At 34.7% G+C, this 70,857-nt stretch overlaps 3 protein-coding genes and 1 long non-coding RNA gene across 5 annotated transcripts; 1 reads left to right on the top strand and 3 right to left on the bottom strand.

Annotated features, from left to right (window-relative positions):
- Positions 1–3,510: 3,510 nt before the first annotated feature.
- On the top strand, positions 3,511–10,050 carry LOC115439729 (protein seele). Its single transcript, XM_030163699.2, has 7 exons — positions 3,511–3,747; positions 3,818–3,885; positions 5,671–5,770; positions 6,759–6,913; positions 7,568–7,660; positions 7,983–8,078; positions 8,308–10,050. Exons 1-7 carry the CDS (start codon positions 3,543–3,545, stop codon positions 8,449–8,451), a joined length of 861 nt encoding a protein of 286 aa, XP_030019559.1. The 5' UTR covers positions 3,511–3,542; the 3' UTR covers positions 8,452–10,050.
- Positions 10,051–11,199: 1,149 nt separating this feature from the next.
- LOC115456461 (ras-related protein Rab-31) lies at positions 11,200–27,765 on the bottom strand. The gene is made up of 6 exons (XM_030185548.1): positions 27,351–27,765; positions 17,641–17,768; positions 16,682–16,824; positions 16,133–16,277; positions 15,116–15,236; positions 11,200–14,372 (listed from the first exon to the last, which is right to left on the bottom strand). The coding sequence occupies exons 1-6, from the start codon at positions 27,391–27,393 to the stop codon at positions 14,266–14,268; spliced, it is 687 nt and encodes a 228-aa protein (XP_030041408.1). The 5' UTR covers positions 27,394–27,765; the 3' UTR covers positions 11,200–14,265.
- Positions 19,508–22,707, bottom strand: LOC115456462. Its single transcript, XR_003939881.2, has 2 exons — positions 20,803–22,707; positions 19,508–20,717 (listed from the first exon to the last, which is right to left on the bottom strand). It is a non-coding gene; the product is annotated as an uncharacterized LOC115456462 (long non-coding RNA).
- Positions 27,766–43,146: 15,381 nt separating the features above from the next.
- On the bottom strand, positions 43,147–70,528 carry LOC115456463 (homeobox protein GHOX-7). Of its 2 annotated transcripts, XM_030185551.2 has the most exons (6): positions 70,241–70,528; positions 70,063–70,142; positions 64,917–65,402; positions 64,104–64,325; positions 46,067–46,224; positions 43,147–44,583 (listed from the first exon to the last, which is right to left on the bottom strand). In XM_030185551.2, exons 3-6 carry the CDS (start codon positions 65,389–65,391, stop codon positions 44,251–44,253), a joined length of 1,188 nt encoding a protein of 395 aa, XP_030041411.1. In that variant the 5' UTR covers positions 65,392–65,402; positions 70,063–70,142; positions 70,241–70,528; the 3' UTR covers positions 43,147–44,250. The 2 variants fall into 2 exon arrangements, with proteins under 2 accessions (XP_030041411.1, XP_030041409.1); XM_030185549.2 differs by lacking the exons at positions 70,063–70,142; positions 70,241–70,528 and adding an exon at positions 68,720–69,195.
- Between the last annotated feature and the right edge of the window lie 329 nt (positions 70,529–70,857).

Below are 70,857 nucleotides of genomic sequence, written 5' to 3' on the forward strand. Positions count from 1 at the left end.
TTACTAGCCGCCATCTTGTTTTGCGTCTAACTCATGCAACTGGCCACACAATATTTTGATGTAAGACTTATACATAAATTCAATAATAATACTCCATTGCATTCTTTGTGAAACAATAATTATAAGTATAAGTAATACACCATTCAAGCAGTTTAAATTACGTAACTTATTAATTTAAGACAAGTGGTGGAACTGCTTCCCGATTCCACGTTTTACTTTTACTCACACCAGATAACACCCCGATAGGTATCGGAATATCCATGTGCCGCAGATGCCTAGATCATCAAGATAGTAAGCGCACCCTAACCATACCTATGTACTTATATATAGGGGCATAGTGTCGGCGCAATATGGTTGAAATACGTACACTGAGCGGGACGTCAGCTGGGGCCGGGTGCGGAGCGCACGCCCCGAGGTTCCAGGGTAACACTCGGGCCGACCCACAACCAGATACATCACTAATTCGGACATTTTCAACGCAAATTCCACGGTATCGATCACGCACAGTCGCCATTTTGAACCGACACTGAGCGCGGACGGGCGCGCGACGTTGCCACGTCGCACGTTTCCAATCCACACTTCTATTTCTGGCGCCCCCTCCGCCCCCGCCGCCGCCACCCCACCTCATACCGCCATGACGCCGCAGGTCGGCAAACACGGCTCGGCAAAACATTCATGATACGAATTCAATCATACGACACAGATTATTTTTAATTTAAAAACATACACAGCATCTAATGGGCACGCTGCACTGCATTAGACGAGATATCTTTACTATGTAAGACAATAGCGTGCGAAATAATAATATAATATGTAGTATGGTGGCTGCTAACCGTTTAGTTTTGTACATAAATTGTAATGCCTATGTCGGGCGAGTGCCCGGCTTTCACCGAGGCGCGGCCGCGCAGGACCGAACCGACATGTGCCATTGGCCACCGCAGAGATCGATAGACAAACACCGACGAGGACAGGCGAGATGCATGCTATTTTCGACGTTGCTACATTGAGAATAGGGGTTAAATGGGCTTGGTGTGCAGTATAAACAAACTACAGTGTCGACACACAGACGTACTCCACGTATATACGCACACACACATAAGGACGCCTGTAAAACGACGCGGAGGAGCGACGAAGCGCGGCCCACCTAGCGATGTACATACGTTAGTTGTAGCGCTTTTCTAGAGTCGAAATTCCTCTACAACCGCGCGCTTAGCGCTCCCTACCGAAGGACAAAGGGACGATTTCACACGGAAAACAAAAGAAATTGCCGGTCGACACACAACAAGGGTAATAAACACACTGCATTTATAATTATAACACAAGTTTATCGGTTGCCTACTCGGCGCAATAGAGAGCGTGTGGTCCTCCATAATGCAATTTTGATATTACATCTGCAAAAGACGCGGCTGTATGATAACGACATTTCTTTGTAACGCTATTAGGTGGCATCATGCCTGTGATAGCGGCCAGCTTGTGCCTCGAAACAGGACAGGTGCGAAGAACTCTACAAGGGCGCTGGCTCAATGCATCATAGTTGCATTTGATATTATAGTATACATCTTAAAGGAAGAATGATGTCTATATCACAAAATATATAGATAATAAGGCTACAATGAGAAAAGACGCAATCTGTCAGCGTACACTCACCTGTATTTTTAATCGAGTCGCGCGTATTTCTTAGCAAGATTCACAGGAACGTCACTTCTTGACGTGGCGATGACGATTCTTAAGGTATTTTGTAGATTTTAAACAATTTCATATGCATAAAAAAAATATACATTACGTTGAGCAAACGTCCCACGCGCACAGAGACCGAATGCGAACTGTCGGTCGGAGGCTCGGCCGCGCGGCGGTCGGAAAGAGGTGGGGGGATGGCGGCGCGGCGGGCGGAAAACCGGAGAACGGGCAGTTCGAGGCAATCAGAAAGGGCAAAATTTTATTATTCACAAAACAGCACTGCTCAACAGTTTTCTAATGACGTTGTCTTTATTATTAAAGAATTGATTTATAATACAACCTAAAGAGTTGAAATACGGCATTTGCTGTCATAAGAATTTGTTATGACATCTTCGGATTTTTTTGTTGCAGGTTATAAACCCACACAAACAAAAAGTACCTACCTATACCTACCTACTTTTATTAATTGATATTATGTCCGTGCGATAATTCTATGATCCGTGTCCGTCTGCGGTGTCTACAAAAATCGTACAATATTTAAGTATGGTACAACACAAACTTTATAACTGAGTTAAATAAGTAGAAATCTATATGATTTGTCTTAAAGCAATTTAAATAATAAGTAAGTTATACAATGTGTATATACTGTGTAACGTTCACTGAATTTATTATACTTACTGTGAAAACGAATAAGAAATAATTCATTGTAGAATTTCAGTATAGGGGAAACTAGCGTGATATGATCCTTGTCATTTGGGGAGGCAAATTATTCTGAGTCCTGTTAATTTAAATCGGTATTACCATTAGCTACTTAACGACTTGCTAAGATAACCTAGGTAACGAGAGAAATAAGCCATGTCCATCATGTTTAAGTATATTATCTGTGGCCCTGCCCGCCTAAAAGACTTTTTCAAATATAAGTCCCACTGCATTTTTCAGGTGAAGCCTTTACGTTAATCAACGATTTGATCTGTTTGTCAAATTTAATCCAAATCTATTCAGCCATTACCATTTTCTAACATGGAAAACACTTCGAAAACTTTTGGGTGTAGTTAACTTACTGACATTTATCATGGGTTTAGAATTTAGATAATAAAGTAACGAGAAGGGTAATGTCGTAGTGGGAAGTTCGCCCTAAGTTTCAAGTTTTCAATAATTTTAATGGATGCTCTCTATTTTGGGAGTGACGCCATTCTGGTGGCAAAAAAAAGCATTTTAGATGACCTAATTGAAAAAAAAATAAAGCTATTTCGTGTCGCGTTCCTCGCGAAGTTCAGCCCATATTTTTTTCAACGTTTTTTTTTAATATATTCGCTTCAAATAGAGAACTGCTTTTTCATGTTTTAACGCCATCTATAAACAAAATAAATAAAATTTAAGATGCAGTAATTTACCATAGACATCTCAAAATCTCGATACAAAACACTATGAAGTATGGACCACGGGCTTAGAATAAGAACGTACCGGGCCCAGCACAATGCTTGTTATTGTTTTGAGGGACTGAGGCACCGGGCATATGAAGAATGGAACTAAGGAGAAACATGTTTGTGTATGGAACTGTTCGTCGAAAACGTCAAATTAGAGTGGCGCTACGATAGCAAGCGGAGATATTTAAAAGATAGTGTCCACAAGTCTAGTCTTGCAGCCCAAAGATCTTTTTTTAATCTTTGATTTTAGGGATAATTAGTAGAAATATAGGGTAAAACTAAAATTGTAAATGGGAACACAGTAGGCACTACAACTCAGAACAATGCTAGTTATTGTTCTGAGCACTACAAATTACATAATGTCATTCAAAATGTTTAAACGCCTAGTTTATTTGTCTCTGTTTATAAGCAATCAACCAATGAGAGGAAGGATCGTGTATGTTGACAGAAAAAGATAAACTTTTGAACACGTCAAATCTGTTTTACGGCACTTACGATTGTTTTCTTGAAAAAAACACACAGTTCAATAATTATTTTGTCGGAATTAGCGAAAAAATGAAAGCTACCTTGTATTTCACATTATTTACGATATTTTTTTCTATTGTCTCAGCAAGAATTGATCCAAAAAATTTGAAATGTCTCGGTGTGTATTAGAGCTGCTTTTAAACTTTATATGGATAAAACATTATATTGAAATTATGTAATTATTTCAGTATGCCGTACAACATTTGAGGAGCTGCACCAGGTGATTAAAAAAATTGACAAATGGAAAAAAGTCGATGTAAGTTTTTAAATGTTAATATTTTAACTCTGTTTTCATTTAAGTTATTTCCAAATTAACTTACAATTTGCTTCTAATTTGTACGTCTATACGTGAAATTCTTGTGATCCATAATGGTGATATCCCTTGCTTAGGAAGTCTGAGTGAAAAAATCTAGATATTTTCCTAGCCTTAAGTTATACAGTATCTTCTTTTATAATAGATAGCATGGGGGTCGAGCATACCATCGCATGGTGGGAGATCTTTTGTATGTAGTGTAGCTACACTTTGTGGTAGTGTTTTCAAGTTGTTTGCTGCCTTATTTAAACATGTTAGGTATAGTGTAACAATAAATAGCATAGATTCCTGTTGGCCCATATCAGAATCTCACTAACATCCTCATATCTTCATCTATGTCTATCGTTAGTAAACATGGGTATTCTCTTGAAATCTAAACTGCTATCAAAAGCTTAATTCTACATTCTTTAATAGACCTGGCATATTATATTTCTTAAACATAGTGCCTTATAATCAAATACTGGCTAAAAGTGTTATCTTTAAGATTTAGTAGTCAAGTAAAACATTAAAAATGATTTGTCTTTATGGATTAGCCAGTGAGATTAGATTGTAATACAAGCTTTGGTATGTGGTATATAGTACAATATTAAATAATTTAAACTGTCCAGGGAACTGATGAGAAGAATAAAAAAAATGTAACTGTCGTCACTAGTAATCCAGTGTCAAATTTCAAAGCATTATAACATCATTTATATCTTAATACATAACATGGAACATGTTTTTCTTTAAGGTTATAGCTTAAGGTCCATTTTCATACATTTTGTTTCACCTTTAATCTGGGTAACTAAACAAGTATTGACAAGTAAAGAATTTAAATTCGTGTCTAGTTAGTGATTAGTTCTCGCAGTTGAAAGAAAAACGTAAAAATAATTAATATGCATGGATATTTCGGCCTTTAAAATTTAATACGACGAAATTTTAAAGGCCGAAATATCCATGCATATTAATTATTTTTATGCATGGATATTTCGGCATTTTTACGTTTTTCTTTCAACTGCGAGAACTAATCACTAACTAGACGTGAATTTAAATTCTTTACTTGTTAATACTTGTTTAGTTACCCAGATTAAAGGTGAAACAAAATGTATGAAAATGGACCTTAAGCTATAACCTTAAACAAGTTAGAAACACTAATTTTGAGTTCCAGATTAAGAAATGCATTATGCAATAGAAAAACTGTGACAACAGATATTTTTTGCATGACAATTCATGGTGTCATACAGCTCATTAATGTAGTCAAAATTTATTACAGCATGTCTCAACTGCATGAAATATTATCTTTACTAATTCATATTTCTCATAATCTAAACCGTTCTGATAAGCATTAGTTTATAAGATTATGTAATACCCACATGTGCAGTATTGATTTGTAGGTGAATTTAATGTTTCTTGTGATGGTGATAGTTTATTTTTGTTGTTAGTCCACAGTTTTGAATTCCCTATTTATTTTTGTATACAGAAAAAGTAGTTTTCAACATAACCAAGATCTAAAAAAATTATTAAAGTAGCATGTAATTGTGGACCGTTTTAAATAATAAGATATTATTATAGAATCTACACAAATATTGTAAAAGCATTCCAATTTGGCAACAGGATCCATTCTAACTGTTAACTGGCAGTGGTTATGCATCTGCAGTTGTCAAACTCTGTACTATTATAAACACGAGTATAATTCTAATCTATTAGAATTCAGAATAAGTTTAGTAAAAATTTGGAATTGTTTTTAAGGTTGGCAACTTCCGAATGGATAAAGATGGCAATACCATGCAGCAGAAGGTGCCAGCGCACAGATCTGCTGTGTACATCTCCGAGTTGATTGATGAGATTTGTATGTATTGTCTGATTTGTTTGATGTCTATTATTTTTAAATAGATTTTTCCAAATACCTTTCTCTCCCAGATCAATAAAATATCTAAGAGAAAGTATTTTTTTCATATATTCGTGTAGTATAATAATTTTTATACTTTTTATAATAAAGCCCTTTAAGGCTCTGCATTACAACTTTTCAGTAAATGCTAATTACATAATTTTTTAAGCTAATCAAATACAAAAGTGGCACTAGTCTATGCTTTTATATAATAATATCAGCCCTGTATTATATACTTGCCCACTGCTGAGCACGGGCCTCCTCCACTACTGAGAGGTATTAGGCCTTAGTCCACCACGCTGGCCTAGTGCGGATTGGTAGACTTCACACACCATCGAAATTCCTATAGAGAACTTCTCAGATGTGCAGGTTTCCTCACGATGTTTTCCTTCACCGTTAAAGCGAACGATAAATTCACAAAGAATACACACATGATTTTTTAGAAAAGTCAGAGGTGGGTGCCCTTGGGATTTGAACCTGCGGACATTCGTCTCGGCAGACCGTTCCATACCCAACTAGGCTATCGTCGCTATGCTTTTATATAAAAAGGAAAAAAATAAGTATTCTTTACATTTGCTGTTTAAATAATGACTGTCAATTAAAAATTACTTTATATTTATGAATCTAGCCCTAAATCAGCTTACTAATTGATTTGACCTTTCTATCATTGAATAAATTTTGATTGTAGAATTTTATCTATGCCCTCATGTTAGTGTAATGAAATTGGAGCATATTCATGCGGGCAACTTTTCAAAAAACATTTGGAAAATAATATGTTTTGTATGAGTTTAGAAATATGTGCAGATAAATAAAAATTTATCAAGTCCTGTTTTGAAGGGTTATAGCGCATGGTGGTGGTAGAATTAAAGGATCAGTAAGGTTCAATATCAGTTCTGGCATGTGTAGGGAATGCTTTTGAACAAAGGTATTAATCCTCTATGGTTTGTAGGCAAGAAAATGGATGACTATGTACGCGTGTACTACAAGTCTACTGGCAAGCTGGCCATCATGGAGCTGATGACCAAGGATGGAGGCATGAACCCCGAGTTTTCCAAGACCAAGTTTGTCACTGATGATGATTTGAACAAGAGTCTTGAGTATTATGTGAGTTATTATAATTTCCTCTATACAATTTATTTTTTATTGTAGTTATATGGTGTGTACTGTGTATTAGTTGATTCTTGTGTATGTTGATTACTGTCCAATTTAAAATTATGGACTACTAGCGACCCGCCCCGGCTTCGCACGGGTGCTATGCTGATACTAAATACACTACAGAAAAACTGTGAACGTTGTATATAAAGACATAGCGGCCCGCTCTGCCTTCGCACGGGTATAACAACAAAATAACAGTATTTCTCTACTATTTAATGGATGTTATTATACATATAAACCGTCCTCTTGAATCACTCTATCTATTAAAAAAACCGCATCAAAATCCGTTGCGTAGTTTTTAAGATTTAAGCATACAAAGGGACATAGGGACAGAGAAACCGACTTTGTTTTATACTATGTAGTTATGATATAATACAGCATAAGCTCACATTTTTATCCTTCAAGGGTTAGTTAGATGCATAATTGGTTTTCTTGCAGTGCTTATATTGGTAAATTTCTGTTTGATAGTTGGTGAGGTTAATATAACTCTAATGTGTTTTTCGTATATAAAACTACATATTTTTTTTATTTCTCCCAGGCATCGCAACAACTTCTCACAATCCGTTATCGATCATTCTGCAATAACTATAATTACCATTTCAGTGCGAGCGTATGTTTGAAGATAACGAAGAAGAAATTACCAAACTATATGTGAACAGGCCTGAGGATGATGTTATGCCAGATGCAGAGAAGGAAGTATGTTATGATTTTTTTTTTGAATAAAGTAGACAGCTTGTGTGCTTTGTGTTGATTGTAATAGATTTTGAGTACACCTTTCAGGCTAGGGAAATAATAATGTTGGCTAATGTCTCTCTTTAAGGGTATTTTTATGTAAGCCAAACAAGATATGCAACTTGCTTGTATTACAATAGCAACTAGCAACTAATATTAGAATTAAAAACTTTTGTGTGGAGCTGAATTGCCCTAATTATTCCGTGACATTAAATGCAGTCTAATAAAATATTTCATTTACATTTAACTGGCAAACTCTTTAAATGTGATTTGATTTATTTTCCAGATTTGCTTCAACCACGCTAAGTACTGTGAAGATTGGATGTTGCCAAACGAAAAAGACACAACATGGACACCAGAAATGGAGGCTGAGTATGTTAAGGTATGTTTTAAAGTCATTAAACATCATTACGTAGACATTGTACCTTTGTAATAACATGTGTTAAAAATATATCTGTAATTTCTATTTAGAAATGATTGATCCTCTGCGGTTTTTATTTTTACTATAATGTTCTACTTTCTATTATAATATTGCACGAGAATTGCGTGAAATAGATTTATTAGGAATATATAATTCAATATTGATGTATGATTTCTTTATACGTTTTCAGATTCACGGACCGGATCCATATGGTTTCGGCGGTCTTCCGCCACAAATGGAGAAGATGCCCGACGTGTCCGAAGACTATGATGACACCGAGGAAAACTCTGACGACTTTGAAGTGCCCGCGGAACCGGAGAAGGACGAGTTATAATTTAGTTATAAAAAATATTTTGTATAGATTTACCCTCTTTCCGCCCTTAAACGATTCCAATCCTATGCAATCCAATCCAAACGCTTCTACCCGTCGCGAAAATGGACCAATCAGAACATTTTTCTTTTTAATATACTTACAAATGACGTATTTTGATTGGTTTATTGTCGGCATTGGGTCAATAAAAACGGCCGTTAGTCGTAGACACTTATCTATATCCTTGTTAGTAATGTAGGGAGATACGAAATATTCAATAATTGTGATACGCGTTTGTGGAAAAGATGGTTTATATTTATTTCAATAGAATTTGTTAAGTGTGAATAAATACTAAAATTTTTTGAATTTAAATTTGTTTACATTTTTTATAAATTCCAATGTAATATTATATATATGTCCAAGTATTTAGGTATTATTCGTTGTTAAATAGATGTCGCTAGGTTTCATAAGTTTTGTTTTTAAAAATCAGTGCATGGCATATTAATGATGTGACTGCATGGAATTATTACGTACTAGTAGTGAATTAAAATAAAGTTTAGAATGTTCTTAATTTTTTTCGCTATTTATAGTAGAAAGAAATATTTATATACTGTTAAATATGTTTTGTTAATTTATTTCACTTGCACTAATTGGTTGTTTGCGAAAAGTATATATTAGAATTTATTTACAGAATGTAGAATGATTTTTGATTTAAGTGTTGTGCAATAATATTCTAGGGGTGATTGTATTAAAGGTCGGCATTTCAAATTCTGACTGTCAAAGTAAAAATAAAGACTTTCTGTACCTACTTAACTTCAGTTCCATTGTAAGTATAAATATTTCGCTGCTTTGTTGAGAATATGACTATAAAATGTTACGTGGCATAAAACATCACAATGTATGATTTTTTTTAAAACCGTTATTTATTTAGTTTTTTTTTATCTAGCATGGATATGCCAACCCCATTACAATGTATGATAATGTTAAAAACATATTTTGTGTCCGCGAAATTTTTGGCCAGAATTATACTCAAATTTAAAGAAATTAAAAAATCGTTGTGTATAGTGATGGATCTACCAACAGGTCTTCCTTTTTGTGTGCCTTATAAAAACATGACATTTGTGCCTTAATTTAAATTAATTGTAGAACTTATTTGTAATAATATTGAGATTACACCGATACAAAAGTATATTGAGTTACATCGTGGTTTCTATTTGTTGTAACAAGTTTGAATTCGGTTTAATATTTACCTTTAAAAGCATTTATTACATATTATTTATACTGCATAAAAGTTTTTCAATATTTATTATTATATAAACATCATTTTTTATTACATAGACTTAGATTCAGTACGTACATTACAGAAAATAAACAATAAAAAATCACTATCTATCATGCAAGTTGTGTTATATGGATTAGAAGAGAAAAAATATGTTTCGGTTAAAAACAGCCATTGACAGTATTTGGTTTCTATACTTGCATTGAGAATGGTTTAAAAAGTCGAAAAAACAATTGAAAATATTTTTCACGTCTGTTATTTTCAAACAAGGTGAATTAATGTGACAATAAGACTTTTTTAAGGGCATTGAGTGATGATAAACATTAAATATGTTGTTAAAAATATATTGTTTTTTCCTTTTCTTTTAAAAAGGTCGTTTTTACCTAAATTAATTAAAGGATGTATTTATAAATTACGTATTTACACAGAAGGGGAGAGACATTTGAGAAGCAAACATCAAAATTTTGAAGCGGGATAGCGTAGTTGGGAGTGGAGTGGACTGCCAAGACGAATGTCCACAGTTCAAGATCCAAGGGCATGTACTTTTACCTTTTCTAAAGTTTTTGTGTGTATTTGAAAGTTATTGTAAAAGGAAAACATCGTGTCGAAACTTGCATATCTGAAAAATCTCTATACGGATTTCGAAGGTATGTGAAGTTTGCCAATCTGCACTGGACCAGCGTGGTGGACGAAGGCTTACAACCCTATCAGTAGTAGAGGAGGCCCGTGCCCAGCAGTGGCACAGTATGTAATAGAGGGCTGGCTGTATATATTACTAGCTTTTGCCCGCGGCTCCGCCCGCGTTATAAAGTTTTTCAGGCTAAAGTTTTTCGTTATAAAAGTAGTAGTTTCCTGGGAGCCTATGTTCTTCCCAGGGTCTCAAACTGTCTCCATACCAAATTTCATCTTAATACGTTGGGTAGTTTTTAAGTTTAACACGTTCAGACAGACAGATGCAGCGGGGGACTTTGTTTTATAATATATTTTTTAGAACTTTTTAATAGGAACAATCCCGTCATACATCATTGTTGCATAACTTTAACCGTTTACGCAGCGCAGGCAACGAAAGCTCTCAAAACTAATAATTTTCCCCGTTTTTGCAACATGTTTCATTACTGCTCCGCTCCTATTGGTCACAGCGTGATTATATATAGCCTATAGCACTCCACGAACAAAGGGCTATCCAACGCAAAAAGAATTTTTCGGTTTGGACCGGTAGTTCCTGAGATTAGAGCGTTCAAACAAACAAACAAACAAACTCTTCAGCTTTATATAATAGTATAGATGTAGATAAGTATAGATAAACATCGGAATTAAGAAGCGTGTAGCGAGTAATTTTTTAATAAATATCTAGTAGCTATGAGTTGTAGACCTTTTGAATTTTCTATTCCCTCGGCAGAGCGGTATGCACAATATTGAGTGCCGAGTACTGTACATACATTAAAATAATGAAAAGAACACGACTATGAGGTATTTTAAAAATAAAGACTAAATATATTAAAACCGTTTACTGTAATATCACATTACTTAACAATGATAAATTCGTTTTATACAAGTCAATATTAAAAACTTAACGGAATGTAGTGTAGCAATTCAGACGACTGTCCAACTTGATAAGTATTCGTTTACAATTAGTGCCAGTTTGGGAGCTCCAAAAGTTATTACGAATTGGTAATAAGCCGTTGTCTTATTTGAAATGTCCGTATAGCAAGATTTCACTGCGTCCTTAGATATTTATACAAAAAAAACTTATTTACGGAACATATGCTAACATGCGCATTAAAGATAAGTGCAAATCACAATATGGAAAAAAATATGAAGTATTTTACATTGCTGTTTTACTAATTCACGTCAGATTGGGTAAACATCGTATGATCGCACAATGTTTGTATGACAATCTTCCCATTGTCCGCTCTATATAATCTTAGAACTCTTTGAGCTGCAACAATGGCCGCCATCCATAATCACCCATTTAAAAAAATCTATCTACCTTTAAAAAGGCGAAATATGAAAGACCACAAATGTTAGCAGGTATTGTACAATTAAAAAGGCTCGTGATAATGTATCGAATATTGGAATCCTAAGGGCCGGCGCACATAAATCGAAGTACAGCGCAGTGATTTTTTTACTGTCAAACTAATATCGACATTGTCTTCATTGAAATAACATTCAATTGATTTTGAACACAACATTATAATGCAATTTATTGTTGTTAATGGATTTTGAATATTATTTCGATGACAATAATATCGATAATAGTTAAGGCCCTAAGGTTTACCGGCACTTTAAAGCAGGTAAAGCCGCGTGAAAATGCTGTATATGTAACATTAAATTTCTATACTTCTAATACCAAGTTTTGGTTTAGTTGGACAATCGTCTGATTCTTGATTAGGCACACGTGAATATAATATCATTGTAATAGTTTATATTATACATAAATTATCATATAATTATGTACTTATTTTTCTAAAAAAAGTAACAGGAAGCCCCTTACAAATCCGCACTTATTTTCTAAAACTCGTGAGCAAAACATATAATTTAATATTTATACAATGGTCCCGATCAGACGTTTAACAGTAAAGTGACCCGATTTCATCAGCAAATTTTAATAACATCATCATTGTCATTGATATTGAACTGGAATAATAGACTCTCAGAGCCCACAGTCGCTGAATAAAATATATCAAAATATTTAAACCTCTGAACTACAATCATTAAAAGTTTTATAAAATATTTATTGACAAATTTCAATTATACTAATGTAATGGAATATGGATATGACCTTCATATGAAATTTCCCGCTCCAATGTGCTCTGTTGTAAACTGTACACATTTAATTACCAGTATTATGTTACTTAGATAATTAACCTAGGATTAACATCAGAAATATATTCTGAAATTATATCTACAAACACGTTTATTAAAAATAATGTCAAATATTTTGAGTATAAACATGTTATTAGAAATACTTGAAGACTCATGTTACACAATAACATATTATTAAAACAATATAAGACTAACATAAATGAAGACTTAACAATACTTGAGTTAAAATAATCTATACCATATTTAGCGACGGAAAAAATTCAGTGCAAACTAGCCATTTTTATCTAACTGCACTGTACAGTGTATTTAATATAATTGTCATAATTTTAAAAATATATTTAATTAAATATATATCCATTGTCCGTTCTGAATATGATATATTAAAATATATTTTTTAAATCATACGGTAATAACGCTAGGTATATTTTATATACTGTATTTTTGAACCGTGGAAAACATAAAATTCACTAAGACTGGATGGCATACTCTTCAACTTGCATATACAAATATGCAGCAAAGGTAAATCGTAATATTCATAACTGCAAACAGTTTTGTTTCATGATTATTCATATTTAAAGACCTAATACCAAATTACGACTAGTAAGTCCTGTCAACAATGTATTGTGCAAGAACCTTCAAATGCCTTTACACTAACGGTATAATTTCAATATTTCTCAACACGCGACTTGCTGCAAAGCTTCAAAATTGTAGAAGTCAATTTACCGTTATTGTGGAGGGGAACAATAGATTGCGGAAGTTGACTTTAGCAAGCTTTCTTGTTAATCTAAACCTCGAATATTTTTTTACATGCAGCATCCGCGTTTCGCCGTCATAGATCTAAGTGTTAAAACCCACATAATATGACTTCAGCAGTAATAATTTCTGTACATTTTCAGAACTAGTGAATATTATGCATTGGCGACAAATCAGAAAAGTCATCACTGAAGGAAACTGAATGCCATCCAGCCTGTACTAAAAATATATTAAACTTAACAAATTACTATAAAGACAGTTAAGTATAGAATAGAAATATATTATGCATTCAATAAAAAATATCAGGCAAGATATTACTTAAACTTAGAAAATAGAAGAGAGAGTACATAAGGCAAGAATCATGAACTTGTGACTATAATGTTTGTGACTACAGGTTGTGTATTCTTAACACTCGTTAGTCATTTAATACTATAGCATTTTATATATGTACATTGTAAAGTCGATAAAAAATATATAATCTTATGTCAAAAACATTTCCATTAATTACACGTTTAGGATTGTGGCTCCATCGTTCACTCATTGTTGTGGATCAAAGTAGGAAGTCATGATAAAATGATTAGTGTTACTATCTCAATGCGATAGGATCGACAAACGGTTATTTTTTATTATGTTTTATGGTGTTGGACGTTAGCCTTTTGAGCAATTTCATCATATAGGGTTGCAAGCGTTCATTTTGTCAAGAAACTTGTTTCTCTTACTCATTGAGACAAACCGATTGAGAGGTTGAAAATGGTAATTAAAATTACATTGATTGTTTATTTTACTATATATAATCCCATGGATTGTTATATCTCTGGTATGAAGATATTAGCATATGGGTCCACGTTCCTATCGGCTTACCTTTCCAAACTTATCAAATACTATAAATTACTATACAAGATAGCAAACTAAATAGCAAGAGTCGGCTTTCCGTTTGAAGAGTTCGCCCCTGGCGCTTACCCCACAGGATGAGAGTATCGCTAGCAGCACATGCTCCTCTGCATCTCTCCGTGCGCTATGTTATCGATGCGCCACGCCGGCAGCTCTACTTTCCCCGTGTGCGTCGCATCTTCTTCTGACGGTTTGCCTGGCGATAGAATCAAATACATACTATGAAATATAGCATAAAAACTTCAGCGCTTTACATGTGTTTGAAGAAATTTCCAAATATTTTTACAAACTTTTTTTAATAATTTATTTTTTATTTTCATCGAGGGCAGGCGAGCTGGCATGCCACCTAATGGGTCTGTCTGGCGAGCGGAGTCTAGCCTCTGCTCTCCCGAGAACTCGTTTTAAGGATATATGCCGAGCAATCAATTTAGTAACTAGTTTAGTTTAGAAAAATATTACATGATACTTTGTAAAATTTTAGATAAGTCTTGTGAGAGCTGTCATTAAAAATTAAGCAAAAAATACCATAGTTTTTTCTTGCAACAGCAGCAATAGTAAGCACCTTACTATCGATTAGCTGTTATCGCTATAGCAACCAAAATAAATCGAATAGAAATAATTATTTTGAAATGATATTCATGTTCACAGTTTTAAAACTCTTTTAACAAATAAAAACAAACAACACGTTACTGCTGGTTAATTTCTTTGTAATATTTTTAGCCGTGTACTAATAATTATCAACCGAAACATTTTTGAATTGACAAAAAGAAAGTAAGAATTATTGATTTTAACGTGCTCCCAAGACAAACACATTACTTTGACAGCTATCACTGTGCTCATTCCAAATTTTTCAAAATATAAGTCGGATTTTGGTGTATTTTGAATAGAATATCTAAAAAGGGAATATTAAGAAAATTCCTGATCGATTAAAAATCATACCTGTAGGAATTCTGTCCGTGTCGCCGTCAGCCGAGTCGTAGGACCTCAGCGATGAGACCAGGTTACTGCTGGAGAGCTTTAGTAGAGACGTCGCAGTGTTAAGAAACACTTGGTCTATACCCTGGAATTTTTAAAACACAGTTTATAATTATTTCTTATGTTTACGGCGAATGAGAGACATTAAAATGAAACTATTTTTCGGATTTTATTGCAGTTTTTTATATATTTTCTCCTGACGTTTCGAAGATAGTAGCTTTCATAGTCACGGTGCTGAGGTGCTGGTCGTCCGAAAATTCACAGTTACAATATTAGTATTATTTAATTACCTACATTTTAAAACGATACTTAATTTTGTTGTTAAGAAAACGATTTATTATATATTTGGCAAAGTAACATTTTTCTTTAATTAAAAAATATTTATATTTTATTATTTCAAGCTGACTAAACGTGACGTTATAAAATCAGCAGTGGCATAGCTTGCCATAGAACATATATCAAAATTAGTTGAGGGCTCTTTATGGCAGTGCGATCTTTTAGGCTCACGCTTAGTTTAAAACTCGGGAGTTCCGTGATCACTGATATGGCTAATACGGTTAATAGAGTGGCAGGGCCGCAGCTAGATTTCAATTTAAGGTAGGGCAGTTGTGGTTACAACTGGGGCGGAAGTAAAAACGTTACTACATCTGATCTGGTCAATCGATTTTTGGCTCTCTTGATTTGTGAATGCGAATGAGTCAGGTTAAAACTTACGTAAATGTTAGGGTAATTAATATACAGATTGTAACAAAATTCCCTTAAATCTCGAAAGGGGGATATTCCACCCATCGATACTAACAACTCTTACTATGGGACCAACATCCAAATCGTGAAATAAAAAACCCGCTGCTCCATATATATTTTGATTGAGTAGTTATGTATAATTTAGTTGATTAAGGTAGGGCATTGCCCCATAGTGCCCTCCACTAGCTACGGCCCTGTAGTGTGGTAGCTACGCCCCTGAAGGTCAGTGAGACAAACCTGATCGTGCAGTGCCGAGGTCTCTGTGTAGGCGGCGCCGATGGTGGCCGCGTACTGAGCCGCGTCGCTGTACGGCACTGCGCGCAACGACTCCAGATCGCTCTTGTTACCCACCACTGACAACACCATCGCTTCTGGTACGTTGCTGCAACGACAAATCATACTCATTGGTTTAAAACATAAAACAACAAAAATGTCCATTGAATAACGTTCATATTCATATAAAAAATACCTGAATACTGTTTCTCTTAAAAAGAGTAAAACCAATCAATTGTTAGTTTATTTCAGAGAGGGTTGCTAACGCTAACTATGCCAATATATTATAGAGTATTTGACGTTACTTCAGCAAATGTATGTATTTATTCTAATATAATTTTACAATGTAATTTATAAATTATTAATACCTGTGTATTGTATTGCATAATAAGTGGTGTAGCGTGGGATTTTGCCGTTCGAGTGGACTCAAAATTTGCCACCCATAGATAAAGAAAAAAAAAACAGATAATTAGTGGAGACTTAGAAGACAATACAGAAGAACTGAAGGTATACCTCTGCAACTCCTTGACCCATCCCTTGATGGCGGTGAAGCTGGTCGCGCTGGTGATGTCGAACACGAGCAGCGCGGCGTTCGCGTTCCTGTAGTACATGGGCGCCATCGACCTGAAGCGCTCTTGTCCGGCCGTGTCCCACACCTGCCACAAATTAACTTCTACTCTGAACAGTGGCGAAGGATTCACATAATCTGATTTCTACCGGCTACCCTTAATGATTATTATCATCAGAGCGATTTGCAGACCGTATTTATGTATACCTATTAGTAACTATATGTTCTGTGTAAAGCAAATTTTCACCATTCGCCACTGACTCAGAAGTGTACCACTTATAACGACAATATATTATTATGTATAAAACCATTATTCAATAACGACAACAGATGAAAAATTTGTTTTTGTGAACAATTGCTTCATCTGTGCCAAAGCGATTCAGGATCCAAGTAATTCGCGTACAAGCCGACAACCGCGGGTTTGTGTTGTACGTAATGAGAGTACAAAAAAAAGTATTATGAACCTTATAAATACACGTTCTGATGACGTTGCAATGGACATTGCTTAACATTGAATTTCTTGACATTTTCGCTTATAACTTTTTTATTTATAGTTCTACGACAAAAAGTTACTGGACCAAAGTTGTAGAGAATTTAATTTGCAACAAAAAATGTTTATAATTTTTTTTGTCTGATAAATAGTTTAAGAGATACATCTTAAAAACCATTTCAACCCCTATTTTCAAGATGGCGGCCGTGGGACAAGGGTGGCGACCCCACAAACTTTGTTTTAGCTTTACACTGACCCCCCCCCCTACACTTCAAAAAAATAAAATTGCGTCCTCTAAAAAACGCAACCCCAAATGTAACTTTTGAATGGACTATAACACTTTTCTGGGTTAAGGAAGTCTTTCTGACTAGTCCTACGTTCGTAGACCTACGTCCATGCCAAAGACTAGCCTACCTGAAGTTTCACTCTGGCATTGTCCAAATTGATGTTGCACGTGAAGAAAGAGGCCCCGATCGTAGGCGAGATGTGTTTTGAGAACATTTTTCCGATGTACCGTACCACCAGGCTCGTCTTACCCACACCTGGAAATATAAATATACTACTCATTGAAAGGGTCTGGCTGCAAAGTAAAGTACACGTTGAATCTACTCCACCCTAAGAATATATTTGCAAGTCATTGCCAATACACATAGAAGGTTTTAAATAAGGAGGTTAATTGAAAACAATAATGGGGAGAGGATGCCGGTTTGAGGGACTACAGATTCCATATCACACCAACTGGACGAGGATTGCCGAGTCGAACCAACTGATGGCGTCTCTGAAGATAAGACGATAACCAACCTAATGCTGCAGATGTCATCAAAATGTAGGGTAGGCTGGAAGGATGTCGTGATTGACGGTATTAAAGGCGTGCGAGAATTCGAATAAAGCCAATACAGTGACATTGGTTTCCTCCATGCTCTCCCTAATATTACTGTCCTGTAATACTACTGTGTACTGTCTCTAATATTACTATCACTGAGTGGCGCGGTTGTAGTGCTGAGGCCAGGCCTGAAACTAGATTGCAGTGGACACAATCAGCCCCGGATCTTGAATTTTTTCGAGTGGGGGCAAAATCTGGAAAATGCCGCCCCAACCCTAGGTGGGTTATTTTACCTTTGTCATCTTCATCATCATTTGCACCCCGCGGGAAATAATTTTAGTATTGAATGTAATGTATGTCTCAGTCAAAGTTGCATTAATGATGAGTTATGTATTCGCCTGTCAAGTTTGAATTTGCCGCCCGGGGCATGGGCCCCGGCTAGCCCCACCTTAGATCCGGGACACAATAGATAATATGTACCTATTAATAAGCCTTGTGCCATAAATATAAGCAAAATTCTACCAGTTTTTGAAATAATGGGTCTATCATTATGACCTCATAAATAATATAGCCGCTAAGCCGTAACAATAATATTCTATTGTATAATCACGGAGCTTGTCATTGTTCTGAGTCACGGAGTATCATGACAAGTTAGCAAATTACGTTAAGAGTGACTAATAAACTGCAGATATCTGTTTACTATGTGTAATTTAAATGAAATAGGTATTATTAGTTTATTATAATATTTCATTGTTCACAGTTCTACTTGCAGTTAGTTTCTTTGTAAGTTCGATCAAGTATTACAATGTTCGTGACGTCACAGTGTGGATTTTGGGTCTTATGATATTGTCATTTACCTTTTCCAGCAGTGAAATGCTCAGAATTACCTATTTAGTTAACAGAGCTGTATTATCCTCATCTATGTTTTATTTTACCCAAATATTTGAATATACATAAATTATAACCAAAATCCTAGTCGCTTATGTTCCGTGGCAAATCAATTTCACTTTCCTACTCATAAACCATTGAATAGATTTGTATGAAATTTGGCATAAAGATAGCCCCAAACTTGAAAACTACAAAAAGCGCATCGGAGGAATTTTATGTTGGGAAAAGAAAAACGCGCAACCTAAGATATTTGAGTGCGTCATTGCGCGCGACGCTGCGAGGGAAAACTAGTATAGACTCAATAATTATTAATTTTGTCATTTTTAGTGTTGGTAAGTAAATATAATGACACCATTTTAAATATATGTTTATTAAAGAGAACTATAAAGTTGGCTGTCAAAATAAATAGTGTTTTTAAATAAAATCATAAAACCTTAAATTATTTATGTAAGTATACATTGTTTGCCGATGTTTGCCTTCACATAGCAAACTTTTAAAGCCTCGAGCAGACATTACCACACTGTTAGCCTTCATTGATGCATGGGAGATGGTCCAGGAAAATAAAACAAATAAAAATAAAATAATTTATTTATAAGCATAGGCAACATACAGATTCAAATATAATTAAAACCTGTAAGTATTAAGCAGCGATGGCCTAGTTGGGAGTGGAACGGACTGCCGAGATGAATGTCTGCAAGTTCCCTATAAGTTTAGAGGATACATATATTATGAAGACTGCCAATCCGCATTAGACCACCAGCGTGGTGGACTGAAACCTAACCCTTTTTAGTAGTAGAGGAGGCCCGTGCTCTACAGTGAGACAGTATATAAAACAGTATATTCCGGTTACCATGGTGTGCCATTGACCAGTCATACAAATAATTAACCTGACACAAACTACAATGAACAGTTACATTATGTAACATCTCACTTCACTAAATAACTATTTATTTCGGACAAGAATACTACTGAAAAAAATACAAAAAATATATCGACTTATTATAAAATATGGTTAACGCAAAAACAATGCAATCTTTAGAAATATTGAACTGAGAAGAGGTGGCATAAACATTTTTTGTACATTCAATGTGTTGCCAGGTTTGTTTAATTTTTATAGTTTAGGTTAATTTCGCACTATTTGACACATGGGTTGAAAAGCTAAAAAATAAATAATTTTATAAGCAGGTTTGACACACCACCGTAGTTTAGTAATGTAGCAAATGACATCCAATCTCGTGTCTAATGGCATTCCTACACTAACACCACTTTAGGTGCAACCACGCTTACTACGATGAAGCTATGACTACAAGTTGCAACTGAAAAATCACATGGCCTTTTGGTTACGGACTTACTTTTTGCCTCGTCTACCAAAGAAATATCAACACAAACAATAATATTATTTATTTAATTATAATATGGAATTACATATAATATTTACAACACTTTGTTAAGGCAACTGTATGAAACAGAAAGCGAAAATACACACACAAAAATATTTTTATTCTGGTGCATTTGGGATACACTCTGTGGAATCTTGTACACTGTAAAATCCTTCTGGACATTTTCTTACGCCAATCACGCCTGAACCATCTTTATTTCGATTTGACAGCATTGCTGGAGTCAAGATATGGTCGATGACTGCGAGGAGCGAGCCGGCAGTTTTTGAAGACTGCGGATTCAGCATGTCGGTTGGAGAGACGGGCCCGGGAGCAGACTGCGCGCCCGCTAACACCAGCACAACCATCAATAACAGCAAGACACCCTGAACGGCCATCACAGTCTGTTCATGCGCAAACAACAGATGCAAAATGAGAAACTTATAATTTCGATACCACAATAAAAATAACGAAGACTACTGTACTCACTGTCTAATCGCGGTATGGTGATTGTGTTCACTGCTGAACGGGTGCTTATAAACTGATCATGCATACGTTAAAAATTGAGGATATTTTGTTCTCAATGATGCGCCCGGGTTTTCCTGTGATTTTAAATGTCCCAGTCTGACTAATAAAAGGTTTTATGATACACCAGGGCTGCCAAGTCATAGGAGGAAGAAGTGTTAGGTTTATGTACAAGGTGTGTTACAAGGTGTAACATTCGACGGACTAAATTAAGCAAGTCGACTGACTCAATATTCATAAATTTTCCCGCGTATTTCCTAATATTACGTAGTTTTAGTTTTTTTTTTATAATGAAAGCGGACTTTACCCTAAATACATTTATGGCCGTGGTTAATTGACTTTAATGGGACAAATGGATATTTGGTTTCATCATATCAGGGAGCATTTAAGTATTACGCAATGCAATTTATGAAGATTTTATAATTAATTTTCCATTTCCCTTCAAAACTAAGCGGGATGAAAACTAATGAGGTAGATTCTGCGATAGATAATAAAGAGCTTGAGAGGTACAAGGCACAGAGGTGTATCTATCTTCAATAATATTCAGTATAATGCTTCTTTTTTTGCAAACCAGATCTTTGCTCCCACAGTGATATAATGCTTATGCATTATTCTTGTGAACTCATAAAATATAAACTATATAACTTGAAGTATTTTCGAAAGATTTCGTGAATATTTACGAGGAAGTGTAAATATATATAATTTTGTTGCTATTATTTAATCTTATCTGTGTGTTATCACAAGAAATCCAAACGATTACCTGCGTACAATTTCAAATCGTCCAATCGAGTGCAGATGACGGTAGCGGAAGGGTTTAACAAATCTCAAGTGCAAGTTTATACTTAAAAAAATACGTGACTTCTTACAAATTTAGAACTTACATATTATTTTAGAATCACCACGACACATCTAGTTATTTGGATTTATCAACCAGGAGAGTATCTTTCCCGACATATTTTATACAACATAAATTTCGCTGTCACTTTGGAAATCAATTTTAAGTTTCACAATACCTTTAGTTTTGATATTTAGTCAGTTGACCACACTAATAGTTTCATCATATTGGTTGTATAGGATTCGATCAGTGTATTGTTAACGCTTCTTAAGTCACCTCTGCCGGCGGGTAGGGTCGTTTTACTCAAGATACAACTCGGCGCAGCGCTGGGCTCATACGGAATGACGCACTCGTGGGAGGTCTGGCTACATCTAGGCTAAGTCTTACCCCCTTATTCATAGATGTTATTTATCTAAGCTCTACCTTTGCTGTGATAACAAGTCTGTTTCTCAGTGCTGACGGCATAGCAGCCTTCGCAGTGCGTAAACATATGGCATTGATATACAACTTGAATCTAGTTGGCTGTCAGATAAACAAAGTTGAACAAACAGCAAACTTTCAGATAAACAAAGCCGAGAAACTGACTTGTTATCACAGCAATGCCCCGTCCTTAGATAAATAAGGTCTATGAATAAGGCGGTTAGTTATTATTCAGGGTACGGTGTATAATATATAGTTGAAACTTTATTTCGGTAAAGGAATTTCATAAGAAAACCGTGAGCGGATTGTAAATATGAAATAAATTACATATTCATTATAATTAATATTATTCATGTATTTATTACCTTAAAGTTTCAAAAACGGTTATTTATTTTTGTCCTATGGAATTTCAGTGCGGTCTCATTCTTGGAAATTCATATTTATAGAGGGATATTTCAATTTGTTCACCATGCTTATAGATTCGTCAGTACCTACTACAGTAAATGATCGATATTGAATCAGTTCTAATACCTATTCTGAGCTGATGCACATTTGACTATAATTATTTCATGGTTAATAAACAGTATCTATATATATAAAAATCAATTGCTGTTCGTTAGTCTCGCTAAAACTCGAGAACGGCTGAACGGATTTATCTTATCTTGGTCTTGAATTATTCGTGGAGGTCTAGGGAAGCTTTAAAAGGTGAGAAAAATTCGAATAATTGCCGGGAAATCCTCAAAACAGCATTTTTCTATTTCCCATACAAACGTTTTCTAAATAAAATGGAGAGTCAATTTGTAATTTATTACCGCTGCATAAAGTTCAAATTCGCGTGCGCGTTGGAGGATCTAATATCGCGTTCTGAAACTCAACAAAAGTGAAAGTGAATCGCGAACGCGACAAAATTGCATAGTCTCAAAATACATAGTACATAAATAGTGGTCGGCTTCGAGAAACTCAATTTTAGCTAACTTCAGTTGTTAATATAATATATAACTCAAAGGTGACTGACAGTGATATATCAAGGAACAGCCCAAACCATTGGACGGATCGGGCTAAGACTTTTACATGCATAAAGCTACTATGACGTAGGCATCCCCTAAGAAAGGATTTTGATAAATTCTACCCTTAAGGGGATAAAATAGGGGATGAAAGTTTGTATAAATGTTCTTAGATTTTCGACTGATTGAACTGAAATTATAGATTGGGGATAAAATTAGTTTGAACCTATAAGTACCGGGAAAATATGTAGCAAGACTTTTATCAAACAGTGGAATTTTATCCTGGAAAACACCTTCACGCGGGCGAAGCCGCGAGCAAAAGCTAGTGTAATAATAAAGATTGGATAGACGGAGCCGTACGTACGTAAACGCACGAGTCGACATCAGCTCAAATCCATTCACGCATATTTCAAAACCCTATTGTAATTATTACAAGCTTTTTTTTTTGTTTTCGCGGAGGGGGGCCACTGAGCGGTTATGTTGGGGTCACCGTGCCTTACGACCCGGCATTGCTCCGCCCGGATTTGATGTCGACCTTCAGGCGACCGCCGGGCCGAGTCCCTAACCTATATAAAACGCACGGCATACCAACTAAAACTCCGCGGTGGCCCTCTTCGACGCATTAGGGACGACTGCGAGCTTCCTCTGACGGAAATGTCTAAGTCTACATCCACAGCCGCCCCTGCGCGGTGCCGCCTAGTGCGGCCCGTCTCCTGTGGGGGGAGGGGCTCAGGAGCTCCCGCGCACCGAAGGACGCCCTTGGCGTCTACGGCAGCATGAGGCCAACTGTACACTGCCGTCCATCCCGGGGGTCAGCCGAAAATTGTGCACAAAAATGCACTAGGGCGGACAGCCACCTGCTGCCCGCCGACCCACAATTATTACAAGCTGCATGCTCGGCATAGATAAATAATATAGGAAAAAATCTAGAAACGAAGGAGTGCAATATCAGTCAGTGAGTGAATTGGATGTCACTAAGTAAAGTCTTACAATACATAACGTTCCAGGCGCTGGGCATTAGTGTTGAGTTTCAACCTTGCCACCGATTCGGTCGAGCGGTCAAATAACTTGATGCCATTTATTCTAATAACCGTTCATACGATTATAGTAATTACTGAGGATTTTAGTGGAAAATGAAACAGTAAATGGTAAAGCGAATAAATAAATATGACATAACCACCTTCTTTTTGAATTTGTTTAGTAAAACATTTTATTTATAGAGGAAACTCATCAGTTTTGTGTTTAGATCATTAAGAAAGATTTTACATAAGCTTTAAGATATCATCCTTACAAAATAAATGGGAGTTATGTTTGGCACAGTATAGGTAAGTAAGTATAATATTGGTTGAATAACTTTTTTATATTCAACTGAATGTCAAGATGTGTGTTGTATGGTGGTAAATGCCACAACTCCCATAAGTAATAATAAACTACTCAGACCTATAAATTACAGTTCCTTTGAACAATGCCCGTTAATTCGCCTCAGGTATGCTAATATGCTTTTGAGATTAAATAATATTCATGTAAAGAAATTTAAATCAAGAATACTTTCTTTCTTTCATTCCGATATGTCCATTACATTGAGTTCAATAATATAAAAATTTAAAACACTTTTTTTTTCGTTCTGTGAATAATTTCCCATAGATTTTCTTGAGTATTTTCTTATTTGGAAAATTCATGAAATCCAAGATGATAAGTCGACAATCAAGAAAATTTCAAATAGAATTTTATCAATTTAATTTTGAAAATGTAATAAATCAAACATTATCGAATATTTATAAAATTTTAATTATTATTAGCAGTTCTTGGTCTAATTCTACCTGAGTTAAGTACCTATTCATTTGATGGAAATTACCAACATAAATCAAAGGGCATTTTTAATGAGTAGCATATATTATACTGGCTGTTGCTTGTGACTCCATCTGTGTGAAAAAGTTTTTCTGAATAAAAAGTAGCCTATAGCACTCCGGAGTAACATAGTTTCAAGTAAGTAACATAAGTTCAATAGTTCCAGAGATTAATCCTTTTAAACTTACAATAATAAAAACTCATAACTTTTCCCTCTTTATAGCATTAGTTCATTACAAATTTTTTCACATGTTCAAGTTTATAAGATTTATTTTAATTTTTATTTAACAATATTATACATTTGAAAAGTATGTCACCTTGATAATCATTATATTATTAATTTATATTAGTATATAGATATTTATATACAATATACTTAAATACAATGTCATCATAATTATAAAATATTTAATTACTATTCTTGCTTTATTTTGTACTGATGTTTTATAAAAACTTTTATTTATCCTTCCTAGCGGAATTTCGGCCATGGAGGCCTATTTCGACAGAAGTCAACCAGATACACAGGAGATATTATAGTGCACAACTGGGTGTGCGCAATACACAGGTGCACTCTTAGGCCGTCACTCTTAAAGTCCAGAGAGACAGCAATCTGTCATGACCAGGGAGAGATCAAGCACAGGAACAATGGCTTTACATGCTTTCTGAGGCACGGAGGTATCACATTGCCAACTTCCTGACTCAATTATTACAAAGTCACCATTATTATTGGTTGGAACCTGGCTTCGAACTGTCAAATGCAGCGAGTTAGTACTCATACCGCATTTGCGTTACAACTACGCCATCTAGGCTGTCACCTATATTATCAATTAACAACTTAGAGTTAAAACCATCTAGAAAGAACACATCATGTGCATTTTTTCCACAAATAAAAATTCTATTTTTTTCAATGTAAGTATTACATAGTAAGTGCAACAAATATAATATAGGTTTTTGTCTAATAAAAGAAATCTTATATACTTGTTCATTTTAAGCACACTATGACTTTATAGATGCGTACATGAAGATTTGCTCTTATATGTAAGCAGAAAGACAAGATCATAAAAGGCATGTTTTGTATTTATGACTAAGATTAACAACTTTCATGTTTTATCAGTAGTTTCAGCAACATTATTATATCTATCTATAGAAAAATGAATCTGTATTTCCCTTGGTCATCGCATCACGCATGAACGGGTGGAACGATTTCGCTAATTCTTTTTTTGTTGTATTAATTATTCAGTATTAATGTCAGGAGAAGGTTCTTATGAAAAAAAAAAACATAAAATTGAGCAGAAAATTATACAATTTAATAAAACTTTACGAAAATATTAATTTTACATAACTGTCAGTGGTTTGAAATAACTGTCAGCGATTGACAGAATGCGCGCGTGCATACATAGTCAAGACAGGGCAACGTCTGTTGGGTCAGCTAGTAGGTAATATAAATGTCTCTCTAAAACATTTTAAAAATAACTCTAATATTTATACAAGATATTTCTAGGTGGTGGTGTCAGGGCAACCCCAATTTTTTGTCTTATTTAAATTAGAATTAATTGCCACAAAAAAAACGAAAGGTAATATATAACAATATACTTTTTCTTTATTTTAAGTTTGCAATAACTCAATTTCACAATAGAATTACTCGGTGTTATTATCTTTATCCAACAGTTTACAATTTCCTTCAAAACAAAGAGTAAACAATATCTATGTACAAAGGCAATTATGCTTTGTTCATTTTTAATGATTTGTTAAACATTTCTATGGTGGGCAAAAATGTGTTTAGAATAACTGCCTGTTAGGGAAGTGTGTGTGGATTCATACAGTGCACATGCATACAGTGTATGGGGAGTGTACCTTTATCATTAATAATTTAAAAAGTCCATATAATCACACAGTTCCTACACAATAATCATGTTCAAATGTGTTTTTACAAAGAAACAAATCCTAATTTTAAATAATCATATCTATTTTTAAACTAGTTAAATTGATTTTACATTGATTATTTTAGGAACTCGTTTGCCAACGGCTTAGACGTTCAAGGCCATACATAATATCATAGAGTACTATTACTATTATACCACAGATTGTTTTTTATTGTGTAATAATTATATTATTATGTTCCAACATGTAGTGGAATTGCTTAAATTACAGTTTATAAGTGCAATTGTACTTGTCAAGGCCTTATAATTAATGTTTAATTTCCAGATTATCTTGCAAACATAATACGGTATCAAAACTTGATAAAGCAGCTATAGCAACAGGTTAAAAACACTCATTAAAACTTTGCGGAACGCGGTTATCTAAACTTCATTTCATGTTTGTAACTTATTGCCGTTACATAAACTTTGAAATAGTATGAAATCAGTACAATTTCATACAACAAAATCGTTACTGTGGTTATTTACCTTGTGAGCCCAGAACGACGATTTTTGCCTCGATCACCTTCATTTTAAACCACTTATGTCACCACAATACTATATCACTTATGTAAAAAATTAACATTACATCGTTTTTTATCGACTTGATCAAATAAAATTGTAAATAAACAAAATCTAGATCGAGCGAGCTGACACTAAGTGATGGACCAGATGATGGACGATATGAAGATGTTACCAGATGTTCACGTTGTAATATCCCAATTTAAGACTTCCAAAAAAAAAATCGAGAAAATATCATTTTACCTCAAAGAAAAAGCATTTTATTAAAATTGAGTACATTTAATATGGTTCAGGTACAATAAGTTTACAAATCGTTAAATTTTACTAATAATGTTTGCATATGCGTAATTGCAAATAGCACAAGAACAGATTTGGTAGTGCATATCAGTGTTGCCAGGGCCCTTGAGCCGTAAGTTACGTTTCGTTTCCTGAAATGTTACATTTTTGCTGCAAAAGTTACATTATTGTTTTTTTTTTAATTTACGCGTTTTTGGGCAAGCATTTTTGTAACTACGAAACCGCGGGGACTCGCGAAGTAGGAAATGTGCGCGCGCACACTCAAGCAAAATCAAGTTTTAATACTTATATGCAAGATACGTTTCATTTTGTCATGGCGAGCCATCTCTGGGTGGATATATGTGTGGAGTGAAATACTTTTTAGACCCGCCAGTTTTAGGTGTGTTTAATTTGGATGCGTTGAATAGAAATGCGTTCGTAAACTGTTTACAATAAAAATGTTGTATTACAAATCTCGTTGTTCTCAAAAGTTACGAAAATTGCCTTAAATATAAAAATTACTTACATGTTACGCGAGGGGGTCAAAAGTAACGAAAAATGTAAGAAATGTAACCTTCTGGCAACACTGGTGCATATACTTTATGTGTCTCTCTAAAAATGTATGGTCTTCTGTACTATTATATATAACGTCCTCATTGCCATAATTTCGGGTCTTTAGTCTGAGTGAACTTATAGCATATTTATCTCTTTATTATAATAAAAATATTGATTTGGTAATTTTATATGACCGAAATTCTTTCGAAATATTATGTCTAACAAAATTCCGTAATTATTAAGATTTGTAGGAAATTCTTCTAATCTGGCAATACGGTTTGATGTTTTTTTTTAAATTGCAAAGGACAGTACTAGACAGCCTAATCTCAAATAATTATGTTATGCAAATTAGTTGTTAAGATATTAGTTTTACTCATAAAGAAGAATAATATGTAGTAATTTTTGTGTAATTATAGATTCGTATACAGGCATATTTGTAACATTATTTTATTCACCGACTTTATATTCGCCCTCTTGTGAGTAAATAAAAAGTTAACAGGGCATTTATTTTACAAACATTCTAGAGGGCACTACCGGCGTAAAAATTGATCAGAATCAATGTGGTATAATATCACGATGAAAAGAAACTATCCACTTAGGTAAGATTATAATTATACAAATTTACAATTTATCCGTGTTAATTATTGCAGGGAAGAAAAATTCGAAAACAGTTGAAATTGAATATGAGAATTTGTTAAATAATTAAATTAAGTAAGTACATAAAATGAGTTGTGTAACAAATTAAGTTTTTATAGTAGTAAGTACTTGTTTAATTTACGAACGAATTACAAAATGTCATTTTTTTAGCTATCCGTTTAACGTAACATACCCTGTTCAAGTATATGATCCATAAACAAATGCAAAGAGGCCATTATTTTAACTTAATATACATGTTTTCGCCCGTTTGGGGGTTTAGTGGCGAAAAGGTAAAATATTACGTGCGATGATGTCGCACCTAATAAAAATATAAAATAGGTATGTTTAATGTGTGTAAGTGTCGGTTATCTCTTGAGATGAGAACAAAATCAACTATGTTTAAATCTGCTTCGCATTTATGAGTAAGGGTATTTAATAAGTTTATCATATGTCGGAAGGAAACTAAGTCTATGACATTGCTGTCGCAATGCCAGTGAGTAGGCTACCAGGACTTATAGAACTGATACTGGTGGTTATCTTGTCAAGATTAGAATAGTAATTTAGTACAAGTTCAGTCTCGTAAATATAAGTTAGAGCCAAAGCTTTATATTAGTCCTAAGGGTGCCAAAATAATAAACAGGTAACGCGACGTTCCAGGTTCTGATTTGGTACATTAAGTAAGTGCATAAACTAAGCCGCAATTGTTATAGCGCCTTTTCGGCATCATCTCAGAGTTAGATTACTAATGTTAAAGCACAATTAAATCGGATCCTCCCCCACTCTACGAGGGAAGTACCGGGCGATTGCTGGTCGCCTCCCGCCGGATGACTCACGGATCACCGCTTTGTGGCTGTAAATTCCCCACCATAAGGGATCGCTCAGAGCATCAGACTCCATTAGGTAAGTGGAATCGATCGGAGTACCGATTCCGGTAAGGTGGGATCGATCGGAGTACCGATCCCGGTAAGTGGAATCGATCGGAGTACCGATTCCGGTAAGGTGGGATCGATCGGAGTACCGATCCCGGTAAGTGGAATCGATCGGAGTACCGATTCCGGTAAGTTGGGATAAGGATGTAGGAAAGTAAGGAATAAGGATGTAGGTAGGTAAGGAATAAGGATGTAGGTAAGTGGAATCGCTCAGAGCATCAGATCCCAGAGGGCGTGGTTGTAAGTTTCTCTCCACACGGAATCTCTCCAGACGAGAACATACGGCAAGATATTCATTTAGGTAAGTTACAAGATATACGGACATACTATCACTCTGGAACGACACGACGTCTCAAATGTAAATGTAAGTATAAACACCCTTCAAATTAGTCATATGTAATTTCTCAGTTTGGAGACATTAACACGCTTACAGCGGGTAGATGTCTAGTTTACACGGTAAATTCTGTATACAGGTAAATTAAGCTAAGTAAATGATCATTCACTGTATGGCAAACAAGTTAGAATGTTATAAGTTTTATGTGCCGCATTCAGTGTTGCATGAATCAAAGTGAAATGAATGTAATGTGAATAAAAGGATAACTTAAACCAACTCACATGTGTGAATAGCTAGTAAAACATAAACTCACTCACTTATAAATCTAAAGTGAAACAAAAACCAACTCACATGTGTGTTTAGATCTCCAGTTAAACGCAACTTCAAAAGTTCTACTTCAATGGCGCGCAAATGCACTTTCGGTCATATTGTAAGTTCTAACTTTATAATTCGGGAATGTTGGTACTTCGGTAAATCACTCACTCACTCGTTCAAGATATATTCTGTTCACGGTACTCTCAACATTAAAGTGTGCCCAACTCACTCAAAATATATAGACGATGTAGTACTCTATTTATGGGCGATATTTATAAGTGTTGCCAAGTTATAAATAATTTCGCGATGTTTCGCGACAATACAAATAGATAAATATTACGGAATTTGTACTCGTGAGTGAGCGCGCGTTTAACAAATTGCCGCCACGGGACACCTGATGGTAACAAGTTGTTTCGGCTGCGGCCTCTTGAGCCCTACTCAAGTTCAACTTTTTGGCACTGGTCGATGATGAATATAGGGACAGCTACTAAAAAGCCCAAACTTAAGGTGCAAGTATTTGAATAAATATTGGCAGTTTTTTTTTCGAGAGTGGCAATTTGGTCATTTCCTGCCCATACTAGGGTTAAACAGGGTCTTGTGAAATCTTTTTGGTTCAAAGCCGCAACAAATGACTGAATAAATCACTAACAAATTTCTTGGCGGCTAATTTCTTTTTGTTTTTTTTTACTATTTTAGATGTATTATATGACAAAATGAGTAACATATTTTAATGGATTTTTCTCTTGTTTCCTCTAACTAATTTACTAAAAAAATAACATCAGCCACTTAAACCAAATTTTCTGCGTCTAAACCACTAATTTTAGTGGTAAATCCTCAGTAAATCTACTAAACTGGCAACACTGGTATTAAATAATAGCAATAAAATATCAATAAACTTAAGCTTCGAACGTTTAATGACAACAGATACTTTTGGCGGAGAGGGCTTTAGTTCGCGATTTATGAGTGCTATTTTTATAGTGATTGCTGTAAGATGGATAGACATTATTGCATCATAAAAATTAACCTTTAATATTTTTATTATAGTCTTAGCGATAAATATAGTTATTATTATTATATCTCCGTTATTTAAATGCGTGTTTAATGTAGATACCTAAATCGTGTTATATATAGATAATATTATCATATTATAGGTACATAATTTATCTTAATGATTTCTTATGTTTACGCGAATATTAGACATTGAAATAAAAACTAAAAACTATTTAAACGGATTTTATCGCGGTTTTTTATATTATTATTTTCTCCCGACGTTTCGAAGACTTTGCAGCCTTCATGGTCACTAGAATAATGAATTCAGTAATCATTACATAGGTCTATAATTCCGTTACTTATAATCTACAGATCCCCTGAAGAAATCGTAGAAGTAAGGGCAAAGTTACTTTTTGAGCTCGTATCGATATCAGCTGAAATATTTTTTTTATTGTCTATTAGTGTTTTGTGTATAGTCGCTGGCATTGTTAAATAAATTTAATGTTTCTTAATCGTTATACTTAACCGTGAGTCACAGTGGCAAAAATTTTAAATCCAAAGATATAAATACAATAAAATGTCAGCAACGAAGTAATAAGTAGGTATCTACCTGAGTATCTACTTAAGTGAAAGGAGTTAGGTAACAGTAGAAATTTTTGATTTTGGGTCATATTCGTAAAAAGTATATATTGGTATGTAAGACTGACACATTTATTTATCTTAAGTAGTCGAAATCTGCCAAAAGAATTAAATGTGGCGCCACGCTCAAAACGAGAGGCGGGAAAATCATTCTAATATGGTCGCAATTTGCGCGCGATTTTTCGTCCGCCATTAAAACGTTGGTGAATTTATATTATAACAATATTACAAAAACTATAAGAAGTCACTTATTTCTAATGACATAAGAATGAATTTCCAATACTTGCGTGTAACGCAGAGTTTGTGGAATCTAACTGTTTGCCACAAGTCAAGTTGCAAATTGAAAACATTATACAGATTAAATTCAGGCGATATCTATAGAGGTGTTAATAATGTAGTACCAGTACTTAGGTAATTTATATGCCCATTTGCTTAAAGTTTAATATTAAATTGAACGCGTGTACTAATATGATGATGCGATGATTGCTCGCAGCTTCGCCTACATGGGAAGCCTTTCCCGCTACCGCTCTAATTTCAAATATTTCCCACGGGAGCAAATTACCAGGATAAAAAATGCCCGTTATATTAAACCAGGACATGGTCTATCTATATGCCGAATTTCATACAAACTGTTCAACGTTTTATTATTAAAAAAAAATACGAATATAATCTTATGTTCACAATAATACTCCTAATAAAGCAAAACATTCTGATGCAATCGCAAATAAGTTCAATTCGGCTAATTTTCATTTAAAGAAACTCGGTAGCAACAACTCCATGTGATATATGCGAACCTACCCCCATTATTCACCCCAGTACAAATCTCTACATACATAAAAGTGGCTCTTTTACATATAAAATATATTGCATTAACATAGTGTAGGTACAAATCCGTTATGCCTCGCATGTCCTCGACGGTTTACGATTGTGTTACAGGTTTGTCGTTATAGGGGTAAATAAGAATAATAATCGTGATAAGAAATTGTGTACATAATTATATTAATGTTGAAATGAGTTTAGTTCTACATGAGCTGCATATATGTAGTGGCCTAACGTCAATAATAGACATTGAGCTTGATAAAAATCCGAGAAGATTTAGTTTCAAAATACTCACGGCTTCATTACTGTGTTGTAAAAAAAGGAAGTTCGAATCGATCTTTTTGTATAAAGTTCTTGACTGTTTCCTTCAAGGTTTTTTGCATCTGTTGGTAAGTGGAGTGCGGTCCATATAAAGGGTGATACCCGTTACCAAACGACACAATCATGCCGGCCTATTTCAATAATTAAAAATAAATTATCAATTACATATATAGGTATTTATTAGGTAAAAAAAATGCAATATCAATCTTTATTTTAGTATCAACCGCGGATATTCAAGTGGAAATATTATGTATATAGATTACGACTATCCCTATAAACAAGTAAAATACTAAAGTTCAATGTTATACGAGCGATTTGGCAGTTCTAAACATTTACAGCGAAAAGCGCTTCATATTGCAAATGGCAGTGCGGTTATAATACTTATTCATATATTTAATATAGGTAATTGCTCCGTAATTTTTGTGGTATTATTAAGGAAAAAATATTAGGTATTAGTAACGTGACCATTTATTTTTCGTCACAAAACGGGACATCGGTTTATTTACGTCAAGCATAAAAAAAAAACAACGGAAAAAAAAATAACACACGCTTATTAGAAAATTTGTACTTCAGCGGCCGACTAGACACTTCAACGTCAGATGAAGCCCGCAGCCGTCCCTAATGCGCTGAAGAGGGCCACCGCGGAGTTTTAGCTGGTAGGCCGTGCATAGGTTAAGTTGTATATAGGGTTAGGGACTCGACCCAGCGTTCGCCCGAAGGTCATCATCAAACCCAGGCGGCTCAACGCCGGGCTGTAAGGCACGGTTACCCCAGCATAACTGCTCAGTCGCCTCCCATGAAGGTTGCGCGGTAGTAATAAGGCAATTTCTCCGCGAGACCAAAAAAAAAAAATGGATTTCATTATTGCATAATTATAAATTAAAAATATTATGTACGATATGTAATGTAATATACAATATTCAGTTTTATTTATGTTTGCCTGAAGAAAAAAATTGATTTATTACAGCTGTTTTTTTATATCTTGTCATTAGTTATCAACTTCGTTTTCAGAACTGGAATCTGTAACTGAGTTTTTTCAGGTGTCCACATTTTATTCATTAGAGAAAAGATTCGTAGCAGCCCGGTCGGCTCTTAAATTTTCGCACGGTTTCAAAAAACGGGACAATTTTGTGTCCCTGAGTTTTTTCTGGGGACACCGGGACAGATTACCGAAAACCGGGACGGTCCCGTTCAAAACGGGACGTCTGGTCACGTTAGGTATTAGTTAAGTAATTCAATGTGAAGAGATTTTTATAAGGCTGCAAGGTTCTTTGTTCCCTTGCTTCCGTGGACAATATTGCCCATGGAGTTAATATGTACTACGTACACTAACTCCATGATATTGCCACAGGAAAGCTTGCAGACACGTCCAGAAAGGAAGAGTCAATAGGACCTACGATATTACGTTTCCCGAATATCAATACTTCAAATTAATTCTACTTTATTTATAGTTATGTTTATATATCGTAGGATATAAATTTAGAGGCAAATTTGCAATAGAAAATGTAGATTTTTCAGATTGTTTTTCATATCTCATAATATCATTATAATCACCAAAAACTAGTTTTTAATTATTATCTTCTCTGCAGTCACTATGCACAAGGCGCACTTATTTGCAATATTTACATTATAATATGTCCAGCGACAACACATCGAATTACAGCGGCTGTATCGCAAGCCAAAAAGCAATATGTTTAACTAAGTGATAAATGCGTCTAATTTAGCTAAAAGCTCGAGAACAGCGCAAACTGCTCGTTACAATGAAAGTGGCAATAAATCGACAACAACGCCATCTGCACGACGCACGTTCATGTTGTATTCATGAAATCGGACACAAGATGGCGATAGTGGTGATTTAATTCTGAAACGCTAGCGTTTGGAGTGGTCGTTGAATTGGTGATTCGGGTACTGGAAATATTCAGAACAAATTGTTAGTTGCGGCGATAATACTTGGTAAGAGCAAAATAAAAACTGTAAGTAATTAGTTATCTTTTGATAATAAATCATAATTTCAGTTCATTTAGATTGTATGTACTTATTCAAATTAATCAGACTCTTTGTACTCTGTATTTTGATTCAAAATTTAAAAAAATGCAACGAATAAATCAATTCAATGAATAATCAGAGTTCAGATTATAAATTGTGTAGAAATAATATACCACCTAATTCGTTAAATAAAAAAAAACTAAAACGTTTTATTATTGAGCGGTAAGCGGAAAATGCCTCAATCAGTTTAGCTCTTTCAACAATAAACAAATGAAGCGGGTCATATTATTAGACATGTCTTAGAGGCGCCATTATGAGGATAACTTTATTCTATTTGTCACTGTTTAATGCTTACAGAAATTGGGTTCTCCAAACATTGGGGTTTGGAATGCGGCCAATTTTTAAATGTTTCATCTAACTGGCAGTAAAGCATCCCGAAAACAGCGCATTATTCTGCCGTACGGCCTGCTATTATTGGAATAGTTTTATTACATAATGTATTTACTCAAATTGCTTTTGGCAGTAAAGGGATTAAGAGGAGTTATGGGATAATTTAACTATTTTCATATTAAGATATGGTGTGGTGATTTGTGAAAAGTGAATTTAACTATTTTCATATTAAGATGATCTCGCCTCGCCTTCACCGACGCTACGGGTTCCTTTATGACGCGTCGGATTTTGTAGCAAACACTTATCGTGGCGCCTACGCGCTACGGTTTTGGTCCATTTTTCGTAGCTCTCAAGCTATTGCAAGAAGTTCCGCGACCGCGTGGAATTTCTTTCATAGAATGCATGGTCTACTATAGATTATTCCAAGATACAAAATAGTCTATAATATGTTAATTTTGATATGTTGGAGGTATTGGTGCGATAATTTCCAACCAAATCTATTCATCTATTTATGCGTTTGTACATTAGAAATAATTAAACGTACAAAAATCTACATAATCTTAAACATACTTTTTATTATGTAGGAATATTTTGTTGTAGACATCCATAAGCAAAAAGCTTCGTAATAAACTTCATTTTTCATAACAACTACTTGCCATTCTATGCGACGATGACTAAAAAGGATTTTCCAAGAAAACCATAAAACTCAATGTTATTTTTACGATTTCATCTATTAAACAACCATTGAGCAACTTTAATTGTGTTCAAATATTTGAAGTTAGTAAATGATTTTTATTTTCTTTAATGTCACCTCAGTTAAGTGAAATATTCTAATTGTATTCTCTGACAAATCTTATTGATACATCATAGTTTTAAGCATTATTCTAATCTTAAATAAAAGTAAAATAAGTGTTTTATCATGTTTTGTTTCACGTGCTTGGGACGAAATCAGTTAGGTACGGAAACATTTGCAATATAAACGATTTCATAGTTTTTCTGTTTCATGGCTTTATTCATATTATGACATTTTTCGCTTAGTTTTATTATACTAGTAATTATCAATGCCGTAAAACAGTAGGATCGTATCAGAAAGAATCACAAAATATCGTGTAACTAATAAAAAAGCGGCGATAGCCTAGTTGGGTGTGGAACGAACTGCCAAGACGAATGTCCGCAGGTTCAAAACCCAAGGGCACACACCTCTGACTTTTCTAAAATCATGTGTGTATTCTTTGTGAATTTATCGTTCGCTTTAACGGTGAAGGAAAACATCGTGAGGAAACCTGCACATCAGAGAAGTTCTCTATAGGAATTTCGAAGGTGTGTGAAGTCTACCAATCCGCACTAGGCCAGCGTGGTGGACTAAGGCCTAATCCCTCTCAGTAGTAGAGGAGGCCCGTGCTCAGCAGTGGGCAAGTATATAATACAGGGCTGATATTATATGTTTGCTAGATGAGTAGAAAGTGATTTATAAGAAAACATATTTATATATTTTTTTTTGGGACGCCTTGGTTGTCACAGGGTCTACCCTGCTAATGGTGTACCATTCGCAGGGTAGACCCTGTACCTGATCCTGACCCTGCTTGTACACAAGCGATCCCCGGCTTAGTAACCATGGCGCTCCTTTACGAAAACATATTAGTGGCCAATGTTTCAAAACTGAACTGTTCACCTACAACATTACTTAGGTAACTTAGGTCTTAAATCGATTAAAAATTCCGATGTGAGAAAAAATTATAAAAACCTTGAAATCTGCCAAACTTGCTAATGGTGTATAGTAAAAGGGTACGATTGCCCGAATTAGTTAGCTAATGATTCCAAAGCGTTAGTCCTGTATATGAACCGCGACAGTAGCACCAAGTGAGCCGCTTCGCGAGAATTGTTCAACTCGCTCAATAGCGACTGATTCTCGTAGATAAGACAGATTTAATAATGATATTATAAATCCGAGTTTGCGAAGTTGTTGCGATATTTGTACCTTTATTGCGTATAAACAGTTGAATAGAATTTGTGATTTAACACACAGGAAAAATGTCTTTCGTTAAATGAGGTTTAAAAATATTCCGCTGTAGAGCTACTGCCACGAAGCTCATGGGTCACAAGTTAATGCCGGTTGGGCTGGCTGTTAATTTATATGCTTATGAAGGTAGAAAGTATTCTCCTATGATCATGAAAATCCAAATCAAATACAGAAGGCAGGGGGAGGTGAAGTAATTTCTTGCTCATAGCAATAGTATTTTAAATAATGTCCCGTAAAGTTTGGGGACCAGCTTTAAACGTATTACACATTTAGAGGAATTAATAAAAAAAAAAAAACAGTTAAGGAAAATTATTAGTTCTACTTAAAACATCTATATTTAGTATTGTAGTTGCGTGATATGATTACTGCGTTGGTTTATGTGAAAACCATGTCGTAGTTTCAACTCACATTTCAACGAGGATAATATTTTCTTAAAACATTATCTATAGACGTCCCTGTCTCAAATTATTGTAATCAAACGTCGTAGTTCTAATGTTTTATTAAATAAAACAATAGCCTCATCCATAGTAAGCTAGTCGCACCACAAACGAGCAATCAGCGAGCGATCGTCGACACGACAATGCCCCCGCACCGCCCGCGCACTCGCCCGCGTCTCTCCGGGCCCCCCCGCCACGTACCTCCGCACACCACGCTGCACCCCCGCCGTCGCCAATCCTTGATTCCAAATTGAATTTGCACCAATCAACGGGCGCCGTCTTCCCGCCTTCTGCGTTGTTGGGCAGCCGCCGGACGTGACGAATTGCGCGTTCGTGTTGTTTTTTAAATTTCGATCTCTCTTGTGCCTTTTTTATCGGTAATAGGCAATGTAGAGTTCTGTTGTTTCTGATGTGTGTCGAATAATATTGAAATAGGTTTGTTGAATTTTCTATAGATAGTTATTTATTTTCGGATTTATTTCTTTATCTGATTTAGTTTACTCACATATTAAAAAAAGTGTAAAAGTGTTGAATATGCAAAATGCATTCGTCTTATTTTTTTATTTATCTTTAATGGTAATTTGAGTCTCAATACTTTTTAGAATGTTAAGCTTATTTTACACACTGACAAGAACCAGTGTTGACTGGTGGTATTGTTAAAATGACCAGGTAAGTTAAGAACCACAAAGTAGTCACATAAATATCTAAATGTATTTCTAAAATCTGTTCTATATTTTAGAAACTTACCAGAATCAACACCCGAATCCTACTTTTCCAATAAAAATATGTAGGTAATATAAAAATCAATCTGTCATAGCGCTGAGCGGAGCTATGGACGGCCGCGGGGTTTCGTTACAAAGCCAAATATCAAATATTGATATTCGCTCCTCGATTTTGTATTCTGTTTGAGGTGCGAGATACTATTTGCGTTGTTCCGCTTTAGCGTTTCAGTTTTCGGATGACGATGTTTGATATTTATGTAAAGTTTGACGAGATGGTAGGTAGGGAGAAGATTTTATGAGGATTTTTAGTATCTACAATCTTCAAGTTTCTTTACGTAAAATTGTTCCTTAAAAAATGTAACTTTAATAATGTGAAATGAAAACTCAAATCTATAGATATTTGAGTCGACACGTTAGTTTTTTGTCTATTTTGCAATGTCTTCAAGCTATCACGGAGATTTTTTTTTAACTAAGTATAAAAGTCTGCTTACATTCTTCATTAATTAAGTATTTTTGAAAAATTAAATGCATGACAAACTTGTTTGCCGCTAGAGAATAAGCATATAAACTCAATTACTACTCTAGAACAAGATAATTTCACGTAATTGAAAAGAGCAATTTTTTAATTCCTTAAACCTTTGTCCTATTTTGTTTAGTACGCACTTGGTTACAAATTTTATTGAAGAAACATTACATCTATTTTTACGATAACTCATATGTTTCAGATTATATTCATATTAAATTTTATTGAACAAGAGCGATATCCAAACAGATAAATCCTATTGTTAATCGACATTGCAATGAATAATAGCAGAGGCTGCGGTGGCAGCGTCGCGGCCGCGGCGTCTCGGCGCGCCGCTCGCTATCGACGCAGCGCAAACAGCCCGCAACTCGTTTAAACAAAAGACATCAATCACACCGCGGCACCGCCCCGTCGCCGTATCCATAGTCCGCGACTATTTTTGTATTAGTTTTTATAGAATATTAGCTTATGCTTGTGCTCCACCATTTTTTCCGCAATAAAAGTGGCTTATGTTCTTCCCATGGTGTGGAACTATCTCCTTATTAAATATTATCGAATTCGGTTCAGTGGTTCAGCCGTGAAAGCGTGACAAGCAGACAGACAGGTACGATTTAATTTTGCATTTATAATATAAGTGTAGATAATAGGAGGTCGCTTGATATCGTCTTGCCCTTATAAAGCTTTGTAAGAGTGCTAGAAGAATTTGTAGCTGTACTAAGGCTAGGCCTTACGGTTATACCCTATAAATTTGTTTCTAGATGAATACAAGACCATACTTCCCTAATCCATATTCCTTTGTTTTAAGATAGATAGCTTCTTCATGATTCTTTTGGTAAGTGTTTATGCAATTATTTAACATGCGATGACCATTTGCTGGTTTAGACATATATGCTATATTATTTTTTATTTACCTAGAATGCATACCGTTTGTGAGTGTGTGTGTGTGGGTGGGTAGAATCTTAAGCATACATTTTTTCCATATTTCCAGGACTACACATGTCGTAGGCCACACAACAGAAGTTGAAGACAAAGACAGAAACATCCCCCATCTCCCTTTAACAAACGAGACATGAATGCGAAATAGGAAACTTTTCCACAGCAACTTACACCGAAGGGTAACTGAAATTTATGGGAATTTCCCAGTATGCTACGCTTGTATTGTATGAGAAACGTATTGCTTCTTAAACGGATTTTGGGTGGGGAAATGTTATGTGTCTTAATTATCTATTACACAATTTAAATTATACAAAGTATATTAGTACTGTTTTTAATATAATTTTATTATGTATATATCGAATTCATTTTGAGTCTTACACATGATATACATTAGAACAGTTCTATATTTTAAAGTAATATAGATTTTATAACTTCTCCAAAAGCAAAGCACTAGGCGAGTTTATAATTATAACACGCAATACCTTTTTGTAGCTTTCAGTAGTTCTAGATCTATTTCTGCTCTGTACATACAGTCTGCAATATATTATTATGATTATAATTAAGTATGTTATAGTCTTGTTCACCTTTAGCTAGACGATGGCGACAGTGGTCCAAATGTGAAATAAAAGAACAGTTTATAAGAGGTAGTGTTGTCTCCTAAAAGCGTTGACTGGGCGTTTTATGGGTAGTTTTACTAAGGAGACTGGAAAATGTTGAAGATCAGGAGTGGCGATAGCATGGGATAAATTGACTCAACAAAAATACATTTTTTTAATAAAAAAAATATAATAAAATTCTTTCATAATTAATTTTTACCGTTTTTCTAGCACGCTCTGGCTACCCCCGAAGGATATACAGGATACCCCAGATGGAGTTGATATTAGTAGGTCATAAAAATTATAACACAAACTTTTTGAAACACGTATTTCGTTAATAAATCAATTTGTGAGTGTATTTACAAATATTTGTGAGAGCATGTCATAGCACAGATGACAGTTTTGACTCGACTCACCTTAGAGTCGACCTTACCCAATAAATAATATTAACTGAGACTTGGGGGAGGCCTAGGTTCAGCAGTGGACATCCTGTGGCTGAGATGAACTGAGACTTAACAAAATTCGCTCCTTGACGAAGTACATATAACTTAATGATTTAATTTAATCTGCGTTTAATACTTCTTCATTCTTTTGGTTTGTCGCAGGTCCATTTTTAGTGCGATTGCCCTATACTTTAGTATTTACCTGAATCTAATATCTAATATTTATCTTTTCTATAGCATTAAACGGACATCATAACACAGTACTAAGGAGAACCATTGCCCTAAACGCATACACCCACAGTTAAATTTACATTTTGACTTCAACGGTAAGTTAAGTCGGACTGGGACCAAGCTCTCGGTTTATCCTTTACGGTTCGTTAGCTCAGTTGTGAGAGGGAATAGTAATCCTCTATATTCCTGAGGGAAGGGTACATGTCGTGTTATTTTTGGTGATGGAAACCGTCCCTGTAATCCTAAGGCGTCTAAGCTACCTTTAGACTAGATTTGGAGCCATATCTTACGCTGTGGTGACGATTTGTCAACCAATATTAGGTAATCGAATAATATTTTCAGAAAAATTGACCTTGGGTAGACAGTTACACTATCAGATTTCTTTTAACTTATGATTGTTATGTAAAAATCCTAAATCGTGTTGTTAGAAACTAAATCTCGAAATATGATGCTCCGTATCAGTTGCATGTTGTTGTCTTGTAGGAAGGGAAAAGGGCGTCCTAAATAGTAAAACAGTTTTATTCAAATGGCTATTCAATATTAGATGTTATTTTTCCTTTTTTTTCTATAACTATATACCAATTATACAAAATGCGGGTAAAGAATTATTTAATATGTGTTTTGTGGATGTTATAATTTTAGGATCAAAGAAAACACAATGTAACGCAATATTTACTAAATATTTATTCATAATCTTCACATATTTTTTTTATAATATTTAAAATTAATATTATACATTTATTTGACTTGTTCTATAAATTTTTTGATTTCAGTGATCTTAGAAACATAAACGAGGGCTTTGCCGAAATAGATTCCTATTTCCAGTAGGTGACCTAAGTCTTAAATTTTCTTATACATTTATTTTTGAGGAAGTTCAACCAGAAACATGACAATGGAAAATATTAGGTCTTTCCCGCTTTACTATTTACTAGTGAACGTGCTGTATACTAGAATTTTATTGTGTTCGTATCTTCTCTTCGAAAAAAATAATTAATCGGTGGTATATTTATATGGAATATAATACAAAATAATTTGATTTATGAAAAAACATAATATAAAGCTATAGAGCTACTAGAACTAAAATAATATTTGTACAGACAAATCATTAATGTAAAAATTTTATGAAATTATTTTTTCGTAGTAGTTGGTCGATAAAATACAATTTATTTGAACAATTGCAAGGTATTTTGAGTTGGGTATTTGTATTTAATTTTTACTATCCCTACAATTATTATAATTGAGGTTCTATAATGCAGCTTAATGTTACCCAAAAATGACAGGAACTAGATTTTCAAATAATTAAAATACATAATACATAATCTATACAGAGTCAATCATTTATCTTACTTCCTATTTTGAGACGTATACAGTAATTTTTACATTTATCCACTATTTTATACACTTTCTTAACCGAATAATACTTTAGGTAAAATGTCTTTTAATGGACAAAACATTTGGCGAGCGCAACAAGGAAACAACAAAACAATAAATTCGAGTCATAAAAAAGGTTAGGTTATAACTAAAATTCATAGTCTAAACGAGACATAACAGGATGTATGGAACCATAGATCAACACGAACCACCGGCGAGCCGGAGTGTTGCTCTATGTATGGAACAGATTTTTATTCGACTGTATTATTTAAATTGAATCATTGCGACACATAGAACATTAATTTAAAATTATATTATCTATAAATTTAAGAAAAATTTAATATGATCCGTAGTTTTCATTTGGTACAATTTTTAGTCATATGATGTTAAAAAAGTAACACCACTATATTATTACAGTGTAAAGAATTACAGCCTCTATGTTATAATCAAATTAAAGCGCCTTGGCAGTACGCAATCTCCTTTTTAATATTCAATATTTTAAGGTTTATCAAACCTTTTTAGACTTATAATAAAAACGATACAGCCAATAACAACAAATTGTAATTGGAATGTTGACAGTATCAATAATTACAAATATTATGCTGTAAATAAAACTGTATCCAGTGAGCTTTGCCAGTGAGTCTCTACCATCAACCATGAAGTAGGTAAGTATTACGTACAACCTCTGTCAGTTAATATTTTATTAAAAGATAAATATAATAACCTAAGCAAACTAATAAGTAAAATCATGTTCTACTTTTGTTCGGGTTTGGTGATGCTTGGCAAATTTATGAAAATTGCCACGACCCCAACTAAGTTAGAGACAAAATAATTTTTAACTTATATGTAATCTGTGATGAAGTGTTGTGAGAATACTGTAGACAAACGATTTCTTGCGGTAAGACAGGAGTATAACTTTGTGGTCTAATTTATTAAGATAGCAACATTTGTGACGATACTTCTGATTTTATTATATTAAATATAAATTAATCCTATACATATAATTAAAGGACTAGTTTCCATTCGTGTACTCAACCTGTTGCGTATATACAAAAGAACTATAAATTATAGACAGATGGTCCATAATAGAAATAATGCTTATATGTTATATTGTTACTTATTAGGTATATTAACGGTTACCTGTCACTATTAACAACGATAAAAATAAATGTGATTTTGCATCGATGCTTTTGGTAATAATTCAGGTCTTGGATTAAGCAAACAAAATGCGAGAATAGAAAAAATATATATGTATAGTAATGAAATAAAAGTATTATACAGTTCATAATAAAGAAGAGAAACAAAATACTGACGTCTTTTATTCGAGTACACGAACTACAATTAAATCTACGTAGTATACAATGCGTGAACGTAAAAATAAACGGAAAACATCTGATTTCATACCACGTACGGCCTAAACATATCCATGTTTGGCCTTCCGCCATCTTGCGACATAACAACCAATCCGCGTCTATTGTTTTCCAAATTTGAATTAAAGTTAGCGGCGGCTATCGCCCTCTCTCTTTCAAGCGCTATGATTCTGTCCCTATCTAGAAGAGGGGCTTGTTTGACAGATGTCAAGTCTGCGGGTAGCTGAGGTTTCTCGGCTTCAGGAGGGGGAAGGTCTTTAGGTTTATGTTTGTCGTCCTGCGATGGTTCCTTCTTCGAGTCTTGTTGTGCTTTTTTTGACCGTTTCCATTTCATTCTTCTGTTTTGGAACCATATTTTCACCTGTGAACAATATTTTGATAATTATTGTGTCCATTAATTATGTTTCTAAATACATACATACATACATACATACATAACATCACGCATTTTATCCCCGAAGGGGTATGCAGAGGCGCAACTAGGGCACCCACTTTTCGCCAAGTATGTTCCGTCCCATGATGTGATAGGGGGCGAGCCTATCGCCATATCGGGCACAAATTCCAGACTCCGGGCTGATACTGAGCAGAAAAACCCAAATATCACTTTGCCCGACCCGGGATTCGAACCCAGGACCTCAGAGCGCTATTGTACCGGACGTGCAATACAACTACGCCACCGAGGCATGTTTCTAAATATCATTAGTAATTGTATTACTTTACTTAACACTATATCTTTCTAACAATTTTGAAAAATATTATACTCGTTATGAGATTGTGCTTGATATTATTTATGTATGTATTTAGAAATTATTTTTATTACCAATGGCTTTTTTTTCTAATTTACTATTTTCTATCACTTTGATTTAATAACGGTGTTATACTTTGTTGTCATCAGGAAAAGTTTTATAATGCGTGCTTCCTCTAGATACACCTGAGAATTTAGTATAACCTGCACGATATATAATATGTCATTAATATATGACTACATAATGCTACGTGACCTGATATGTCTAAAGTTCAAAGTCCATAAAACACTCCACCCAAAAAATAATGTATAACAAAGGTAAGAGGCCCTATTAATCTTGGTCTCGCAAACGCCGCGATAACATTTACGGCTCTAATCTCGGGCCCTTACATCTGTTACTCAAATCCTGCATCGCTCAAACTGACAGCTGCGCGCCGCAAGTGTCAACCTTTTTGGTTCACGATATACATACGAGTTGTGAAATGTTCAAATTTTACAATGTTTGCTTAATAAGGAGTATTTATGTAAAACAAAGTAGCTTTATTTGTGTTTCTGCCAGTGAATTCAACTCTACCATAATAAAATTAAAGTTCATTACACTTTAGTCGATTTTAAAATTGTTTTGACATTTACATTTATCCTAAATTTTTGCATTTGAACGTTGTAACATCGTCAAATGTTCAATGGAATACCATCGTAGTTTTATTGCCGGTACACTGCTGAGTATCGTACAAACGTAGGTATTTATTAATAACTAGGGGTTGTTTGCGGTTTGGCCCGCGTGAAGAGCCTTTGTCGCTACAAAAGTTCTTAAAACGAAAAAGCGATTCATGGCGCCACGAGCAGGATGCCAGTGCCATCTATTTAAAAAAAAATACTGTGGTAAAAAGTTGGCTATGCATTAATTTAGTACACGATCTACTCGTGTGCCAAATTTCCTTTAAATCCGTTCAACCCTTTCCGCATATGCTTCGAACAAACATCCAAGTGTCCAAACATTCGAACATTTTCGGTATCTTTCGCATTTATAATATTAGTAATATAAGGTAATTAACCTTTTTATTGTTATGTAGTATAATTTTTTTTTTATTTCCTTTACCTGTGTTTCAGTCAGCATCAAACTGGTCGCGACTTCGAATCTTTTCGGTCTTGACAGGTACTTGTTCATCCGGAACTGTTTCTCCAGCTCCAGGAGTTGTTGAGAGGTGAAGGCGGTGCGCGGGCGACGCGTCTTACCGAGGAGAGCGTGCGGGGCACCTGTGGAACAAATTTGATTTTAGTACACACACTTAGTACAAATTTTGCATTTGTTGTTGATGCAAAGTTTGAGGAATTATCGTTAGTATTATGCATTTAGATCGGCTATAAGGAGTATCTATGAAAACGCGTAGTATTAATTGTAGATTTTTATGAGCGGTCGTAACTTTCACGGAAGTGGTCCCATATGTTCTAGCCACTTTTCTTTATTAAACAAGTGAAATAATAATATTATAGATAGAGGTAGAATTTATTTCACATAATCTGCGCTACTCCCCCAAATGTCAATGTAATTTATAACTTTAGTTCTTTCCGAACCGTGATCTTCCTTATCTTTGCAACGCGTGGGACGTTGCTCTACTTTACATGATTATACCTATGGCAAAATGATGATAGGCGATTTGATTTTTGTATTGATTTTTTTATAAAGTGAACTATGGACCATTGTTTTTTAAAATGGGTCATCAGCTGCTTTACTTAAGTGCGGATTTTATGTAATACAATGAATACATACAGAATAGAGTATTCTTCTTGTAGATGGTTTTAGCAAATATGTAAATATATCTATATATAAATTTTAAAGATACCTAAGTCATTATTACAACGTGCAAATAATTTATCTACTACGTACCAAGCGAAATACTTTTTCCAACTGACTTATTAGTTAGTATTTTCAGAACCAACGTAACTACGAAGTGTTTCTAAAATATATCTTTAAGTTTTTTTCTTTAAATGTGATAAGTAGAGCAACACTCTTAACACATCGACCGAAAGACAAACGGCCTCGCCCGCGGAATACAAGCAGCCGGTAATAGAAATCTTTATATATAGGTATTGCGTCGGTTTGTTTATTGCCTCTATTGATTTAATCACGACTTTCCCGATTTCTACGCAAGGAAGTTATATAATAATACAAAAACATCGCCGAATGGTAACATTATGAAGTATGTTATGTATCATCATATTATATCAGCTCTGTATTATATACTGTCCCACTGCTTGGCACGGGCCTCCTGTACAACTGAGAGGGATTAGGCCTTAGTCCACCACGCTGGCCTAGTGTGGATTGGTAGACTTCACATACCCTCAAAATTCCTATTGGGAATTTCTCAGGTATGCAGGTTTCCTCACGATGTTTTTCTTTCACCGTTAAAGCAAGCGATAATTCACAAAGAATACATACATAGAAAAGTTTAGAAATTTTAGAAAAGTTAGAGGTGTGGGTGTGATATGACCATAGCTATATCGTTGCTGTGCTTAGCGTGAATCATTTTAAACCATTTATTACGTTTATTAATATGGTGTAACTATTAATAATGCCCGGTAAGTAAGTATTAATAATTTTCAATTAATTATTTACCGTAACATCATGTTTGTGTATCTAGGAGCCGTGTGTATGGGTAGTAGCCACAAGAGTTGTTATATAACTTCACAATCATATGTACCGTCGATTTGGTAAATAAAAATTAGTGGTGGGCAATGACTTTTATGATTTCGTAGTATGTAAATGCTTATATTGAAAGATTTACAGTAAGCGCAAACTGCCTTGTATCTATTGTGGTTATAAAGATAGACTTTACTGCTCTACATGCTATCGGGTATGTATGTATAACGAAGCTTGGTTTAGCTATTCAAGTTTAGGCTTAATAATTATACTTTTTATCGTCACCGTCATCAAAATCAACTAGGAGGATTTTAAATATAAGTTTATAGGATACACTTATCATACAAATGAGCTCGTAAAAAATATAACACAAGGAATAAGGACACTTACATCCCGCCGTTTCGAATCCTGACTCATTTAAAAATAATTTAAAAATGCATTAAGTTGCGCGCGCGGTCGCTGGCCAAATAAATCGTGCTCAAGGGCCTGTGTGGTGAATCAACAGCGCTTGTTGACCAGACGTGACGTCGCGTGGGACCCACAGGATGTTTGCTCGTAAGCATAGTTGTAATGATGTGTACTCGGTGCTGGCCAGTTGTTCAACCCTAGTGTTCTAATGCTTTGAGTTGCTTGACTATAATAATTAGAAAACAATGTGTGGCGTATAGTTAAGAACTATTAAATATTTTGAAGAATGGAAATGCTTTTGAATTTGAAGACTGTAATTATAACGTAGTTTTGATTTCTCTATCGGCGTGTTTGCTCGGATTAAAAAATACATGGATATCTGCTCTAATTAGAACTTCCTTCTAGTTGTAGGACTAACCAGTCGAAAATATTTATAATTGCGTATTATTTAAACATGTATCATATAATTCTTGGTATACTTGTCTGCACCCAGACCTATGTCGGCAGCTAATATATACTTTATGCTGCATTAACGAAATTTGCAAAATTAAACATTAACTTTAAACCCGCCTAGTGTGTATAGTACATGAGGTACGCGGTTGCGGAGGTTTATTATATGCGTATGAAATCACACAGCACAGTTTTTGTCCGTATCAGCTCTTACTTAATTCGTCCATTATACATATTTGAGTTAAACAAACTGACAAATCAACGATGCTGGGGTGTCGAGCTGTCACAGTGACGTTTTGCGGTGTCAAAAATTGACAGATGTTTGGTGTTGGGCGTTATCGGTTTGTGCAAACATTGGCCAAATGTCGCAACTAATAGTGACTATTGATAATTATGCCGATAATTGGACAAGTGGCGCGCGTCGGCGCTTTTTGTTGTTTAGATTGTGTTAATACACGATGTGTTAGATTGTTTTATTGGGAAGTTTTTGTCATTATGCAAATTAGGTGAAGTGCAATTAGTTTATATGGATTTCAGACAAAAAATATAATGTTGTGTGGGAATATGTTTGAAAGTACTCGGGCATAGACGTCGTAATTTATTTATTCAAACAAAGTAAAATTATAGTTGCGTTCATAATTTTAAGAATAAAAAATGGATATTTATAGATCCCAATAAAATGATCTTTTGACTACAACCACACCGTTTATAAAATTTTGATTCAACAAATAGTATTCATGAAATTAAAACTAATCATAAAATATTTCTTTCGGTTTAACACAAAATAATTAATTCATTGAATGGCACATTGACTACACCTAGAGCATTTAACGAAACGCCAAATCCCTCAGAGACTTAGCTGACATAATGGGATCAGCGTGAAACCAAATTAAAGGACATGCTTAACAAATGTGCCATCAACACCCCAGTGATCGAGGGATGATCGCCCCGCCAGCCTGTTTGTAGTAATAAAAATAAATTATATTAATGTGTTATTTAAATGCGCGTTTCACGGTATTTATTTTTGTTGCTTATTAGTATGAATTTTACGCCACCAACTGGCGCTTAATACAATCCAAATTTGTTTACTAATTCCTTTTAATAGTAATATCTTTAAAAATTTAATGTTACCCACCTACTTTACCTACCTTAAGACACCTTTCATGCATAGAAATTTATATCAGTATAACTGAGTACAATTGAAAATATAAATATGAAGCTATAACTCAGTATATAACGCTGATGGTGCTGTGGGGAGGGCAGTAAATGAGATTATGTTGATTGTCGACATCTTGCGACCAACGGAGCGGCGTAATCTCATTGTTACAGTGTCTAAATATTCCTATGTTTGCACACGTGTATTTAAAAAATTACAAAACGTTTACTTATAACATTTAAAAGTATAAAATAAAATTTACATTTAGGTACTATAATTTGATTTTTATATTAGTCTGTTTTAAGAGTCAAATTTTTGCTCATTATCTATATATAAAAATGAATCCCTATTTCCCTTGATCACGCCATCACGCGTGAACGGCTGGACCGATTTCACTATTTTTTTTTGTTGTGTTTGTTATTGTCAGGCGAAGGTTCTTATGAAAAAAAAAAACAAAAAGTTGCGCGGAAAATTAGAAAATTTAAGAAAACTTAACGAAAATATTAATTTTATATAACTGTCAATTGTTTGAAATGACTGTCAACGATTGACAGAATGTGCGCTGCAAAATCATAGTTAAGACGGGACAACGTCTGTCGGATCAACTAGTACTTAACATTTTAAACACATAGGCAAGCGTCGCGTAAATTGATTTTTTTTACTGCTATCCACATGTTTAAACATTCTTAACGGATTTAGAACTTTTATATCCAGATACCTAAAATACAGTGTCGTCAGTATTAATGTAATTTATATTTTAATTCCTATGCAATCGTAAATGTATCTAATCAGAAAAATATCAGATTGATCCAGAAAACTAAATTTTAAAGTCGGGATTAACGATGAGTTAAATCGTAACGTTGCTTATTAGGGTGTATTTGTTTACATAAACAAATTAGCGAACAATAAAACTAATTGCCTGTCCCCTCCTAAAATATAACAATGCCACCCTACGGTTAAAGCAAGGGAAAATGGAACCTACGTCCATTTATTGACTTTTTCGCTTAACCACCAGCCATTGGGGTGACAAGTGTAAATGTTAGGGTGCATTTCGAATATAGTTTTAGTCAAATTACTATATTTTATTGCTAAATTGCTTACTTTAATTAGATTGGATTGATAGTTTTTAGGCCGTAAAGTGGAATTTTTAGATTCGAATTGTGAGGCGAGGAATTTTTGCGTGTGTGTTTTAAATATTTTCATAACTAATTTTGGTTTCACCTCTGAAATTTTTGCAGTGCGTTTTGGTAAGTTTTTGTTAATATTGGTTAGAAATAATACTAAACTGCTAGATAACCTGGGAACTGCTTTCAGTGTACAAACGGTTTGATTAAATTGTACCAACTTAAACACAAAGGTTCCGGTACGTGAATAAAAACATGTCAAGTCGCCCTATAGAATGGCAAACAACATAACATTTTTTTTAAGTATACTGCAGAACGTGCATGACAAGATTTGTGATTTTGCCTAAGTTACTCTAAAAGAATTTGGTATCCAGTTGTATTTCACTTCTTTTATAACCAAAACCGTTATCCGCATATATTATATAATTTATTTTTGTTTATATAGTATCGGTACTATATTTTCACAATAATATTTTTAGGCATCTAACATATAATATTGATATGGACAAAATAAAATGCAATAATTTATTTGAACCTGTAGAATGTTATACATTATTTAGATTCCGTCAATATTAACTCTACCACCACTTACCAGTTAGGAAAGCAGTTCTCACCCAAAAAGAAGAAAAAAAGAAACTCCGGCGTTGTCTTCAGATTTGTCCTGATAAAAATCAGCTGGCCTTTTAAAACATTAAACCGTCTAGATAGGGCACATGTCAAAAACGCGCCCTTACGCCTATATCGAACCGGAACATTCGAAAATGAGACCGTATGCATTTGCCGTACTTATCAGCGTCCGAAGTACTAATTTACAGGAACTAACTATCAATAAAAGTTACAAACCGTAATCTGTCCAAGCGTATCAAAATGACCTTCAGGCTCGAATACATGGCTAACTGATTTGAAAATCAACCTCAATATATGTACCTATGTTATTTTATTTTCCTCTAACGCAGTCCGCGTGGAGCGCGCTTGCCAGATCGAAAAATCTAAATATCTAACATATCTATCATATCATCGTAGTATTTGTTGATTGAATAATTAAATTAGATTTTTCGCGAGTCGACGAATTTGAATCACTTCGTAGTATTGAGGAAAGATATAAAACTTTGAATTGATGATAGACTAGACATGGTTTAACTGAGTGTCAACAATCACCCAAACAGCTTAGTTCATCGTTTACTTGTTCATCTCCAACAGAAACCTATAGCTGGCCTATAATAAAGTAGCTTCCTGTTAGTGAAATGGTTTTCAGTATCGTCATGAGAACAATAGTTCTAGTAAAAAAATGCCGGCAATTTTAAAAAAATACCTACACCTCAAAACTCGCGTATAAAACTAACATACAAAATTATTAAAAATTAAATCGTTGACCTGGATTTAATTTTATAATATTACACGCGTCGGGAAAATCGGAGTGCTCTTCCCTTGTAAATAAGATTGGATCTTTTAAAGCATTTTTATTGTATTAGAACATGACGATAAGTGGTATATCGAGAGATATTCTTATTAGTCTAGTCATCAAATGAAATGTCGGGAGAATCCAGACGAATTTCGGCCATTTGGCAACCCTACGCGCACTTCAACCGCTAGATATGGAAGATGGGCTCAATGGACTTGTTTCCAGAGCCGTAATAAATAAATAAAAAAATTAACCGATACTTAATACTTGAATGAATCATGCGAATAAAACAACCAATGGTGGCGTTTACCAATAGGAAACAAAAATAATGCAAATACACATTTTTTCTAAATGAAACAATAACTGAACTTACTTATACTATTTCTACATCGGGATACGCATGATACATATACAAAACTAACAAGATAAATCATAAAACAATCGAGTTATAACATAAAACGCTGAATCGCGGTATTGAAATTTTACTCGCGAGCAACATATATAGGCGGCTGAGAAGTCAGTGTATTGGAGTTGATAATTTGTTACAAAAGCAAATTATTGTATTGATGTTGATTACCTTTGGGATACTGCATCTACTGACCCCTCGTCGCAAACTATCTCGCGACCAGTGATTCTGATGGTCACGGACGGCCTGCCTTATAAAATTTATAACCATCTGCTACGGGTTTGGCGTCCGTGACACGTCAGCGATCAAAGGTCGTAGGGAAGTTATTCTCGTGACCTGGGTTGGCAAGCCGCTCCTCAGAAGGCCTCTAGAGGGGGGAGAATTGGAGCGTGCGAAATGAGCCAGCTGTTTCCAGTCCTGTGTCGAGCGTCTAAACTCGACTAACAGGGCTGCAGCGATTGGGAGGTGTGGAGTCCCAGAGGCAGCGTCAATCACCGGGTATCTCCGGTGGCATTAAGTGACTTGAATCTGAGTTTCCAGATCTCTCAATAAATATAAACATAAATAATTTTTGAACTCTAGGAGAGCCAGGATTGAAATATATACACATTGATGGTTATAATATATTTATATATATTTGATATGTGATACGAATATATATGTGCGTAACTGGTATCTACTGTTTATAATACGTAATCTTTAAATATTTTGAACAAAAGTAAAGGTAATTTATTTGCGAAGTATTAATAGCTGGACAATAATGTTATCGCATTATATTGAGGAAATTACATTTTAACACATGTAAAAATATATTGTTCAGACTGTCGGTAGAAAAACATCCGATATATTAAAATTATATAGATACTAACAGTAGAAAATCTAGAAATATATGCTTTTATTTCGACTTAGTTTTATTGTTATAAATAAATAATATAAACCTCTCTATTACGCAGCATATTTTTTTTGCAAAAAAGATTTTTAAAGTTTTGTCATAAGTTAGGTGTTCCGTGCAAAATAAAAGTTTATGCAAAATTTTCACATCTCACGTCTTTATTTGTTTATAGCTTTTGCCCGCGGCTCCGCCCGCGTTATAAAGTTTTTTAGACTAAAGTTTTCCGTTATAAAAGTAGTAGTTTCCCGAGAGCCTATGTTCTTCCCAGGGTCTCAGACTGTCTACATACCAAATTTCATCTTAATACGTTGGGTAGTTTTTGAGTTTTACACATTCAGGAAGACAGATGCAGCGGGAGACTTTGTTTTATATGTTTTTTAGAACTTTTTAAGTGGAACAATCCCGTCCTACATCGTTGTTGCATAACTTTAACCGTTTACGCAGCGAAGGCAACGGAAGCTCTCAAAACTAATAATTTTCCCCGTTTTTGCCACATGTTTCATTACTGCTCCGCTCCTATTGGTCATAACGTGATGATATATAGCCTATAGCACTCCAGAAACAAGGGGCTATCCAACACAAAAATATTTTTTCAGTTCAAACCGGTAGTTTCTGAGATTAGCCATTACTGCTCCGCTCCTATTGGTCATAGCGTGATGATATATAGCCTATAGCGGTCCACAAATAAAGGGCTACCCAACACAAAACGAATTTTTCAGTTGAAACTGTTAGTTCCTGAGATTAGCCATTACTGCTCCGCTCCTATTGGTCATAGCGTGATGATATATAACTTTGAGCACTCCACAAATAAAGGACTATTCAACACAAAAAGATTTTTTCAGTTCGAATCGGTAGTTCCTGAAATTAGCCATTACTGCTCCACTCCTATTGGGTATAGCGTGATGATATATAGCCTATAGCACTCCACGAACAAAGGGTTATCCAACGCAAAAAGAATTTTTCAGTTTGGATCGGTAGTTCCTGAGATTAGCCATTACTGCTCCGCTCCTATTGGGTATAGCGTGATGATATATAGCCTATAGCACTTCACGAACCAAGTACTATCCAACGCAAAAAGAATTTTTCAGTTTGGACCGGTAGTTCCTGAGATTAGCCATTACTGCTCCGCTCCTATTGGGTATAGCGTGATGATATATAGCCTATAGCACTTCACGAACCAAGTACTATCCAACGCAAAAAGATTTTTTCAGTTTGGACTGGTAGTTCCTGAGATTAGCCATTACTGCTCCGCTCCTATTGGGTATAGCGTGATGATATATAGCCTATAGCACTCCACGAACAAAGGGCTATCCAATGCAAAAACAATTTTTCGGATTGGACCGGTAGTTCCTGAGATTATCGCGTTCAAACAAACAAACAAACAAACAAACAAACAAACTCTTCAGCTTTATATAATAGTACAGAAAAGTATAGATTTAAAATGCCCATAGTTATATAAGTACTTTTAATAGTTGTTTAGAAATAATAATAATTATTCGTATGTTTTGTTTTGACGTATCATAAGTGCAAATAAATAAAGTATTTTATTTTATTTATTTATTTATAATAGCTTTTGCTCGCGGCTCCGCCCGCGTTGTAAAGTTTTTCAGGCTAAAGTTTTCCATTATAAAAGTAGTAGTTTCCCGGGAGCCTATGTTCTTCCCAGGGTTTTAAACTGTCTCCATACCAAATTCATCTCAATACGTTGGGTAGTTTTTGAGTTTAAGACGTTCAGGCAGACGGATGCAGCGGGGGACTTTGTTTTATAATATATTTTTATAGAACTTTTTAAGAGGAACAATCCCGTCATACATCATTGTTGCATAACTTTAACCGTTTACGCAGCGCATGCAACGGAAGCTCTCAAAACTAATAAATTGTCCCCGTATTTGCAACATGTTTCATTACTGCTCCGCTCCTATTGTTCATAGCGTGATGATATACAGCCTATAGCACCCGACAAATAAAGGGCTATCCAACGCAAAAAGAATTTTTCAGTTTGGACCGGTAGTTCCTGAGATCAGCCATTACTGCTCCGCTCCTATTGGGTATAGCGTGATGATATATAGCCTATAGCACTCCACGAACGAAGGGCTATCCAACACAAAAAGAATTTTTCAGTTCGAACCGGTAGTTCCTGAAATTATCCATTACTGCTCCACTCCTATTGGGTATAGCGTGATGATATATAGCCTATAGCACTCCACCAACAAAGGGCTATCCAACGAAAAATAATTTTTCAGTTTGGACCGGTAGTTCCTGAGATTAGCCATTACTGCCCTGCTCCTATTGGGTATAGCGTGATGATATATAGCCTATAGCACTCCACGAACAAAGGGCTATCCAACACAAAAATAATTTTTCAGTTTGGACCGGTAGTTCCTGAGATCAGCCATTACTGCTCCGCTCCTATTGGGTATAGCGTGATGATATATAGCCTATAGCACTCCACGAACGAAGGGCTATCCAACACAAAAAGAATTTTTCAGTTCGAACCGGTAGTTCCTGAAATTATCCATTACTGCTCCGCTCCTATTGGGTATAGCGTGATAATATATAGCCTATAGCACTCCACCAACAAAGGGCTATCCAACGCAAAAATATTTTTTCAGTTTGGACCGGTAGTTCCTGAGATTAGCCATTACTGCCCCGCTCCTATTGGGTATAGCGTGATGATATATAGCCTATAGCACTCCACGAACAAAGGGCTATCCAACGCAAAAAGAATTTTTCAGTTTGGACCGGTAGTTCCTGAGATTAGCCATTACTGCCCCGCTCCTATTGGGTATAGCGTGATGATATATAGCCTATAGCACTCCACGAACAAAGGGCTATCCAACGCAAAAAGAATTTTTCAGTTTGGACCGGTAGTTCCTGAGATTAGCGCGTTCAAACAAACAAACAAACAAACAAACAAACAAACAAACAAACAAACTCTTCAGCTTTATATAATAGTATAGAGTATAGATTTATAGACGGACACAGTCACGCCTTTAATTCCGAAAAGATAAGCAGAGACGTGACTAGTGCACCCACTTTCCTTCGAATGTAGTCCGTCCCATGATGTGACAAGAGGCGAGCCTATCGCCATATCTGGCACAAATTCCAGACTCTGATACTGAGTAGAAAAACGCTAAGTTACTTTGGCGGACCCGGGGAACGAAACCCACACCTCAGCATTGCAATTGTATCGTACTACAACTGCGGCACCGAGGGCGACGTATAGGGCATATACTGATATTATAGGGTATAATTTTTGTTTTTGATTGATTTTTGAATGACTACAAGCACTAAGTTGCTATGATGATGTAATGTTTCACCAGTAGCCGTCCAGTGATCGAAATTCGACCGTCAAACTTAATATGTTAGTAGTACATATTATACATTAGGTGTCGCTCGCGGCTTCATCTTTCCCATAGGAGCAAATTATCGGCATACAAAGTAGTGTATGTGTTTATCCAAAACATGGTCTATCCGAGTGCTAAATGTCATCCAAATGCGCTGAACCGTTTCTGAGTTTATTTTTAACAAACATCAAAACAGTTTCTCAAACTTTCGCAATTTATAATATTAGTAAGATAAAACAAGAAACTGTTACTAGTGGTAGGTCTCTCATATGTGAGAGTCCGCCTTGGTAGGTACCACAACAATGTCTATTTCTACCGCCATGCAGTAGTTTGTAGTCACTGTTGTGTTCATATTTGAAGAACATTGCAGTAAGATTAACTACTTGACATGTCTCAGGATGGCGAGCGCAGTGGAATACCGAACAATACTTTGTGATTCAAGGTGTTGGCTGGTGTTTCTACTGTTTATGAGTGGTCATATTGCTCACCATCAGGCGAATGGCAAGCTGGTGTCGTCATCCAATGTAATAAAAGAAAGAAAGATTTTTTCTGCTGCACTCTTCACCATATGAACGTTACATTATGCTAAATCTCATACTCCTCCGCGCGCGGAATTTGCTTAAAAAGGGGTAAAAAAATTTATCTTCACGTATTATATACTGTAAGATAAAATTACTGGGAGGTAGTGACACGGGCGTGAGTGATAACTATTTTATGACTAGAACACTATTCTAAAGTGCATCATACACAGCAGTATTAATGTAGAGGTATATTATGAAATAATATATTTGAATACATCTTAATACATAGTTCAATAAATATCGTGAGGAGACCACACATATAATGTATAATTTAAAATCGTCGTATCTTAAGATTCAGTCTGAACAGAACTGGCTCGATCTTAGTAACCTGGAAGTGTCAATCGTATAGCAATGGAATAAAGGGTAATACATTGCCTGCTGTGTTTGATACTTTAATTTAATTTTAAAGCTCTACATCCTGGGACGTAATGTATATATCAATATTCTTTATAATATATGACGTGTGATGCATCTAAGGCTGAGTACTGACAAGCCTGTCAGTAGACATAAGTAGGTATTTAAGTAGTAGGCATGGAAAAGTATTATCTGCGCATGTGTGAATAAGCCACGCCCACGCATAGAGTTAAAGAAAGGCATCTTGATACATTAACTGTAGATATCTAATTTTGTATAATTATTATTATCACTCGAGAGCTTTTCAAGACAATATTTTATTAGTTTTCCTGTTTTTCAGATTTAAATATAAAATATTTTTCATCGTGTTTGAAATCAATAATTAAACAGCATAATATTAATAATTAAGTCGTTTTAGAGGCGTCAGGTTAACTCGTAAACACGTCCGCGATTATAAGTGGAGTGATAATATTTTTAAATGGCAAAGTAAAAAAATATTTAATACTTAACTCGCAACTGAAAGGTAGGTAGGTTGAACACAGGAGAGCATGAACTTAATAACAAATTAATTGTTACATCAATTATAATTATTACTAATTTTATAAAGATAATATTTCTTTGCAAATCAAATCTGAAAATATATTTCAAACCAATATATTTATTTGCGTTAAACTAATTTAAAATATGATGTGTATTATGATGTTTTTGTATGTTTTGAGTAATCAGATTTATTGGTTTTATAAATGCTGCCGTTTGAGGATCCAACGTTAAATAGATTCTTTACTAAAAATCCACTACAGAATGTCCCTTTTCCGCTCACTTAGCTCGTTTGGTTATAGTGATGTTCGAGATAACTTATCGATAGCTTCAAAAACGCATTATATGAATTGTTTTCGACATGGTCTCATTGGTAGTAAGCTTACTAATCTTGAATAGGTAAATTGTTGAGTTTAATTTCTAATGTTAATATTGTCAGGGCTTTTTAAATTTTAGATAAAGTGTACCTAATTCGAATTGAGAACTTTTTTGAAGTTGTTATCTACATCCTTAATTTCATGTGTCCCCATGACCTCGTTTAGTTAGTGAGTTCTATCTTAAAATATTGTAATTAAATCAATCAGTAGCTTTAAATTAATTGGAGTATCGCAAGCTAGTACCTATTAAAATAAATTTGTTGACTGTTTTATGATTATAAAGCTTTTATAATTCCACACATATTTTTTTTGCAAAACAGAAAGTATCGACAAGAAACTATCGACACGGGTCGCCTCTACCGGCGCGTCCCTACACGTGGATCTAATTTGCTAAGGGCCTCGTAGACCCTTTGTTTGCGAGAACAAATTGCTGCCTGATAATTGGTTTAAATCCCTCACGGGAGCGCCTGCGTGGTGCCACTTGCAGCGGCCGACGCGACCCAAAAAAACGTTTGAATATTTTTATATGAATTATCTATTGACTACTTTATAATGAAGTACACATAGATTGGTTCAGAATTGGCTTTACAAAAGATTTCAGAAGATAATTAGTCATTAGATCGGTTTATTGAAATTGCAGAAGATTGTGATCAAATAGAGATATAATTCAGGAATTTAATGTAATATTGAGATACATCTTACGTATAATTATTAAACTATACTTACGGAAAAATATATATTTTAGAGTATTATTAATTACTACCAATCAAAATATTTCATTATTGTACGAGTAAACCTGATAATATTATTTATATTCAGCACCAGTAAGCATTCGGCATCATATATGGCCAATGCAATATTATAGCACTACTATTAAAGATTATCACCATTACCTCTGTTCATATTTTAATATTTCAATGAAAAATCCAATTTTACGATTATAAGTTTTCCATATTTTAATTGAATGTCAAGAAATGTCCTTCAAAAACGCTATCTAACCGCCTTACATATTTGAAAATATGTAGGAAGTGTGAATGGTGGCCCTAGAGTGAAGCCGCTCCATTCTCTCCCGCTGTAAGAGACATCGCAACTTTATCCGGGTAGAAAATTTAATTACCGCCTACGTTTGATTTTTAAATTGAGTTTTAGAGTGTGTTAAGATTTCTCTACTGATTATGTGAATTGGTACTTGTATATAATACTCCACATAAAATTAAGGGAGATTATTGAAATATAAAAAAAGTCAATTGAAAATTTTAATATAAAAAAGAGCTTGAATTATTTTATTAATAAACTAATTTATATACATAAATGTATAATAGTCTATTTGAACAATTTAGTTTAAAAATAGATGATGTTAGAAGCTCAGCCAGCGTAAGAGATTTTTTGTATAACACTAATTTCACTGTGTACTTTTACAAAACAAAATCCAGACAAAAGACCAGTTTAACTATCTCTGAGTAAATTTTACTTGTCATATATAAGTAAAACTAAATAAAAACGTCAGCCTCTAATTTATGCTCTTATTACTATTTGGTAATACAATGACTACTCTCTACTTTAGCAGTTTAATACGATATGTTGATTAAAATTTACTTGAAACTTTACAATAGAATTGTTATTCCAGTTTTCGGTTTCGGAGTTTTACTGGTGGTAGGACTCTCATATGTGAGAGACCGTCTGGGTTGGTACCACGTCAATATCTATTTCTACCGCAAGCAGCAGTGTGTAGTCACTATTGTGTTCTGGTTTGAAGCCTACCTTGTCCAGTAGTTACTGGATATATTAAGACATAACATCTCATGTCTGAGGATTAGGAGCGCAGTGGAATCAATACTTTGTAATTCAAGGTATTGGCTAGTGTTTCTACTGTTTATGGGCGGTCGTATTACCATCAGGCAAACGGCAAGCTCGTCTCGTCATTCATAGTAATAAAAAAAGAAACTGCTGAATCTTCATCTTTCATTTCATATTGTCCTCCGGTGCATTACATTCTAATAACTTTACAAACATTCATATCTATAATGTAAGTCCTAATTACTTATCTCAAATAGGGTGTGTAGCTCTAAATTTCAATCAAACACCAATATCAATTTGCAAGTATTAGAGAAATCATCCGCCCGATTGAGCCGCCACCCTGCCTATAAAAGGGCATATTTATGGTCTGTCAGGTACCTCTTGACATATGGGAGGATCATAAAATAGACCATTTGCCAACTAACGACCCTGCATTAGCTTTTACGCATACAATCAAAATTTGACATTTTTGCGAGGAGGGAGTGTCAAGCTGTGGTTTTTTATATAACTCGTACGTCCGCTCGGGGATTTTCGAGAAAGTTTGTGTTTAAGTGAAGTGGTTCGCATAATAAGCTTATTAAAGCAGGGCAGCCTGTGCAGTAGGTAGTGAAGCCGAGTAATGCGCACGTGATTTGCATGAAACGAATATATATCTATATGTATGTCTAAACTCCAAATCATAGATTTAGGGTTACTTAGTGGTTGGATATTTTCGGTATACGGGTTCTCGGTTTTCGGATTTGGATACGTGAATTTAACTTTATAGATAATTAAATAAGTAATAATAATTAGCAGTCATAATGCAGAAAGTAAAATATTTTTCCGGAATTTGTCGCGGTTTTTGTATATTTTAAATTTTGGGACATTGTCTAACATTCGCGTTAACATCAGAAATCATTAGTAATGGTAAAGAAAAACCCTTAGCCTTAAAATAACTAAATAATTCTACTATTGGACACTGGGAAGTGTTTTTAAATTTTCATAATCTTCGAATAATCAAATTTATCTATCATAAAACAGTGCTTATTTTAATGGAGCTTTGTTTATTAACTTGTAAATTATCTATATATATATAAAAATTAACCCATATTTCCCTTGGTTACGCCATCACGCGTGAACGGCTGGACCGATTTCATTTTTTTTTGTTGTGTTTTGTATTGTCACGAGAAGATTCTTATGAAAGTAAAAAATCTTAAAATTGCGCGGAAAATTTGAAAATTTAAGAGAATTTAACGAAAATAATAATTTTATATAACTGTCAATTGTTTGAAATAACTGTCAGCGATTGACAGAATGCGCGCTGCAAATTCATAGTTAAGACGGGACAACGTCTGTGGGGTCAACTAGTTTAACATATAATATAGAAAATGAAAAAACAGTGCTTATTTCAATCGTTGATAGATAGCATGGAAAAATATTTAATATAGTGTAAGTGTATTTGGTGCAACATAGATGCTGATGTAATAACTGCCTTTACAAAAATAACAAAATACCTAAAACGAAATACTTTTTGATGATGTATTAATATAAATGATTGATGTTATCGGGATTTGTTCAGTGCTCGCCTGACATCTCGTCTTATTTATCTGAAAAACGTTCAGATAAGATACCATTTGAGAAATTATGATTAATTTCCGTTGTATTTTCCTCAATTCGTTTTTTTATCTTGTGTTTCAATAAAATATATTTAAGATGTTTTTTATTGCTGTGTCGGTTGCCGTGATATCTGTTAGGTGAGATGTATTGTGGGTTGGTGTGGACTTAAACCGTCTAGTTTACGTTATCAATCGATTTTTGTATAAGAATTGGTAATGTGACGCGTCGATTGTAAGGCGATGCTATATCTCTATGACTCACATAATGTGGTGGGAGAGTACGTGAGATAAATTATTGCATTGTATGCACAATAGATCCTGGGCAACAACTACACTAATAATATAGCATCACGCCTTTCCCTTCTCAGAGGTAAGCTGAGATGTTGTTTAATTTAAAAGTTAAACGAATGTTTTATTATATCGTCACTAAATGAAGCATTGTTCCCTGTTAGGCCGTTTGGAAGTTTTATGAAACTTAATTTTACTGAATAATGAATAATTTCAATAAAAAAATGTTTTGTAAATTATTTAATAAAATAAAGTGTTACTTAATAATTTGTTTGTTAAATTCATTCAGTAAATAAAGTGTTGTAACTGTTTGTTTTGTAGGGTGAGCTGGTTAACCATTGAACACGAAAACTATCAATTTAACCGACCCGGGAAACGAACAAGAAACTTCAGCACGGCCGTCCCATTATGATGGGCAGTCAAATAATAAAATCACCGAAACTAAACTAAAAGCGGCATGTGCGTTAAACACGATTAGCCGTAACCGAACCCCTCGTCCCGCAACACTCTCGCAAATAAAATAATTCATAAACAGGAGGGTGGCAAGCCGAATTAGCCAATTACTGCACTAGATTTACACTCGTTTTCACTCGATATTATAAATGTATCAATATGTTACTTTTAAATAAACCCGTCGCTTAGTGGGCACTAGATTTGAACTTATTTTCACTCGATAATTAGCGTAAGTAAATGTATTAATATATTTATTATAAATTAGGTATTTTATTTAGTTTACGAGTACTATTAGTGAGATAGAACGTGCATTAGATTCGCTTATAGTTCAAGTTCAATGGTTCCATGCCTTGGATCGAATAATTCCGTAGCGAATTATTCGATTAGTAAGCAAAAATGTAGTCAAGTTTCATGACAAGCATATAATGAAATTACGTTAGTCGCTGTTATTTCTAACGAAATAATACAAAATGAAGTAATAAAGATGTCTCCTATTTCGATAAGACGTGGACTACGGTTATTTTATTTTTTTGTGACATCAGAAGGAAAGAAAAAAAGCTACATTTTGTATCCTTAACACTGGCTGAACGATAATGCTTATAAATGCTAAATTTATTATTCTATATTTAAAATGATTATGATCTCTATCGCCTCGTAGAAAAAAGTGCAGGCGATTTGTGACAGGGCGCACGCGGCCCGAGTAAACTACAGAGTGGATTATTTATTGTTCAGGGTAGGTGCCAACGAGGGTGCGGCAGGTGATCTTGTTGACACACATTTAGATCGGGGGTGGATCAATCAAAGGGTTGTTCACATTTGTAACTCGGTTATAGCGCGACACTTATGTTCAGGACATGGATTTCAGGTAGAAAATGCCTGTTTAAAATAGAAATAAAAAATGTGCTCCTTCATTTTTATACTTAGGAAATAGACCATTTAAACCATTTATTTCTCTACACACACATAAATACAACAAAAAAAGTATAAAAGAAAAAAAAACACACACACACAGTTAACAATACCAGGCACACAACTGATTGCTTGCATGATGTGTGGTAGAAGGGATACCAAATAACGGTCCGTGAAGCGAATATTTTGAAAAGTTCTGGTAAAATTATAATAAATGTTTTCTTTGTTATTAAAGCACCTATACATAAATCTTTAGCTTCTTGATACATTGATTGACGCGCGCACCAATCACGCATAATGAATGTCCCAATCGAACGCCTTGGATTTTTTATTTTGCGACTTAACAGACCTAAGAACGAATGTATCTTGTATAAACACCACCATATTCAGACACCAAATAAATTTATTAACAAACTTACCACCCAACTCTGGTATCCGATGGTAAAACATGCCGGTCCTGGCCAGCCACTCCAGTTGCATGTGGTGAAGGACCCGATCTCCGGGGTGGTGGAACGCGGACGGCATGGGGCCCCCGGGTGGCACCGACCCAGGTTGCAACTGAGGGTAGTTGAACAACGCCGCCGACTGCGCGGCTACTAGCGCTGGATTTTGCGGCAAGAGACCTGGTTTTGGTATTATTCCTGTAGAAGAAATGGATAATGTTATTTGTTGTAGTTTTTTTTCGATACTGATATTCTTCTTATAATCACATAAAAAGTGTCTATTTTATTTCATTGAATTTGTGGGATTGCGCTTATAATATTTACTGTCAGAGAAAGATAGACAAAGAACTACATTATGTCAGTCATGTAGAATTATTTTCGATAAGGCTTAAATAACAATAAGCGTCGACTGCCGTCGCGTAAAAATGTCCTTACGGACGATCATCAACTGATGGTACGAATGGGTGGTACGAATGGGTAGGTATTTACTCTTGGCACTCATAATCGTTAAGTATAGCTAATTACTAGGATAATGCAAATAACAAACAATAATCACATAAATAAACAACAAAAGTGCCTATTGTGTTTTATTGAATTGAATTCTGTCAGAGAAAGATCTGCAAAGAAATACTTAATTTGAGCCACGAGGAATTATTTTACGATAAAAACTACATAGTAATTCCTGGACTATTGATAAAACACGGCAGAGTAAATTACTCGTCTCAGTACTTGTGATATAAAATATAAATAGCTTTTTTTTCTTTGTCTATGAGAGAACTAGATACATACCCGGTCTATATCCCTCGTAGCTTTCATTACTGCCCTCGACTCCTGGCGATATGGGTGGGCTGTAGCTCTCCGACCGGTTGCCTTCCTCCGACACCGGGCTCGCGCTCCTCGGGCTGCTGTGACCAGACCTCGGGCTTCCCTCTATCCTGTCGTATTTATTTATAGTGTTCTGCTCTATTTGTGTATCGTAATTCTCCTGATACGTGTTCATATAACTTTTATTCTGTATTAACGATAAATACTTCTCATGTGTCAGTTCCTGATTGGTTTTCGGTTCTAGTTGTCTCGACAGTAACGCGTCGATGCAGAAGGATTTCTTTGCTTGGTTCAACACGGTTTTGTCTTCGTAGTACTTCATGTTTTTGGGTGAGCACGACCGACTGTGCTCGGGGTTGGAGTCCTGGTCGATCTCAAGGGGTTTGTCTTGGTCGTTCGAGTCCCTTCTGTACATCGTATGAAGGATTTGGGAGGACATGTTTACATTATCTGAAATAGGAAAAGAATTTAGTTTTTTTTCTGAGTGTCTATTTTATAACTTATTTGGTGAGTAAATACTTAAAACAAAAAAATATGTAAAAGTCACATTTTAATAAAACATAAAATGTATTATATTGGTTAAATTTATAGAATTGGAAATTTAATCCTAGTTTATATAATAAGCTTTTTTTCCAGAGTGAAAAAGCTTTTGTGCGATAAATATCTAATATTTAAATATTTTTCTAAAATAAAATGTAACCTATAGCACTCAGGAATACTGTAGCTTCTTATTAGTGAAAAAAAAAAATCAAAATCGGTTTAGTAGTCTCTAAGATTAACGCGTTCAAACAAACAAACTTTCAGCCTTATATATTAGTATACATTTATTTATCTTCGCTTCGTTATTAGTATATGTATTAACAAAAGTTACTTCTATTTTCTGCTCACATGATTCATCGCGAATCTTCTATGCCTATAAACTACTCCAAATTATTTTATGTTGCCATTTTACGCAAATAACTTCACCCGTTTGCTGGAACAGGTATTATTACCGTCAGTCGCAGTTTATCGCGGCGCGTGTCCGCCACGCGTCCGCCTAATTAAATTGATATAACGCACACTGTGCGCTCAGGTTTCATATAAATTGCGATATCGTTGGTTTAGTGTGGAACTGATTTTGACCCGACGTCCCAGTATTCCAATCATGTTTAGCGTAGTTGTGGGTTTTTTGAGAAATGTACGGGTAACGGAATTTGGATTGTGGTTGCGATAGTGTTTTATCTCTGGTTTCTCCTGGAATAATACATGTGCGACAAATAGAGCATGGTGCTTTCTTGAATAAAACCGCCTTATAACTCCTTTTTTGTCATTTTATTAATATGTTTCCCTAAATATCACACAACAATGTTTAAATAAATATTTTATTATAAGCAATACCGGTATGCTAATGTTACTTTTCTATTTACCAGTTCTTGAAATAAGTTGCTTAAACAAGCTACAATAAACTCACAAATAATGCCAAGATACATCGTTGTTGGCAGGTTGATGATTGACCCAGAATCTATCGACAGAGCGTCTCCAGATATCCTATCAATACGAGATATGACGTGGAGTAAATGGTCTTATTAAATATATTAAATGTTGTGTAAAGCGGAACAGACTATAATTGAACAAAAACGTATTGAAGATGGAAAATCCATCTTATTATTTTAGTAATTATGTAAGTTACGAAGGGTTTTACTCGGGACTGAGTGTTTTTTATAAAAGAAAGTATTATTTAAAAATTATAAATTTAAGCATACAGCATTCCTAATGATTATATTATCCTTAACAAATTGGTTTTAAAACATTATTGGTTTTTAGACAAACGAATTAACATTATTAGTTGTTCACATTACTTTGAACATTTATAAATATTTAGGCATGACGTACCATGCAATCAAAATAAAAACGGACTGGCATTGCAATAACTCTAAAACGTTATTAACCACCAACATTTATAAATCGGTAGAGTACATTACGTTATTCCGCATCAAGTAGAACCATATTTCAACGCAGGTTTCTATGTTGATCGAAACGCAACGATATTTTCCGGTCTTATCCACAACGAGCCAACGTTTCCCACTACATATCGACTGATAAGTGTTTATTAATTATAACTTTATTAACTTATTTATTGGATTTCATTGAATAATGCGTATCAAATTGAATGATAAGTGAACTGTGTAAATAAAGCTTATCGTTGATAATTTTTAACGAGTAATGGAGGAAGAGCGCGCCACGTTGCTCGGTCTATGGGAGGCCTATGTTCAGCAGTGGACTGTTCTAGGCTGATGAGATGAGATGAGCTGAATGGAGGAAGGTTTTGATTTTCATATCTATCGTTAGAGATGGTGGGCTTCTACTATTATAGGAAATGGGCTATTCCCACTGGCTTTACTTGACAGTTTACAAATTTTTCTTAGCGTAATTTGCAATCACTTTGCCATTTGACTATTTTTTGCATCGTCAAATAATACCGGAATAGATGCAAGAATGAGTACAAAAAGTAGTCCAATAATATCTAAAAGTTTCCTAAAATGAAGGTTCATACATAAAAAATTATTCCCATAAATTACAGGAAAAATTATGCGAAAATCAGTATGACCTTATACTGTTTAAAAACATAAAGCGATTATTAAAAGTGTATTTTTTACATATTATAAAATAAAGTCCGCCGCCGCGTCTGCGTAATTACGACAAACTTTAAAACTAATGAATGGATTTTCACCAGTAGACGGAGTTATTCATTATTCATGTTGGACACATCAGTAAAATCACACATAAGTATATGCTCTACTATCTATGCGAAACAGGGGCGAGTCGGTAATAGCTTATTGCAAATAAGTTCACATATTCAAAATTCCGTACATAATTATTATTTTCATGCTGGGACTTGTTGATTTGAATTTTTTTTTAACGTAAATTGCTACACAATATTAGCCTTTAGCTGAGCGATCTCTAAATTATAGCTGTATAACCTTTTTTTTTATCTTAAAGTTCTAAATCAGCTACAACCAATCCGTGATCCGCTGAGCTATTGTGAGTGACCCAACTTCAAATGTTATGTGAAGTCAACCTGTATCAACGTCGCAGATGAAAGGCCTAACTCCTCTCATAAGGAATGCCAATAGGCTATGACCATTTTTTGCAACCCTTATAATATTATTAATACAATTGCTCTTGATGACGTGTTACTAAATGATTTTGGTAATAGATCTGTCAGGGGAATAGTTAGTAAACATTTCATCACCTTTCACTCACTCTTCCCACTTTAATGTGAGGTTGACGCAATACATATTTTCAACCATATTGTAGATAGAAACGATTTGCCCTATTCGTTAAGACGTCTTGAGAAAATTTATTTATAAAAACCCACAGTAAGTATTACCTCACCGCGGAATCGATCCCAGCACCTCATGGTCTACAAACTGTATAGTGTATACACTGCCACTAAACCAAGAACTCAAGATAGATAATAATTAGAAAATATATAAAAAAGTTATTTATTATTCTGTGCTAAAGTGCTATGATTCTGTGATAGAACTTTCACCAGTCTTCTCAGCCTATCGGTATCGTTTTTTGTTTGCATCCTATTCAAATTTTGTTATTTAATTTGTTATCTGCCTATACCTTTTTAATATTTTTTGGTGCAAATTTGTTTATTCTGTTCGTAATTGGAAGGTGGTGTTTAGTATTTGTAATAAACATACATATTTTTTTTGAAATATCACTAATAATAGACTTTTAATTCCATAAAGAAATAAACTGCAATATTATAAACTCACCTTAAGTATAATCACTGGCTGAAACACACTCCACAGACAATCACTCACGACACTAACAAATCGAATGTCGAAATTCAAATTTCCGAAAATAGAATCGCGCGCGTAACCGCCCTAACGGTAGTTTTGTAACTGAATTATTTAAGGCTCGGCTATCACCAATTATCGTCCCATACTGCAATGTGTATGGGACAAAACGACTGGGCGGTACTCGTAAACCAGCTTATTTGGATCCCATCGGGTCTACATGCTCGACAGCAGCGGAGTTCATGTTGTTTCGGATTGTTTCTTGCTCCACCCTGAAGATATTTTGTCTTGCTCTAATATTGGCTATTTCGTTCGCACATATGGAGATTTGTACGTCACTTGTATTTTCTCTGCCGACCACAATGCTACTCGTGTTTGCACAGTAGTTGCTTATGGCTGGATTTAAATTATTTTTCCATTTAAAGTCGCTTTTTTCATTTTATTCTGTTAACAGTCGCAACTCGAAATATTTTTTTAGTTACATGGTTTTATATGAATTGTTTATATGTATGGCGAATTCGTACTGTCAACCTTATGATTTTTCAAGAGCTTGCGGTGACGATAAATTAATTAATTATTTTGCTTTCACTGCGGGAGGAGGTTTAACACAGATATAATATTCCTAGTTAATTGTTTTGCTTTAAGCTTTGAGTTTTCACTGAATTTAGATTTCATTCTGGAAAATTTCGCGTGTCATTTGTTTGTTTCTGCGTATTGATTTAAATCAGTTAAGATTCTAGGATGATACAAATAGATTCCTATATATTAAAGCTTTTTACAAATCTATCTGCAATAACATCATATACTTACGATATAAAATAACATGAAAATATACAGGACTATGGACTAATAATTATAATTACTCTACCCATATATTGTATATCTATAGAAAACCAAGAATAAATAAAATCTAACATATATGAGTACTAACATGAATTAGTTAATTATAAGTATTATTTTTTTTATATTTTACTTATGGCAACATGTTTTATCTTAATTTGAGGAATTGGCTAGGGAACGTGACATTGGAAGTTCTTCCATCGGGGTTATTATTTAGTCCTTGAAATCTAATTCCTATATGAATATATAAATTATTTTCTTAAGGTGCACAGCATAACACGTCTTGCTATTGGCACTGTTCGATGTACCTATATAAATGTAGTTTTATATTTCAATATACATTAACTGCTAAAAGTACTTTTACGACTGAATAATAAAATTTTGACATGTATCTGAGGTCCCAGTCATGATTGGAAATACAAAATTCTTTATTTACTCTTAAATACATTAATCACAAGTTTCAAGTATTGATTACATACCTATTTAAATTATTAGTTGCTTGATCGAGGTGTTTAAAATTGCTGCCACGTCGACGCGGAGGAAGCAAGTGGATTATCTTCTAAACACCAACAACGACGTTGAAAGTATAATTGAAAAAGATAATCGTTTATTAAGGAAACAAACTCTTTTTTTTATAAAGCTACTTATATAACATACCTATCAGGAGTCACGGCTCATTAGTTCTTATCTTGGTACCTGTATTACATAGAAGTATCACGCCATGTTCATTTTGCTCAGTGGCGGTGATTTCTTTGTTTCTAGTAGAACCTATGATCCGTAGTTGGTTCTCATTTTGGCCTTCTAATAGTTGTTATTATTTATGGTATACTAATTATCAAAGAATTTAGTTAGGAGCTATGTTGACATAACTTTTTTGCAACACGTCTTAAATTTTAAAAAATACCGCACACCACGCTAAGTAAACAAAAAAATCTAAATCGCCTAACTCTGCATTACAATCAATGGAACACGACATAAAAGTGTAACATATTAAATCTCAAGGAAATGAACGTTATAGAGAGAGATAGAGGTTTTTTCTACTTGCCATTGTTTTACAGGGCGGAGCGACTACTGCGCGCCAATAGTGGCTTGCGCGAGTAGGATAGAGATAGTATGGGCTACTGCCGCTTGTCTGGCCACTTGCCCGCCGCGCTGTCACCACGCGTGTATGCTCACCCTTAATTACGTATAATGCTATCGAATTAAGACGTCTTGAGATTTGTATGGGCTGTTAGCGTTACGATGTATCATTTAATTGTTAATTTTGTATCGTA

Source organism: Manduca sexta, chromosome 18 (assembly GCF_014839805.1).
Source record: "Manduca sexta isolate Smith_Timp_Sample1 chromosome 18, JHU_Msex_v1.0, whole genome shotgun sequence".
Lineage (NCBI taxonomy): Eukaryota > Metazoa > Arthropoda > Insecta > Lepidoptera > Sphingidae > Manduca > Manduca sexta.

Coding starts and splice junctions, on each gene's coding strand:
- LOC115439729 (XM_030163699.2), top strand. CDS start 3,543: ATGTTGACAGAAAAAGATAAACTTTTGAACACGTCAAATCTGTTTTAC. Junction 6,914..7,567: donor ACAAGAGTCTTGAGTATTAT/GTGAGTTATTAT, acceptor TTACCATTTCAG/TGCGAGCGTATGTTTGAAGA. Junction 7,661..7,982: donor TGCCAGATGCAGAGAAGGAA/GTATGTTATGAT, acceptor TTTATTTTCCAG/ATTTGCTTCAACCACGCTAA.
- LOC115456461 (XM_030185548.1), bottom strand. CDS start 27,393: ATGAAGGTGATCGAGGCAAAAATCGTCGTTCTGGGCTCACAAG. Junction 16,825..17,640: donor ATGCCAGAGTGAAACTTCAG/GTAGGCTAGTCT, acceptor AATTTGTGGCAG/GTGTGGGACACGGCCGGACA. Junction 14,373..15,115: donor CACGGACAGAATTCCTACAG/GTATGATTTTTA, acceptor TTCTATCGCCAG/GCAAACCGTCAGAAGAAGAT.
- LOC115456463 (XM_030185551.2), bottom strand. CDS start 65,391: ATGTCCTCCCAAATCCTTCATACGATGTACAGAAGGGACTCGAACGAC. Junction 46,225..64,103: donor TCGGATACCAGAGTTGGGTG/GTAAGTTTGTTA, acceptor TTTGTTCCACAG/GTGCCCCGCACGCTCTCCTC. Junction 44,584..46,066: donor TGATGCTGACTGAAACACAG/GTAAAGGAAATA, acceptor TATTGTTCACAG/GTGAAAATATGGTTCCAAAA.